At 48.0% G+C, this 72,089-nt stretch overlaps 1 pseudogene; it reads left to right on the forward strand.

The window, feature by feature from the left end:
- Window positions 1-29,254: 29,254 nt before the first annotated feature.
- Window positions 29,255-30,738, forward strand: LOC137526107 (piggyBac transposable element-derived protein 4-like; annotated as a pseudogene).
- The last annotated feature ends 41,351 nt before the right edge of the window (window positions 30,739-72,089 follow it).

Here is a 72,089-nt window from a genome sequence, read left to right on the forward strand (position 1 = left end):
CGTCATCACTATCGGTCAGTGAGCCACTGCTCAATTCAGGTTCAAACTCTGACCCGGAAGATTCGTCGAATGAGGCGTCCCAATCGTCCTCATCCGACTGGGCCATGTACCTGAGAACCTCATCATCGGAATACCCCTTTCTTGCCATGGTGGGCTGCTAAATTTAGGGGGTATTCCTCTGAGACTACGCAGAAAAAAGAGCACCTACCTAGCAAAAGGGAGTATTTGAGAGGTAGAAAGCTGTGCTCACTGAGTTTTGATAAAAAAAATAAATCAAAACTGAGGTTTACAGTGCCACAGCTATTGTACAGTGTTTTTTGCAGTGATCAGAAAAAAAAATTCTGTCACTGCGGTGGGGCGGGCTGAACGCAAGTGCAGGCGAACGATCAGGCCTGATCGGGCAAACACTGCGTTTTTTTTTGTGGATCCTAGTGACCCTAATAGATCTGACTGCGATCAGTAATGATCACTTACAGATACTATATAGTACCAATGTTGATTAGCGACAGTGATGACGCTAATTAGTGACTGTGGTGCAGTGGGCTGAGCACTAACTGACACTTACAAAGGGGCCTAGCTAACTGGCCTAACTGCTAACACTAGTGATACTAAAAAAGTGACAGTTTTCACTGTTTTTAGATCACTTGGATAGTGACAGGGGGGTGGTGGCGAGTGGGGAATCGGAGGCAATCAGAAACAATCACAGGACAATCAAAGGCAATCACAGGGCAATCGCAGGCCAATCACAGGGCACTCAATTCCCGGGACAATCAAAGTCAATCACAGGGCAATCAAACCAATCACGACACAATCAAAGCCGATCACAGGCCAATCAAAGCAAATCACAGGCCAATCACAGGCCAATCACAGGGCAATCAAACCAATCACGACACAATCAAAGCCGATCACAGGCCAATCACAGGGCAATCACAGGGCAATCACAGGGCAATCAAAGCCGATCACGGGACAATCAAAGCCGATCACGGGACAATCAAAGACGATCACAGGCCAATCAAAGGGCAATCACAGGGCAATCACGGGACAATCAAAAAAAATCACGGGACAATCAAATACAATTACAGCACAATAAAATTGAATGTCAGCACAATGAAATTGAATGTCAGCACAATCAAATACAATTGCAGCACAATCAAATACAATGCACTGGGAAGGTGATTGGGGGGGGGGGGGGGGGCTGAGGGCGATCTAAGGGTGTGGGGGGTTGATTAGGTGCCCGCACGGGGCAGACTGGGTCCTGATCTGGTGGGTGGCAGACACAGGGGGTGACGATAGGAGATCAGTGAGGGATTACAGGGGAGAATAGATGTAAACAATGCACTGGGGAGGTTATCAGGAGGGGGGGGTCTGAGGGCAATCTGGGGGTCTGGGTGGGTGATCAGGTGCCCCCAAGGGACAGTTTAGGGTCTGCGCTGATGGGTGGTGGTGACAAGGGGTGATAGACAGGTGATAGATGGGTGATAGACAGGTGATCAGTGGGTAAGACAGCTATATAGCTGTATACAGCATACAGGGGGGTGGTCTGGGAGGGGGGTCTGGGGGGGATCTGAGGGTAGGGGGGGTGATCAGGGGACCCTAGGAGGCAGTTAGGGACCTAACCTAGGGGATAGCGTCCCTAGATAGTGACAGGGAGTGATTGATGGGTTTTTAGGTGGGTGGTGGGGTGCAGATGCTGGTGTGCTGGGGTGGTCAGGGGGGGTTCTGAGGGCTGGGGTGGGCGATCGGGTGGTCTGTGTGGGGCAAAGAGTGTTTGTGTGCACTTATCTGCAGGCTGCCTGTCCTCTCTGATGGTCGCACGACGAGTGACCATCAGCGGAGGAGGCAGCCAGTATAATACACTTTGTTACAATAACAAAGTGTATTATACTCCTCTGATTGGCCGGATCGCCGCATTTGAAACCCGCCGGCGCTGCTAATTGGCCGGCGGGTTTCCGTGCAGAGTGGGCGGAGCCTATTGCCGGCGGCGATCGCGTCATTGATGACGCGATCGCCGCACAGCCACCGCTGATGCCGCCCCCGCCGATGGGCGTATTGCGGTCGTTTGGGCCTGGTCTTTGCCGCCGCCCATCGGCTGGGGGCGGTCCTCAAGTGGTTAATCTGAATAGTGATAGAGTTTGTAAGTCACTCTAGGCTTCCTTCATGCCCGGACTATTGGGTAGTAGATGGGCAAGCATATACTCTTATGATGTAACTGATTCACCACTAAATCATTCCAGAGGCCACAGCATGGTCACATAGAGGGCTGTGGTGCCACAAAACTGCAGAAACCTTATGTAACTATCTAGCTAATGTAGACTTGCTAGGCTCGCAGCAGGCAGTTTTCACCAAACACCTTGTTTTATATAACCAGCTGAAATCATTTTAGATTTGTTGGAGATTTTAAGTATACATTTTTAAGCCTGTACAAATGGAATTGGTTAATACAAGCCTTCATTAGATTAATCTTAGACAGGTAAAAATTGAATCATGTTGTAAAAGTAAGCATGTGAGATTCTCAGAAGCAATAGGTGCAGATTTTTTATCTTTGAATACACTTGATTTTTTTTTCTCTTCATTGCAGATAAGGAGTTTTATTTATGTTGGAGTTGTTATTTAGCTCTAGCACTCTATATATTGTTTACTGATAGACCTTAACGTATTGCAGAGTCCTACAATGCATTTGTATACTGTAGCTTTAAAAGCTCTAACTAAATCCCTATATTTAAAGAGGGATTAAACTCTGAAAAAATATTCAATAAAAACATGTTTTCCTACTTATTATTACCCACACAGTTATCATATTTTCTTTTGTGCACAAGTATTATTGTCCAATTACAAGTTCCCAAAGTACAGTTTATCTGCTCTGAAAGCTGCCATTGCATTTTACTGCATAGCTGGTATGTTTATATATTCTAATGTATCCAGTGATCACTTGTCAGCTGTCTTTTGTTCGACAATGTGTGCAGTGTTTCAGCCTGTTGCTGGCTATACACTTATTGTAGCAGACAAAGGAATGTAAACAAAAGATAATGTTATTACCTTTTTGGATGTGGCCAGAAGCATTCCACTGAATCCAAGAGCTTTACACTAAAGAACAAAGTGCTGTGTTAACTGTATGAATGCTGTTCTGCTAACGTTTTTTGGTGCCAGTATGTTTTATGCTGTAAATAATCTTTTACAGTAAAGAAGAAATGCCGAGTCTCTTACCACTTTAAGTTTGAGACTTGGTAATAAGAAACTCCCTCGAAGATTCCTCCATCCATCTTGTGAAATTCGGAACGCTGGAGAGTGAGAGAATCTCCTTTATTTTAGAAACTGTTTAGCAACGGTTTCATGGTTCAACTATAAAATAAAGAACATGTTTCTTTTAGCGTTCGGGGCATAAATACTTACCAGTGTGTAAAATTCTTCATATAATTTGATGCTGAGAAAGATATATCTTCCTTCAACGTCAAAAATTGAATTAATATATTCCAAAGGCGCATTGTTATTAACCTCTTGACGACCAGCTAACGCCGATTGGCGTAAACTGGTCGTCTGCGGGTTACCATGGAAACGGCCGCTCGATCGAGCGGCCTTTCCATGTCAGTTCACGGAGGGTGTCTCCGTGAACAGCCGGAGAGCCGCCGATAGCGGCTCGCCGGCAAAATGTAAACAGGCGGGGAAGAAATCGCCGCTGTTTACATCATACGGCGCTGCTGCGCAGCAGCGCCGTAAGTCAGATCGGCGATCCCCGGCCTCTGATTGGCCGGGGATCGCCGCCATATGATAGGCTGAAGCCTATCCCACAATGCGCAGGACGGTTATCCGTCCTGCGCAGCCCAGCAAGGGAGAGGGAGGTAAGAGGAGGGAGCGCACAAAACGCTGCGGAGGGGGGCTTTGAGGAGCCCCCCCCCCGCTACCCACTAATGGCCGGCGGCGATCAGACCCCCCCAGCAGGACATCCCCCTAGTGGGGAAAAAAGGGGGGTAGTCTGATCGCCCTGCTGCACTGCTGATCGGTGCTGCGGGCTGTAGAGCCCACGCAGCACCGATCAGTGAAAATTCCCCTGGTCGGCAAGTGGTTAATTAGAAAGGCAAGTGCACAGAATTTGTTTATTGCTCTGGAATAATAACATTTCCAAGCTACAGTTCTTGCTAATTTCTCATTTTCTTGACTATCTAAATGTGTTTCTTGTACCAGTGCAATATCTTTAAATACTGTTTTATTATGGCAGGATCACTAATGTTTTTACCACAGTACTAAGACCAATGATGTGTAAAGTTAAGTCTAAGTATCAGATGAAAAACTGAACTGTTTAGTAAGACATACAGTATCTAGTGCTCTAGAGGAAAGAAGATAAAGAAAGAAGGTATGAATTAAAAGGGCCTTTCATCAGAGCAAAAAGAGCCTAATTCTAGGTACCTACAATGACATTCTCTGTCAGATTTACTGACAGATGGATTATTTCCGCTAGGTCTGATCTGATTTCCAATCAAAAATAATTGAAAGTAAATCTGACAGAAATCTCATCATATGTACCTAGCATAACATGAGCATATTGTAAATAACTTCCAAGACAGACAGGTAAAGAGAGGCGAGCAGACTGGTGTGTGCACTAAAGTATGTTGACTAAGTATAATGGTCCTTATTTGATTCACTTTTGCACCTAAGTTTTCTCCTAGGTGATATTTTCAAATCTCATCAATAAAATGCCTTTTCAGACATCCGCAGGCTTGGTTGCCCCTTTCTGTCTCTTCTGTCTACCTCAGAGCAGAAGCAAAAGCATCTTTAAAATTCCCACTGGGGCTCCCCATTCATCCACTACATGGACCAATGAGACTCATCTTGATTGTTATTGTCCAATGAGAATCAGGATAATTTACATTGGTCCACCTAGTGGATGAATGTGGAGCCACAGGGCCAGTTTCAAAAAGATGCTTTTGCCTGGGCTCTGAGAAAGATGGAGAGGAGGAAAGGTGGTGTTAACAGTGGGTCCTGTAGGCAGCACAGAAAGATGGGAGCCGACAATGCCAGCAGAGGCTGGCATGCAGCGATAGACATTGGGTAAGTGCTGGGAACCTACTGGCTCTCATGGCAGACATCAGGGGCAGTGACGGGTGCATGTGCATACCCAGGGTAGCAAGGCAGCAAGACAGGCTGAAAGACAGCTTTATGCTCCACATCACTTTACATCACTCAGGTTACAGAAGCACCACTCAGAGGAATAGGTAGGATTTACCTGAGGTATGCTGTTAACACTTAGACATTTTTCAGGTGAAGCTGCCAGTTGAATCTGCTGGTATATGCTGAGCGATGGGAGGAGATAAGATGCTTAAGAGCTTCTTATCACCTCAAATTCCATATGGAATTACTTAGCAGCAGGATTTTATCTGTTGAAGCCTTATGCTTGTGATTTCCCGTTTGATCCCGAGCTCGATCCCGGTCGATTATTTCCAACATGTTTGATCAGGTCTCGTCGATACAGACGTCGATTTACTCATGTTAAGTATGCAAAATCGACAGCTGTATCCATTGAAACCTGATCGAACATGTCGGAAATAATTGATCGACCGGGATCGATCCTGCGGATCAAGCGGGAAATTGCAATGTGTGTACCCAGCATAAATGTGACAAACAGTAACATTTAAACCTTCTGAATACTAAGTATTAAAGGACAGCTATCTCAAAAAGTGTAAAATTTCAAATACCTGTCAGATAGGCTAGTCCAAAACCTATTGGTTTTGTCAGATCTTTACTGCCTACTTTTAAAGTGACAGAAACAGGAGAAAAGTAATTTATAGCTCATTTTACTCTGGACAGTGGTCCTTTTAAACGTATTGTCATCAGTTTCTAAAGTCATTTACTTTCCCACAAGTTCATAGTTAACAAAAGATTGTACAAACAATAAATCAAGTAATTACAGTGCTAACAGCATAACAGATGGAAATGTTGTTAAAACATATACAGAGACTTAGGGCTCAATTCACAAAGCATTACACATGAGATACAGTAAAAAACTACTTTTTACCAAACATTTTGTCAAATGTCATTCACAATATCTATCACAACAAGGAAGACTAAAATTACTGACTAATATATTACCAAACTGGTGAGGTAAATAACTATATTGTGAGGTAAATAATAAACTCGTGAGGTAAATACCTCATAAATGTCAATTTACAAAGGATAACACATGCAGTAAAACAAGTGAGATGTCTAAGGTTACAGAAGAGTGTTAAGAAGAAGACAGAAGGGGAAACGAGGTAGAGAAAAGAGGAAGATTAAACTATTCAGAAAAGTAAAAAAGTTGATTAAAAAAAACATTTTTTTTAAATTTGTTGTGAAACATAAAACCACAATATTATGGTATATTGATATGTGGTATAACTGAAAATGGTTAATATGATGCTAATGATTTTGAGCTGATAAAAATGCCATGTTAATTGTATTCAGCTAGGACTTGCTCTTTATTTGTTAGCATAATAATGAATGCTTTTTGTATCAGATCTGACTTCCATTTTCCATGCACTGCAATAATCCATCAAATAATGAATGAAACACCAAATGATTCTTTAAAATACAGAATGATATACCACATAAGGTAAAAATCTTTGTGAATTGTTGAGGTACTTTACCTAAACTGAAGCCAACAGGTCTTAGTGAATTAAGCCCTTAAATCAGGATTAAACTTTGGCAGATATTCAGTGAAAACATGTTTTTCTACTTTTTATTACCTATACAGCTATCATATTTGCTTTTGTGCACAAGTACATTTACACATTAAAAGTTTCTTAAAGGGAGTAGGGACTTCAAGCACCTCTCATGGGCATGCCTTTAAGACTTCGACCAGTACTGCAAAGTACTTAAAGGTGCATACCGTTCTGTAGCTTGTGCTCTCCTCTTTCATTTGAATCACTGTTCTACACTAAATAGTTTTCGTTTGATTTCAATTTAAAAATCGCGGCTGCCATCTTGGCTATGTTACCCTTGTCACCCTTGTGACAAGGGTCACCCTTGTCTTCTCAGTTAGAGAAGTGCATCACTGAATGAAGGAAGAAGAGGAAGTGACACGCATGGAAATTGCAAGAGGCTCCTCCAGAGGGGTCATTACATGACTTTGTTGTTTGTCGTCTGTCTTAAAGGCATGCCCATGAGAGGTGTCCCTTTAAGTACAGTTTATCTGTTTTGAAAGCTGCCATTGCATTTTATTGCATAGCTGCTGTATTTCTATATTATAATGCATCTTGTAAGACTTTGTCTCCTGTTTCTTTTGCTAACCATGCAGCTGAAGCACTGCTAGGAATGTTCACTAATTGTGGTTGGTAAGGAAACATAAACAAGAAAAAGTAATCCCTTCTTCAGTCTCGGCTTTGGCAATAAGCTTCCCACTGAAGAAGAAAGTGCTGTGTTTAACTGTATGAATGCTGTTCTGTTACCATTTTTTTTCTGGTAGTAGGTTTTATGGTGTAAATAATCTTTTAAAGCAAAGAAAAATGCTGCGTTTCTTACCACTTGAATGTTGGATATAAGGCATTGCATGTATGTTGGCATGGGATTTTTAGCACTGGCATCCAACTGTTTGTACAACGTATAATCAAAAAATTGGGATATATTCACATGTCACTATGGCAATACAACATTTACACAATTCAATGAAAGTAACAAAAAAAAGTACTCAGGTTTCTTTAGAATAATAGTGCATAGGAGCACGTAAATAACGTTAAGATTTTAGAAGTTGAAGAATATGAGAAAGGCAAACTAATCCATGGAAACCAGGTACTATAGAGTCCCGTTATTTTATCAGTAACTTAAGCATGCATGTGATCAGCTAACCTAATTCCTGACAGTAAGGTAAACACATCTTCAACTGGGAAGACTGGGGAACGCCAGTTTCGGGCTAGAATCCTTCCTGCCATTGACACAACATGCTGAAGGAATCTGTGTACTAGGTAGTTAACTTCAGGGGGTTTGTTCGCCGACAATAGCACAGTAGGGCTCAAAGGAATCTGGCAAGACAAAAGCACTGTGGTTCTATTCCAAACAGAATGCCAGGACTGTGAAAGTTCCACTATAGATGCCATAACATGCCTATAGTACAACATTGCCTAAAGCTAAGTGGTGACCAGTGTTGCTTGCAAATTTCCCCCAAAGTAAATGTTTACTATTTTTTTAATGGTATTTCAAATGCCGTTCAAATTCAAGAAAATTTTTGCAAAAATAGCTTGTATTTTTGTGTTTTCACATTTTTTTAACAAACACGCAGAAAATCTATGTTTTTACTGCAAAAATGCAGAAACCTATGTTTTCACCTATGTTTTTTACTGCAAAAATGCAAAAAAAGAGATTTTACCATTAGAATTTGTCAAAAGCACGAAAACACAAAGAATAAATCATACCGTATTTTTCGGACTATTAGACGCACTTTTTCTCCCCCAAAACTGAGAGGGGGAAGTCTGTGCGTCTTATAGTCCGAATGTATGGTTCAGAGTATGGCAGGGGGCATGGCTTGTCGGCAAAAGAGGGATGGGGTCTCCCAGCATGATCCGCTGCAGCAGTTTTAATATCCTGTCTGCAGTGCCAGCAGCTTTGTTGTGCCCAGCGGCGTGACCCCGATGCACAGTAATAGCAATGTGGCTGAGAGGAAAGCTAGAGGAGAAGCAGCAGGGTGGTGGAGCTCCGGATAGCTGTGACTGGCACTTACTGGTTGCTGAGGCTGCGACTCTGTAGAGCTTCTATCTCCGCTGTTGGTTCCACTTCTCTGATAGAACCTGTCTCCGCTTCTAACTCTGCTGTTGGGGCTGCCGGAACTTGCCGATCCGCTGACGACCGGGAATGCCCTTACGCAAAAGGACGTACCATAAGTCAGGTACGTGGTCACCAGGTTCCCCTCACGAGCTTCCAGCAGCAGCCAGCCAGGCTTATATCTCAATGCGTGCCTGTAGCCAGCATGCATGAAAGATCCGGCCGATCCGGCAGACAGCGATCCCCGTGGCAACATCACGTGGCATCAAAGAGAAAGGGAAATGATGCGTGGTCAGGTACTGGTCACCGGGTTCCCCTCATGAGCCTCCAGCAGCAGCCAGCCAGGCTTCTATCTCAATGCATTGCTAATTACACCAGAGAGAAAATGTGTGCATCAACCAAGTGAACCTGACAAATCTGGCTTTGCAAATTTGGCCTATTGGCTAATCACGAGACATTGCTCATGCAAATTTTGGGAGGTGTGTGCGGGCGGCTCTTCCCGGCGCTGGCCACGCTAGGGAGATTGCCTGCATCCCCCAGCCTCCCCCTCCGGGGTGCCGCTGTGTGGGTTCCAGGCAGTGAGAGACCCCGGGACCCCCTCGGCCCCCCGGTTGTATGGGGGCATTGGGAAGCCTCCTTGTGGCGCCCCTGGAGAGTGCTAATGTAGCATGAACTAATTCCCGCAGGGCGATTGCTTTGTGGTTTTGGTTTTTGACCCTGCATATTTAGGCATGCGAAAGCAAATGCATATTTGCATGAGCAATGTCTCGTGATTAGCCTATAGGCCAAATTTGCAAAGCCAGATTTGTCAGGTTCACTTGGTTGATGCACACATTTTCTCTCTGGTGTAATTAGCATTGCATTTTCTTTCCTTTGGAGGCAAGTGGTGAATGGCTTGTTTTAGGAAGTGAGAGCCCTGGAGCAGGCTGTTTGCGCCTGTCCTCCCCTTATGTGTCGCGCCCAGGTCATGCGCATGTAGCAGAACGCAATGGACGTTAAGGTAAGTGCTTGTTTTTAATTTTGGGAGGTGTGTGCGGGCGGCTCTTCCCGGCGCTGGCCACGCTGGGGAGATCGCCTGCACCCCCCAGGCTCCCCCTCCGGGGTGCCGCTGTGTGGGTTCCAGGCAGTGAGAGAGCCTGGGACCCCCGCGGCCCCCCAGTTGTATGGGGGCATTGGGAAGCCTCCTCGTGGCGCCCCTGGATAGTGCTAATGTAGCATGAACTAATTCCCGCAGGGCGATTGCTTTGCGGTTTTGGTTTTTGACCCTGCATATTTAGGCATGCGAAAGCAAATGCATATTTGTATGAGCAATATCTCGTGATTAGCCAATAGGCCAAATTTGCAAAGCCAGATTTGTCAGGTTCACTTGGTTGATGCACACATTTTCTCTCTGGGGTAATTAGCATTATATCTCAATGTATGCCTGTAGCCAGCATGCATGAAAGATCTGGCCCATCCGTCAGACAGCAATCCCCGCGGCAACACCACGTGGCATCAAAGAGAAAGGGAAATGGTGCGTGGTCAGGTACTGGTCACCGGGTTACCCTCACGAGCCTCCAGCAGCAGCCTGCCAGCTTTATATCTCAGTGTGTGCCTGTAGCCAGCATGCATGAAAGCTCGGCAGACAGCGATCTCCACAGCAACATCATGTGGCATCAAAGAGAAGGGGAAATGGTGCTAGTGTGCGCTGTCTGGTGTGTTCTACAATGCTGGTGCTTAGCATTAATATAAATAAGTGCAGAAGCTGCTCTCTCGCAGGCTGCCTGATCCCTTCCTATTGTTTCTCCCAGACCCTCTCACTTAAAAGTTTCCGGCACTAGAGAGGCGTTTCCGTACTTATTTATGTGAATGCTAGCGCCAGCGTTGTAGCCCAGCACAGATACAGCATACTAGCATAATTTCCCCTTGTCACTGAATGGGCTGGCAGACGAAGGGGGAAGGGAGGTGTTGGGAGCTCTGCCGCCTGCAAGTTCGAGCTGTCCTGGAATATGGAGGAGGAGAGGAGGGAGCGTCAGCTAGATCTGGTAAGACGTATACTGCAGTTGTAGGGTACTGTAGTTAAGAGTACATGGGAGGTCATCAGGGGCGAGTGCAGTCTAATGTAGTTGTGGGGTAAACAGGGGTAAGTGTAGTGTAGTTAGTGTATCTGGGAGGTCAGCAGGGTTAAGTGTAGTGGTGTGTAGTTGTGGAGTCAGTAGGGGTAAGTGTAGTGAAGTTAGTGTATCTGTGGGGTCAGTAGGGGTGAGTGTAGTGTAGTATAGTATAGCTGGAGGGGTCAGCAGGGGTTAATGCAGTGTAGCTGGGTAGTATGGCTTAGATAGAAACAGCTAGTGGTGGAAAAGGTCTATGAGATGCCCCTGCACCATAGACGCACCAGATTTAGCATAATTTTTTTTCCTGATTTTTGACCTCTAAATCTGGGTGCGTCTTATAGTCCGGGGCGTCTTATAGTCCGAAAAATACGGTATTTTCAATGGCATTTTCACTAGAAAATCGAATGTAACATTATATTCACAAAAATTAATCCAAAAAGATTATTGGCATTTTTGCTCATCACTGGTAGCGACCGTGTATGGTCCAGTTTGTGAAATTTTTCTGGAGTATGATACAAACAATGTAAAAGTTTGAGGGAGATCTCTAGAGTAGAGAAATACATGCTATTTTTAGACAGGGCCTGACAAAAATGAGCCCACTTCTTCTCTGACAAGGACCTTCTAAGGACCTTCTAACATCCAACTCCCATTTTAGGAAAAAAGAAAGCTTTTCCAGAGTACTAAAATCATTTATTGTTGTATAAGTGTGACATTTTTCCAGTGGGCAGTCTTTACATATGATTTCAAAACGTGTGTACTTCAGGTTTACAGTAGGCATTGAAAGAGGACTGAGAAAATGAAACACTTAGGGGATTCTGCAACTCTCCCAAGGGGGCGGATAGTAGTTTTTGGATATTATGGAGACATTATCTTAAATGTTCAAACTAATCTACCTACAGAGGTAAATTTATGAAGAATTCACCAGTGGAAGACGCCTGGCAAGTGTCCCTAGGTAAAGTCTGGATTCCGAAGAAGTTCTGTCAACAAAGAGTTGAGGAATTGCAGGGAATACTTAAAGCGGCATATCTTCCTGAGAACAAATGAGACCTAGCCCCAATATATTGCCAAATTTAGCTGCCCCACCTACAGTATCCCAATAAGGGAGAGCGGGGACAGTAAGTATGACTCCAAAATGACCCAAAGGGGGACATGTTTGCTAGAATTAACCACTGCCCATTGGACTAATTGGGCGCTTTATACTAATTTACAAGTGATGGCATACCCAGGCTTCCATTGGACCACACTAAAGTAAGAAATTTGTGGTTAATCCGTGGGCATTATTATTGACTTTCTATTGAAAAATGTGTCTTGTCTGGCTGTAATGCTGGTCTCTATCAATTATAGAGTCACTGGCCAAAATAATCATGGAAGTCATATCCTTATGCTTCAATCATTTTTTCTTTCAATGCATACGTTTCAGGCCAGTGTCTTAGGGTACAGTGACAAAGAAACATTAGTGTTACCGCTAGCAAAACAAGAATTTTATAGTAAAATCTGCACTGGCAACCTCCTTATTTATCGTTTGTTGATTTCAAACCACACTAGAATGCAGGTATTTAGTTTAATCGATGATTTGCGAGTATGCCACTTGTGGTTCAAAGAATCCTTTTACTCACATGGTAGAGTTGCACTTCAAGTGTATCCAGTACAATACCGGTTATGAAATAAACGTATTTGTTTCTTCCTCTTTGCTGTCGGTATAGGCTGTACTATATATTTTGAATTCCATTACATTCAAAACCTTGCCTTTTTATTTAATATGCATATCCTTTCAGGCTTCCTTGGCTTTAGTCCCTCGAACACATTACAATGTGGAAGTATTAAATATATTGATTTGTCATGTATAATGCTGAGGTAAAATTAATTCTGGAAACTGTCCAGATCACCAATAACTTTGACACCATTGAATACAATCCAATGATCTCATTCTAATTAATCCACTGTATGTATTATATTTGTGCAGGAAGAATAGATCAGAATTTACAGGGTATTGTAAAGCAAAGAGCGCTGATAGATCCAGTGGCAGGTTTGTAGGGTTGGGGGTGACATATATGCACATCTAATAATATGGTGGTTAATCAGTGACGGTTTTAGCGGCTCTACAAAATAAGGCCTCATCTCCATTAGTGCCAGACTGCTGATATCTGTCTCTGAGACGGCTAGCCTAAGGATGTGTCTGTGCAACAATGTTCCCCTAATTGTCATCCGAGGGGTCATTTCCTGATTTCCAACGTGTAACAGTTATCGTATGTGTGAACTTAGCTTAAAGCAAAACCTGAACTCAGAACTTCCTCTCTCCTCTATACGATATGCAAGAGCATAATAACCATTAAAGAAAAACATTTAATTTGTTAAAACTGATACAAATCCTGCAATTAATCTACAGTGTTTCTACTTCCTGCTTTTATGGAAGCAGACATATTGTTAACATCCTGGGTTTACTAATTAGCTCTCTGCCCTGACAGGCAACTGACACAGCTGAAGAATCAAATTGCAACTTGCGCTTAGTCACACATGAGGGGGAATTAGACAGGCTAAACTCTCTAAATACATACAGGGTGCATTTCTATATGTTTCCTTCTCTTCTGTACAAGAGTTCAGGTTCACTTTAAGAGAGCTGTGCATAATCAAATTCCCACAAACCTTAACAAACTAAAACAATGTTCTAAGGTAGAGTGGACCAGAATTAGATAATCAGATAACTTGATCGAGGTAGGCACCAGGAAGAAGTATGGAATCTCACAGTTAATATAATAACTTTTATTTATTATGTAAGAATTGTTTGCCATATTTAGTTGCGTAGAAGATTACAAGCCGCACAAGATGACTTGTAATGGGTGAACTCGATGGACATATATGTTTTGTTTCAACCCAAATAACTATGTAACAGGATGCCATGACAATAACGTAATAAGTCAGGATCATAAAACACACACACACACACACACGCACGCACGCACGCACGCACACACACACACACACACACACACACACACACACACACACGCTGAAAAGGTACTTTCTTTGGTTGGAATTCACATACTGTATTAACCACTTGCCGACCGCCCCCAGCCGATGGGCGGCGGCAAAGACTGGGCCCAAACGACCGCAATACGCCCATCGGCGGGGGCGGCTGCGGGAGTGGCTATGCGGCGATCGCGTCATTCGTGACGCGATCAGCCACCGGGGACTGGCTCCGCCCACCGCTCGTAGTAACCCGCTGGCCGTTCGGAAGCGCCGGCGGGTTACTAGCACCCGGATCGCCGCATTTACATTGTATAATAGGCTTTGTAATGTATACAAAGCCTATTATACTGGCTGCCTCCTGCCCTGGTGGTCCCAGTGTCCAAGGGACCACCAGGGCAGGCTGCAGCCACCCTAGTCTGCACCCAAGCACACTGATTTCCCCCCCCTGCCCCCTGATCGCCCACAGCACCCCTCAGACCCCCCCCCGCCCACCCCCCAGACCACTGTTTGCACCCAGTCACCCCCCTAATCACCCATCAATCACTCCCTGTCACTATCTGTCAACGCTATTTTTTTTTATCCCCCCCCCCTGCCCACTGCCCCCTCCTGATCACCCCCCACCCCTCAGATTCTCCCCAGACCCCCCCCAGACCCCCCCCCCCCGTGTACTGTATGCATCTATCCCCTCTGATCACCTGTCAATCACCTGTCAATCACCCGTCAATCACCCGTCAATCACCCGTCAATCACCAGTCAATCACCCCCTGCCACTGCTACCCATCAATCAGCCCCTAACCTGCCCCTTGTGGGCAATCTGATCACCCACCCACACCAATAGATCGCCCGCAGATCCGACATCAGATCACCTCCCAAATCCATTGTTTACATCTATTCTCTCCTCTAAACACCCACTAATTACCCATCAATCACCTATCAATCACCCCCTATCACCACCTGTCACTGTTACCCATCAGATTAGACCCTAATCTACCCCTTGCGGGCACCCAATCACCCGCCCACACGCTCAGATTGCCCTCAGACCCCCCTTTATCAATTCGCCAGTGCAATATTTACATCTGTTATTCCCTGTAATAACCCACTGATCACCTGTCAATCACCTATCAATCACCCCCTGTCACTGCCACCCATCAATCACCCCCTGTCACTGCCACCCATCAATCAGCCCCTAACCTGCCCCTTGCGGGCAATCTGATCACCCACCCACACCAATAGATCGCCCGCAGATCCGACATCAGATCACCTCCCAAGTGCAGTGTTTACATCTCTTCTCTCCTCTAAACACCCACTAATTACCCATCAATCACCCCCTATCACCACCTGTCACTGTTACCCATCAGATTAGACCCTAATCTGCCCCTTGCGGGCACCCAATCACCCGCCCACACACTCAGATTGCCCTCAGACCCCCCCTTATCAATTCACCAGTGCAATATTTACATCTGTTATTCCCTGTAATAACCCACTGATCACCTGTCAATCACCTATCAATCACCCCCTGTCACTGCCACCCATCAATCACCCCCTGTCACTGCCACCCATCAATCAGCCCCTAACTTGCCCCTTGCGGGCAATCTGATCACCCACCCACACCAATAGATCGCCCGCAGATCCGACATCAGATCACCTCCCAAGTGCAGTGTTTACATCTCTTCTCTCCTCTAAACACCCACTAATTACCCATCAATCACCCCCTATCACCACCTGTCACCAGTGGTGCTCACCGCCAGGTCGTGATCACGCTTACGCGTGGATTCACGACCATTTTGACGCATTCCGCCTCGGACACGAAAATCCGTGAATAGATTTTCAACCACGAAAATCTACTTCGGCTTCGCGTGAATGCGGACAGAAATCCGCATTCACGCTCGTGAAACCCGGGGCTGAAGTCGTGGTTTGCGGAAATGCGTCAAACTATGCGGAAGTGACACATTGCAGGCCAATCAGAGTGCCCCAGCCAGGCCCTAGCAACCAATCACAGGAGGGGAGCTATGCCCTCCCCTCCTGAATATAAAGCGGCGGCCATGATGGAAAAGCTCTGTCCTTGCTAGACTGTGGTGCTGAGAGGATTATCTCCAGGCCATTGTTGTTTGAGCAAGTGCATTTATTGTGTTAAAAACAAAGCGTTTTTTTTGCTAACACTGCTCTTATACTGTACACAGTTAGCTAGTCAGTGAGTGATTGCTGTAGTTAGTTGTAGTCAGTGTAGTGTAGTGGGAGTGTGGGAGTCTAGTGATTATTTAACTGTGTGTAGTGCTGTGCAGGCAGGTTCAGTGCTGCAGTGTAGTGGGAGTGGGGATTATCTGTGTGTAGAGTGCAGGCAGGCAGGTTAGTGCAGCTGCAGTGTTCACTTGTATATTCCAGTGACAGTTATACACTTGTACTATTTGCAGGCAGCCAGTCACACCGCCGGCGCCGCCACTCTCTGCCAGCGCTGTTCATTCATTCTGTCAGTGACCTTGTGCCGTGCCCAGTGCCCACTGCTCGCTCGCTCGCTGGCATATGAGCATCTCATTACACAGTGTGACATCCTTGTGTGCCCACTGCATCCTTCAGTGACCTAGTTGTATATCCAGTGCCCACTGCTGTGCCCACTGCATCCTTCAGTGACCTTGTACTGTGGCCACTGCATCCTTCAGTGACCTAGTTGTATATCCAGTGCCCACTGCTGTGCCCACTGCATCCTTCAGTGACCTTGTACTGTGGCCACTGCATCCTTCAGTGACCTAGTTGTATATCCAGTGCCCACTGCTGTGCCCACTGCATCCTTCAGTGACCTTGTACTGTGGCCACTGCATCCTTCAGTGACCTAGTTGTATATCCAGTGCCCACTGCTGTGCCCACTGCATCCTTCAGTGACCTTGTACTGTGGCCACTGCATCCTTCAGTGACCTTGTACTGTGCCCACTGCATCCTTCAGTGACCTTGTACTGTGGCCACTGCATCCTTCAGTGACCTAGTTGTATATCCAGTGCCCACTGCTGTGCCCACTGCATCCTTCAGTGACCTTGTACTGTGCCCACTGCATCCTTCAGTGACCTTGTACTGTGCCCACTGCATCCTTCAGTGACCTTGTACTGTGCCCACTGCATCCTTTAGTGACCTAGTTGTATATCCAGTGCCCACTGCTGTGCCCACTGCATCCTTCAGTGACCTTGTACTGTGGCCACTGCATCCTTCAGTGACCTAGTTGTATATCCAGTGCCCACTGCTGTGCCCACTGCATCCTTCAGTGACCTTGTACTGTGGCCACTGCATCCTTCAGTGACCTTGTGCTGTGCCCACTGCATCCTTCAGTGACCTTGTACTGTGGCCACTGCATCCAGTGATTCATTACTAGCAACATGTCTGGCAGGGTTTCGTGGGGTGAGAGGAAAGGGAGTTCAATTGCCTCAGCCACTTCTGGGACTGCTCCACGTCCAGGGAGAGGACGCCCAGCTGTACGTGGTCGTGATGCAGCAGAAAAGGGGGCAGCAAAGCCTGGGCCGAGTCAGCGGACGCCATTGTCCAAATATTTTAAAGTTTCTGGTCCCCGTGTGGTGGTTGAGCAAATGGAACCTGACGTACTCATGGACATCATGACTTCCTCCCAGACCTCTACTGTAAGCACCACTCCAAGCAGTAGCAGCAGCAGCCAACATCCCACGCTTGTTGTGACATCCACCCCAGCACCCACTGGTCAGCAGCCCTCCCAGGATGACAGCGTTCTGTCCCTCAGTCCGGCATCTGGGAACCTGCTGATGCAAGAAGCACAGGACTTACTGGGGACTGATGTGGCAGAGATTGAGATCGGGCCACAATCACAAGCGTTGTTGAGTTCTGGTGATGAAGAAGAGGGGTCTGTGTCTGGGGATGTAGGGACAGAAGAGGAGGTGGGGGAGTCAGAGGAAGAGCTGGATTATGATGATGCTGCTGATGATGACGTTGTGGACCCTAACTATGTGCAGCCTGCTGAGTCCGTGGAAGAATGGTCAGAGCAGGATGACGAGTCACCTCGGCCTAGGCAAGGATATCGCCATATGTCAGGCAGGGGCAGGGGCATCGGCAGCAGTGGGCGTGGAGGAAGTAGACAGGACACTGCTTCAGCCGGCACCACCACCATGCAACCCCCGGCAACTACTACCACACATTGCTCCGCTGCACCCTCTGCTAGTGGGGGCCGCAGTAAATTAAAGTCACCAGTGTGGGCTTGCTTTGAGGAATATACTGATGACAAAAGGTATGCGGTGTGCAGGTTATGCAGCAAAAGATTGAGCCGTGGGAAAAGTCTGAGCAAGATGGGTACCTCATCCCTCCAGGGCCACCTGAGAAGCCGCCACTGCCGCGAGTATGCGGACTTTAAGAGGAAGCAGGCACTGCTGGCAGGGGTTCCTGAGAGCAGAAGGCCCACCAGCGCAGCAGCATCCTCCCTCCCTCAGGGTCGTGAATCCCCCACAGCAGCAGCAGTAGTAGCACGCAAGCGCTCTTCCACCTCGGCTGCTCAGGACACAGACATTGAGGCTGGCAGCCAGTGTTCGTCTCTCTCCTCTGTCTCCCCTGCATCCCAGCGTCGTCAGACCCTGCTGAGCGACACCTTTCAGGGTCTGACCAAGCCTCTGCCTCCAAGCCACAGGCGGATCCGCAAACTAAATGGCTTGCTGGCCCGGGCCATGGCATCACAGCTGCTTCCCTACTCCCTGGTGCAGGAGGGGAGCGCCATGCGGACGCTGCTCCAATTTGGCATCCCCGAGTGGCAAGTCCCCAGTCGCCACTATTTCAGCAGGAGCGCGATCCCAGCACTCCACAAGTTTGCGGTGGAAAACGTGGCCTGTTCCCTGGACTACTCTGTGGGCAAGCGGGTCCACGTGACCATGGACTCGTGGAGTAGCAGATTTGGGACAGGTCGCTACCTGTCCTTTACGGCCCACTGGGTGACACTGATGGAAGGGAGGGAGGACAAGAGCGCATCAGCCCAGCTAGTGGTGCCACCACGCGGGATCAGGGGGGATGCAGAAGAGTCCTGTCACGACACTCCCTCAGCACCCGGAAAGCAAGCCCGCCTCGGCAGCAGCAGCGCCAAGCCTCGGCACTGCCAAGCCCTTTTAAAATTGGTGACCCTGGGGAAGGAGAGGCTTACGGCCACCAACGTCCTGGCCGCCCTCAGGAAGCAGGAGCGGAGGTGGCTGACCCCCAGAGGCCTGGAAGTGGGGTATGTGGCAGCCGATAACGGGGCCAACCTGGTGGCAGCAGTGCAGCAGGGAAACCTCCAGCACATCCCCTGCTTGGCCCACGTGCTCAATCTTGTGGTGCAGCGCTTCTTGCGCACCTACCAGGGGATGAGCGAGCTGCTGCAGAATGCCCGGGCGGTGGTACGCTTTTTCCGCCTGTCAGCCACTGCCTCTGCACTCTTGTCCACCTTACAGCAGCAGTATGGAAGGCCACAACACCGGATGATCATCGACATGCCAGTTCGCTGGAATTCGACTCTGGCCATGTTGGAGCGGCTGTGTCAGCACAGGCTGGCTCTTAGGGCCTACATGCTAGACCCAAGTGTCCCCAGCAACCAGCAAGTCCCCATGATTACTGCCACTCAGTGGACACTGATGCAGCAAGTATGCCTGGTGCTGAGTCCCTTCCTGGAGGCAACCAAGATGGTCAGTGAGGAGCGGGCCTCTGTGTGCCAGTGGGTGCCCTTGGTTTGTCTACTGGAGCAGGCAATGGACAATTTAATTGAGCGTGGGGATGAAGCCCTGAGGCAGTTGGAAGAACAGGAGCAGATGGCAGCACAGTCCAGCTCAGAGGAGGGCTCACAGCAGGTAGTGGAAGAGTTGGAGGTCCCTAACCTGAATGAGGAGGAGGAGGAGGAGCAGAGTGCAGCAGGCGTTGTACGTGGATGGCGGTTTGAGGAGGACAACGACATGGCACAGGAAGAGGACAGGCATGCGTTATGGGACAATGGCGAGGACGAGGAAGATCTTGCTGGCAGGGCCCATTTGTTTCCCATGGCTGTGCACATGTTGCGCTGCCTTCGCAGGGACCCCCGGGTGATCCAGATGCGTTCAAGGGAGGACATCTGGATTACCTTGATGCTTGATCCCCGTCTGAAGGGGAAGCTGGGAGACTTAATGACGCCATCCACCACCGAGCAACGCACAAGGGAGTTGAAGGAGGCCCTTGAGCGCAGACTACTGGAAGCATTCCCCCAGCATTCCACCCCCACTGTAACTGCTCTGCCAAGCCAGCAAGAGGTGCCTGCCATTGCCACTAGCAGCACAACAACAACCACCAGCAGCAGCAGCAGCAACTGGCGCCCCGGAGACCTGAAGAGCCTAAGCAAGAGCCTGTATGCAGTGCAGCAGCCCAGAACAGAGGTGCCCGCCACAGCATCCACCACCAACCAGCACAAGCAACGACTGACCACCATGGTGTCTGACTATATGGGGTCATCCAGCGGGCTCAATGACACCGACAGCCCCGTGGACCCCTTGGAGTACTGGGTCAAGAGACTGGACATCTGGAGCGAGCTTTCCCAGTACGCCCTGGAACTCCTATCCTGCCCTCCTTCCAGTGTCCTCTCAGAGAGATGCTTTAGTGCGGCCGGTGGCGTGGTCACAGAGAAGCGCTCTCGGCTCTCCCACGCCTCTGTGGACAAACTCACCTTCCTGAAAATCAACCAGGCTTGGGTGGAAGGCGAGTTCCTAGCCCCTATTGTCGGACACAGGGGGACATGAAGTGGCTGCTGCATGTGCTGTTGTTAACTATGCCTGCCTTTATAAAGACATTTACAACCTTCCTAGTGCCTACCTTGGTTAATTTTTTGGTGTTATGGTACTACTACCAGTAAGTTGCCATGGTCCTCCTTCTGAGCTGCTGAACTGACCGCCCGCTTTGTCCTCCTGACTCAGTCGCTACTACACTCTGCGTTCACACTGCCCGGGTCGCCGGGTGCATTTAATTTTTTGGCCAGCACTATGACACTGTGCTACTACTACTGTGCTGCTGCTGCTGAACTGACCGCCCGCTTTGTCCTCCTGACTCAGTCGCTACTACACTCTGCGTTCACACTGCCCGGGTCACCGGGTGCATTTAATTTTTTGGCCAGCACTATGACGCTGTGCTACTACTACTGTGCTGCTGCTGCTGAACTGACCGCCCGCTTTGTCCTCCTGACTCAGTCGCTACTACACTCTGCGTTCACACTGCCCGGGTCGCCGGGTGCATTTAATTTTTTGGCCAGCACTATGACGCTGTGCTACTACTACTGTGCTGCTGCTGCTGCTGAACTGACCGCCCGCTTTGTCCTCCTGACTCAGTCGCTACTACACTCTGCGTTCACACTGCCCGGGTCGCCGGGTGCATTTAATTTTTTGGCCAGCACTATGACGCTGTGCTACTACTACTGTGCTGCTGCTGCTTAACTGACCGCCCGCTTTGTCCTCCTGGCTCAGTCGCTACTACACTCTGCGTTCACACTGCCCGGGTCGCCGGGTGCATTTAATTTTTTGGCCAGCACTATGACGCTGTGCTACTACTACTGTGCTGCTGCTGCTGAACTGACCGCCCGCTTTGTCCTCCTGACTCAGTCGCTACTACACTCTGCGTTCACACTGCCCGGGTCGCCGGGTGCATTTAATTTTTTGGCCAGCACTATGACGCTGTGCTACTACTACTGTGCTGCTGCTGCTGAACTGACCGCCCGCTTTGTCCTCCTGACTCAGTCGCTACTACACTCTGCGTTCACACTGCCCGGGTCGCCGGGTGCATTTAATTTTTTGGCCAGCACTATGACGCTGTGCTGCTACTACTACCACCAGTATGTTGCCGTGGTCCTTCTGTGCTGCTGAACTGACCGCCCGCATAGTCCTTCTCCTGACTCAGTCGCTACCACCACTGCACTCTGCGTTCACACTGCCCGTGTCCACTGACAACTCTGCTGCGATGTCATTGCTAATTGCTGCAAAAAAAAAAAAAAAATTACAAAAACCTCTCTGGAGCCTTTTTGCCGTCAGCCACTCATCCTCCTCCAGCGGTACCTTCGCCGCCAAGTGCCATTGGAACTCGCCTTCACCTCTTTGACTGCTTAACGCGTATATCCCTTTTTAAAACCACTTATTACCAATTAATAGCCCCATTTAAAGTGTTGATTTCACTTTAAAATCCATTTTCTCTAGAAAAATTTTTTTTTGGGGAATTTTTTATGTTGAAGTTATGTTGCCCCTTATCACCTCGATAATCCATGCTATTTGGGGGACTGTAGCATGTATGGGGGCTTTGTTATTAACGTTAAAAGAAAATCCGCCTCCGGGCGTGAATCCGCGCGTGATTACGCCATTCACGGGAAAAAATCCGCGTGGTTGCGTGGACACGGACGAAAATCCGCATGCGGCGGGGCCGAATGCGGATTTTTTTTTGCAACCACGCGGATTTCCGAATTCGTGGATGAGGCACATCCGAGCATCCCTGCCTGTCACGGTTACCCATCAGATTAGACCCTAATCTGCCCCTTGCGGGCACCCAATCACCCGCCCACACCTCAGAACGTCCTCAGACCCCAGCCCTGATCACCTCGCTGGTGCATTGCTTGCATCTATTTCCCCCCTCTAATCACACCTTGAGACACCCATCAATCACCTCCTGTCACCCCCTAGCACACCTACCCATCAGATCAGGCCCTAATTTGCCCCGTGTGGGCTCCTGATCACTCGGCCAAACCCTCAGGTCCCCCTCAGACCCCCTTCCGATCACCTCCCCAGTGCATTGATTGCATCTATTTTCCCCTCTAACCGCCCCCTGAGACACCCATCAATCACCTCCTGTCACCCCCCTAGCACTCCTATCCATCAGATTAGGCCCAAAACATCCTTTCATCTAAGAGGCCACCCTGCTTATGACCGGTTCCACAAAATTTGCCCCCTCATAGACCACCTGTCATCAAAATTTGCAGATGCTTATACCCCTGATCAGTCATTTTGAGAAATTTGGTTTCCAGACTACTCACAGTTTTGGGCCCGTAAAATGCCAGGGCAGTATAGGAACCCCACAAGTGACCCCATTTTAGAAAAAAGACACCCCAAGGTATTCTGTTAGGTGTATGATGAGTTCATAGAAGATTTTATTTTTTGTCAAAAGTTAGCGGAAATTAGATTTTTATTGTTTTTTTCACAAAGTGTCATTTTTCACTAACTTGTGACAAAAAATAAAATCTTCTATGAACTCACCATACCCCTAACGGAATACCTTGGGGTGTCTTCTTTCTAAAATGGGGTCACTTGTGGGGTTCCTATACTGCCCTGGCATTTTAGGGGCCCCCTAGGCTGCAAAAAAGTGTCACACATGTGGTATCGCCATACTCAGGAGAAGTAGTATAATGTGTTTTGTGGTGTATTTTTACACATACCCATGCTGGGTGGGAGAAATCTCTCTGTAAATGGACAATTGTGTGTAAAAAAAATCAAAAATGTGTCATTTACAGAGATATTTCTCCCACCCAGCATGGTTATATGTAAAAATACACCACAAAACACATTATACTACTTCTTCTGAGTACGGCGATACCACATGTGTGACACTTTTTTGCAGCCTAACTGTGCTAAGGGGCCCAAAGTCCAATGAGTACCTTTAGGATTTCACAGGTCATTTTGAGACATTTGGGTTCAAGACTACTCCTCACGGTTTAGGGCCCCTAAAATGCCAGGGCAGTATAGGAACCCCACAAGTGACCCCATTTTAGAAAGAAGACACCCCAAGGTATTCTGTTAGGTGTATGATGAGTTCATAGAAGATTTTATTTTTTGTCACAAGTTAGCGGAAATTGATATGTATTGTTTATTTTTTCACAAAGTGTCATTTTCCGCTAACTTGTAACAAAAAAAAAACTTCTATGAACTCACCAAACTCCTAACAGAATACCTTGGGGTGTCTTCTTTCTAAAATGGGGTCACTTGTGGGGTTCCTATACTGCCCTGGCATTTTAGGGGCCCTAAACCGTGAGCAGTAGTCTAGAATCCAAATGCCTCAAAATGACCTGTGAATAGGACGTTAGGCCCCTTAGCGCACCTAGGTTGCAAAAAAGTGTCACACACGTACTCAGAAGAAGTAGTATATTGTGTTTTGGGGTGTATTTTTACACATACCCATGCTGGGTGGGAGAAATATCTCTGTAAAAGGACAATTGTGTGTAAAAAAAATCAAACAATTGTCATTTACAGAGATATTTCTCCCACCCAGCATGGGTATGTGTAAAAATACACCCCAAAACACATTATACTACTTCTCCTGAGTACGGCGGTACCACATGTGTGGCACTTTTTTGCACCCTAAGTGCGCTAAGAGGCCCAAAGTCCAATGAGTACCTTTAGGATTTCACAGGTCATTTTGCGACATTTGGTTTCCAGACTACTCCTCACGGTTTAGGGCCCCTAAAATGCCAAGGCAGTATAGGAACCCCACAAATGACCCCATTTTAGAAAGAAGACACCCCAAGGTATTCCGTTAGGAGTATGGTGAGTTCATAGAAGATTTTATTTTTTGTCACAAGTTAGCGGAAAATGACACTTTGTGAAAAAAAACAATAAAAATCAATTTCCGCTAACTTGTGACAAAAAAAAAATCTTCTATGAACTCACCATCCTCCTAACGGAATACCTTGGGGTGTCTTCTTTCTAAAATGGGGTAATTTGTGGGGTTCCTATACTGTCCTGGCATTTTAGGGGCCCTAAACCGTGAGGAGTAGTCTTGAAACCAAATGTCGCAAAATGACCTGTGAAATCCTAAAGGTACTCATTGAACTTTGGGCCCCTTAGCGCAGTTAGGGTGCAAAAAAGTGCCACAGATGTGGTATCGCCGTACTCAGGAGAAGTAGTATAATGTGTTTTGGGGTGTATTTTTCCACATACCCATGCTGAGTGGGAGAAATATCTCTATAAATAGACAATTGTGTGTAAAAAAAATAAAACAATTGTCATTTACGGAGATATTTCTCCCACCCAGCATGGGTATGTGTAAAAATACACCCCAAAACACATTGTACTACTTCTCCTGAGTACGGCAATACCACATGTGTGGCACTTTTTTGCAGCCTAACTGCGCTAAGGGGCCAAAAGTCCAATGAGCATCTTTAGGCTTTACAGGGGTGCTTACAATTAGGCACCCCCCAAAATGCCAGGACAGTGAACACACCCCACAAATGACCCCATTTTGGAAAGTAGACACTTCAAGGTATTCAGAGAGGAGCATAGTGAGTCCGTGGCAGATTTCATTTTTTTTTGTCGCAAGTTAGAAGAAATGGAAACTTTTTTTTTTGCTTTTTTTTGTCAGAAAGTGTCATTTTCCGCTAACTTGTGACAAAAAATAAAATCTTCTATGAACTCACCATGCCTCTCACTGAATACTTTGGGATGTCTTCTTTCCAAAATGGGGTCATTTGGGGGGTATTTGTACTATCCTGGAATTTTAGCCCCTCATGAAACCTGACAGGTGCGCAGAAAAGTCAGAGATGCTTGAAAATGGGAAAATTCACTTTTGGCACCATAGTTTGTAAACGCTATAACTTTTACCCAATCCAATAAATATACACTGAATGTTTTTTTTTTTTAATCAAAGACATGTAGCAGAATAACTTTCGTGCTCAAATGTATAGGAAATTTTACTTTATTTGAAAAATGTCAGCACAGCAAGTTAAAAAAGTCATTTTTTTGCCAAAATTCATGTATTTTTTGATGAATATAATAAAAACTAAAACTCGCAGCAGCAATCAAATAGCAGCAAAAGAAAGCTGTATTAGTGACAAGAAAAGGAGGTAAAATTCCTTTAGGTGGTAGGTTGTATGACCGAGCAATAAACCGTGAAAGCTGCAGTGGTCTGAATGGAGAAAAAGGCTCTGGTCCTTAAGGAGCGAAAAGACTGTGGTCCTCAAGTGGTTAATATTGCTTTTGCTGGACTGTGTGAGTGACATACCTTTTTGGACAAAAAAACAAAAATGCAATTACTGTGGCAAAATGTAACGATCGGTGTCAGCACGCAGAGAGAATCTGATTATTGGCAATCTGCAGTATCACCAAGAATACAGATATATACCCGATTATTGATGATCTGCAGAATCATCGATAATACAGATATATCACTAACCTCTGGACACCTATATAGTGTGAGTGTTTGGTGCAACAGTAACAACTTTGAGTGAGGACCACCCGAGGAGCAGGTGGTCCTTAGCAGTATGAGAAAAACCTCCCTATGGAAGTGCAGCAGCCTGAGACATCCAAGGGGCGGAGTCTCAGGCTGAATACCGAGAAGACCCGGTGACTAGTGACCCCTGGAAGATGGGCGTCACAAGCAGGTCTGGAGAATAACACAAATGATAATACAGTTCCCTAGTCTTGGGTGCGAGGTCCGTGGTCTCAGAACCCTGGAACTAGTCTGGAATATAACACAAATGATAATACAGTTCCCTAGTCTTGGGTGCGAGGTCCTTGGTCTCAGCACCCTGGAACTAGTCTGGAGTATAACACAAATGATAATACAGTTCCCTAGTCTTGGGTGCGAGGCCCATGGTCTCAGCACCCTGGAACTAGTCTGAACAATAATACAATGATAAACAAAAGTAATCTGGCTCAGTGTGAATTCCCAGGTCCTCCTGGTTCAAACACACTGTAGGATCTCACTAAGGTCTGTATGCTTCCACGTAAGTGTTCGCAACGGCAGACAACCAGCAACTGGCCAGCAAGCTGTATATATAGTTGCAGGACTCTGCCGCCCCGCCCGAGCCACTCAGCCAACCAGGAGTCCAGCAGGAATCAGCTGATCATCCTGATCAGCTGATCCATCTCCAGCTGGCATAAAGGTCCTGACTTCTGGCGGCCGCGCGCGTAGCTCTCCATCCAGGTGCACTAACAGAGCCAGCCACACCAGACACACACTGCTGCGCGCAAACCGCTGTGTGTTGGGCGCGGAAACAGCCGCCTTGTTGCCAGTACATGCGGCGGCTTTTCCGCGATCTATCATAGTATCAGACGCATACTGGTGCATACAAACCACCGCGCTGGACGCGGAGCCAGCCGCCTTGCTGTCAGTACACGCGGCGGCTTTTCCGCGTTTTCTCACACAAAATAACTGCTTTCCTTTCCAAAGCACATTACCTTGTTTTTTCCCCCCCCTCAACTGTTTTTATTGTTTGTATAGTTTGTAACTTGCCTTGGAATGATTCTAAATAAAATTTACTTTGAAAAAATGGTGAAAAAAAGATCCAACACGAAAAATAACAAAACACAATCGCTAGGGCAATAGAATGCAATTGCGATTTTGAGCATGCAGGGTTTTTTTTTTGCATTTTTTATGTTTTTACGATTTTTGTTTGCACTCACATAAATTCCATGAGCTCAAACACCGAAAAGATGCAGCAGAGACAGTTTATGCATTTGGATAAGGATCAAGTTGTACTAGTGTGAAATTGTTACATGAAAATTGTTATTGCCCTACTGCATCCCTTGGGATGGGCAAGACTTATGGGATTAAAAAACAAACAAACAAACAATTGAAACACATTTGTGTGAAAAGGCCCTGAATGCTTCAAAAATAGTTGAAAAAATATTTGAATTTGAAAAATTATCTCCAAAATGGTTTCATTCAAACCTATGCTCAGGTCTAAAGAAAAGTGATAAAAAATGATTGGAATTTCCAGATCACACATATGTATAAGCAAAATAGATATCATAATAGTTATTTCTCATAAAAAAAATATCTATTGCAACCCTTTGTAATAGGCTTGTAAATGTGTTAGCATGAAATGCTGGATGAGTGAGCACTCCCGTCACAAAAGTTGGCACCTATTTCACATTGATTGAGCTTCATGTGCTTAAGGGATTTTAGCAGGACTGAGTTTTCACGGTTGATATGTTTTTTGTCATTTGTCATAAAATCATTCCAACTTAGGTACTGTTTATGGTTTAGGCCTTAATTACTTCAAAAGAGAGGCATGATTTTATTTGATGTATTCATTTGTTAGCCAGTGTACCTGTGACTTCATAGTTTATGTTCTGCGTGTTTAATTAGCTGTTTATGCAAATTAAAAGAGAAGTTATTTTCCAAAAATAGAAAAGAAAAAAAAACTCGGAATAAGGGAAATGCAACAAATTAAAACTGATAACAGAATCCTTTTCAATCGGAATCTTTTCCAAAAAAACATTTTTTCCCAATGTACTTTGCTCAACAAGATAAGAATCTTAAAGGGGATAGAAAGCTCTGCAAGACCTGGTTGCTATCAAGCCACTGCAATATATGTGCAGTGGATTTTGCTGCAGTACGTTTTTTTGTTGGGTGTAGTCCCATAATAAATAGATGGCCACTTTTTTGTGTTTATGTAGACAGTTAACACACACCTAAAGCTAAAATTGCAGTTGGTACTTTAGTGAAAGCACACATAGGCCCATATGCAATTTGCCTTTTCTCCTGAGTTTTCTCCTAGGTGATATTTTAACACTTTTCAATAAAAATGTTTTTGTTTTTTTTTTAAACCACCAGCAAGCAAGAAAATACTAAAAATAATTTTGATAGTACTTCTTCATCAACTTGTAGGTACTTTTTCAATTGTAAAATGTTTAAAAGTTATTTTAACCCTCCTCTTGTGTTAGGGTCAGAACCGACCCATTTTCAGGTTTTGAATGTCTATAAGTATCACATAAATTTGTTTATTGCATCCAGATTTTTTTACTTTGTCAGGAACCTCTATTTAAACAATGTAATAGAAAAATAATCCTTTTCACTAAATTAGAAAATACTGTGGTGAAAATTATGACGTTTATGGTGTTAGGGTCAATTCTGACCCAGTTATGATATAGGATTATAGAACACTCAGGGCTCTTTCACATTAGGGCAGACTTTGTGCGTTAACGCAAACGGAAGTCGTTTGCGTTAACCAAGGTAAGATGAAAGTCCATAGACTTTCATTTTCCCTTTCACACTCGACGCTGCGTTTCGATGCGTTGCGGTTCCGACGCACCCGGGCACGGTTTTTCCTCCAACGCACCTGCGAGCCGGCGTTTTCCGTCGGGTTTAATTACCAGCTACCGCCGCTGATTGCGTCGCACCGCAGATACCCGACGACACGCCGCAGGCAGACAACGCGTGCAGGAGAACGGCTCCTGTTTGCGTTGTCTGAAGTGAAAGAGCCCTAATAAGTGCCAAAACTGAAATCATAAACATTCTCTCTGCTTAGTAACACTGTCAGGCACCATCCCACTGACAGCCAATCACCTCTCAGCCCTGTGTGCTGTAGTTAGGGAGGGGCCTATCTCTTTGCCTGCTTGTCTGCTTCTCTAAATAAAGTAAAGAAACATAGGACCAATACATTTCAGAGTTGCTGACTTGCAGGGTAATCATCTCCAATATGCAGCATGCAAGAGTGAAAAGATTTCACAGGAAGCCAAATACTGGATTATATCTTGGATGAAAATGAGGAAGAGGACACAGAGCAGTATAGCGATATGGATGAGCAGGTTTCTGAGGCAGAAGATGAAGTAGAGTATCAACTAGAATACACAGACACATTCGGTGAGTCTGATGAGGAGGCCACCAGTGCTGAACCTGCTGCTGTTCCTGCTGAAACATTTAAATCCAAAAGTGGTAAGATCTGTTGGAGTTCAGAACCTCCTGACTTACATGGCAGGGCAGCAGCTGCAGATGTAATCAAAATGACCCCTGGGATCACAAGGTTTGCTGTGACGAGAGTAAATGACATCAAAACATGTTTTGAACTCTTCATGCCATTGTCACTAAAAAAAGTGATCATTGCAATGACAAACCTTGAAGGAAAAAAAGTCCATGGCAACATGTGGAATGACATATATGAGGAATGCCTAGATGCTTATATTGGTGTTCTTCTTCTTGCTGGAGTGTACAGATCCTATAATGAGGCCACTGATAGTCTCTGGGACAAGTCAAGAGGCAGATATATCTTCCCAGCAACAATGTCACTTCACACCTTTCGAATGATATCAAGAGTTTTCAGATTTGACAACAGAGATACTAGAGCAAAATCTGTCAAGCTTGCTCCCATAAGGGATGTCTGGGAGAAATGGGTTCAGCTCCTTCCACTAATGTTTCACCCTGGGCCTCAGGTAAAAGTAGATGAACGTTTGATCCCTGTCCATGGAAATTGCCCCTTCCGGCAGTATATGCCCAGTAAGCTAGGCAAATACAGCATAAAAATCTGGGCAGCCTGTGATGCAAAAACAAGCTATGCATGGAACCTACAGATTTACACCGGCAAACCCGAAAGTGGCATCCCTGAGAAAAAACAAGGACAACGTGTAGTCCTTGATATGACTACTGGACTGCGGGGTCACAATATCACATGTGACAATTTTTTTACCATTTTTTACCAGCTATGACCAGCTATGACCTTCTCAGAAGGAAACTTACCATGGTAGGCACAATAAAAAAATAAACCTGAGCTGCACACTGAAAGTGAAGGACAGAGCTCCACTTTCTTCAAAATTTGCTTTTACAGACACCACCACTGTTGTTTCATATTGTCCAAAAAAAAAAAAAAAAATTGATACTTATGTCCACTTTTCACAAAGATGCAGCTGTGTCATCAAGAAGTGACAAAAAGCCCACAATGATCCTGGATTACAATAAAAACAAAGGGGGAGTGGACAACCTAGCCAAGCTAACTGATACCTATACTTGTCAGCGAATGACCAGGAGATGGCCGATGGTTGTGTTTTATAACATCCTACATGTGTCTGCATACAATGCATTTGTGTTATGGACCCACATCCACCCAGGTTGGAACACAAAAATGAATAACAAGCGGAGAATATTTCTCGAGGAGCTAGGAAGTTCCCTTGTCAAGGCACACATTGAGCAAAGGAGACGTGCGTCTCGAGATCCAATCGCTGCAGCCATGATCAGACAGATGCAGAGTTCATCAAGCACTAGAGATGGGCCGAACCTCCGATTTTAGGTTCGCGAACCCTGTTCGCGAACTGCCACGGAAGGTTCAGTTCACAGGAACTTCCGCGAACCGCAATAGACTTCAATGGGGAGGCGAACTTTGAAAACTAGAAACATTTCTGCTGGCCAGAAAAGTGATGGAAAAGATGTTTCAAGGTGTCTAACACCTGAGATCTTTCAGTGACTACAAGATGGGAATTTTTTTTTTTACAAAAATACCTTATATTTTTTGAGAAAATCATTTTAAAGTAACTCCTTCTGACCGTGGGAAAATTAAACGCCCACCGACTTTAGCAGTTAAAAGCAAAGCCCCTTTAAAAGTAAGAAACACCAAAATTGCTAGGAATGTTAAGAAGAACAGTGGGAACAAGAGGAAAAAAATCTTTTTCAAAAAGACCTTATAGTTTTTGAGAAAATCAATTTTAAAGTTTCAATTTATAAATTCTCCTTCTGACAGTGGGAAAATATACCCCGCCGACTTTAACGGTTAATAGCAAAGCCCCTTTAAAAGCTAGAAACATTAAAATGACTGGGAATGTTAAGAAAAACAGTGGGAACAAGAGGAATTTTTTTTTTCAAAAAGACCTTATAGTTTTTGAGAAAATCGATTTTAAAGTAAAAAAAGAAGAGTCGATTCATAAAAAAGAACCGATTCATTAAAAAGATCCGGCTCATTTATGAGCCGTTAGTATAGCAGAGTATGCGTCCTCGGCAGGACGTGAAGCTGCTGGCTCTTGCTGCTGTCTCTCCCCACCTGCCTGCACCTGTCAACCCCCACCTAGGCTGGCACCCAGTGCACCATGGGTGCACTGGGTGCCAGCCTAGGTGGGGGTTGACAGGTGCAGGCAGGCAGGTGGGGAGAGACAGCGAGAGCTAGCAGCTATGCATCCGAAAGGACGCACTCTCTGCTATTTTGGTGTGGGGCTTCGGAGATCTTCAATCAACTTAATAGAAGATCGCAACATAAGAGGATACTGGCGTGGGAACATTTACCGTGTATATTAGCGTGGGAAAACTTTTTTAAAGGTACAGGTAAGTGTTTATGGTTAATTTAGAATAATAAAATACTTTTCTCATGGTTGTGTTTTTATTTCATTTAACCCTTTGTGGAAATGGGTAAGGGGTACTTTGTACCCCTATACTAATTTCTCCTGGGAGGGGGGTGGGCATCTGGGGTCCCCTTCTTAAAGGGGACTCCCAGATGCCACCATGAACCCCCCCAGAGAGTCGTCGCCCCCACCTCCTCCTGGGGCACCAGAGGTGGGGAAGAGCCCCTTGTCCATGGATTGGACAAGGGCTCAGGGGGGGAGAGGGGAAGGCTTGGCCGCCCCTCCCCCCCCCCCGGAGCCCCCCCATATCATGGACCATACGGACTGCACAGCAGCGGCAATCTGTGGCGGCCATATTGAGGAGGGAATGAGAACCCGACCCGTTTGGAGGGGTCGGGGCCCGACCGGGGCCAGTATTACTGCGGGAGCCATGGGGGAATGAACGGGAGGGCGTGGATGGCGTCCTCCATGGATCTGGATTATGAAAAGGTATTTAACTTTTTTCACATTTGTGGCCTCTGAAGTCCGTTAAATATTGTTTCCTGCTATCCTTTTAACATATCCTGCAAATTTGGTGTTGCTAGGATGTAAGGGGCCTTTGCTATTAACTGCTAAAGTCGGTGGGTAATGATAACCAACCACAATTATAGGGGTGCAAAAGTGCTGAATTCTGCACAGGCTTCCATTAGGCTCCCTATTTCACTTTCCAAAATCTCAAATCTTTTCAAAGGGCAATGGCTCAGCATTACCAAATTTTGTAGCATTGTAGGGACTCTTAGGGGGATCATGACTGGTGAGTTTCGGGCCAATAGGCCAAAGAGGTCATAGCCTAGGGTCACAAAAACCTGTTTGTTTGGACAATATCAATGGTGGAAATTCTGACGAACATAAATCGCAGCCATGGCCGTTAGCAACGTCTGAATCTCACGACATGTCTTATGCAGGTAGAAGGCATATTGTTATACTTGGAATCCAAAGATGGGTTCCCTACATCTCTGCAAACCAGAGTTACAGGGGTGCAAAAGTGGTAAAATCCCCCATAGGCGGGGGCGGAGCTAGGCATGACCGTGTGAAGACGTGAGGGAGAAGAGCTCCCGGCCACATGTAGCTTTTTTATAGCCTTAACTGCAGATAAACTCCTTTTTTCCTTCCCGGAATGGTATGGCAAGTCGTTCCAGAGGTAGAGCATCCCGCAGCAAGACCCCTAGACGTGCAAGAGAGACCTTAGACCGATACTTCTCTCCTCGAGCTACCCGCAGCAAGACGTCCAAGATGGCCGACACCCCGGCCTCAGGCTCTTCCCCAGCAAGCTCCCCAGGCTCAACGGGGAAAACAAGAGCAATGGAAGAATTGTGGGCCTATCTGAGAGAGATGCCTACGAAAGCTGACATGCAGCAACAGACGGAACAGATTGTTAGCTCTACAAAGGAAGAGATCGCTACTCTGAGGGCAGACATAACAACGGTAACACAGCGGGTGAGCGGCCTGGAGACTGATGTGGCGTCGCTCAAAACTGAAATCGCAGCACTCAAGGAGAGCAAAGAAAAGTCGGAACTCCGACAGAGTCAGATGCGCTCCCAAGTGGAGGATCTCCAAAATAGAAATCGGAGGAATAATGTGAGAGTGCGTGGCCTTCCCGAAGCTACTAGGGCGGATGACCTCCCGGATACATTACAGGCAATCTTCAATGGCCTACTAAACAGGCCGGAGGGTACTACAGTAAAAATGGACAGGGCTCACCGCGCGCTACGTGCAACTCCTAAAGGATCGGATCCCCCGCGGGATGTCATATGCAGAATACAGGATTTCCCCCTTAAAGAAGCTATCATGAAAGCAGCCAGAGCAGCGGGGTCATACGATTTCGATGGCGCCACTATAACCTTTTATCAAGACTTAGCGCCCTCGACATTGGCACAGAGGAGAGCCCTGAAACCTCTACTACTCGCATTACAGGAGGCTGGAGCGGAGTATAGGTGGGGGTTTCCATTCCACCTATATGCATTATTGAACTCTAAATCAGCGATCCTCAGACACCCAAGAGATCTACCTGACTTCTTTAAAACTCTAGGCATTGCGGAAACCGCGGTGCCTGAATGGGATCCGGATTCTGTGGAATTCGCTCGTCCCCAGCGCGAACGGAGGCAGCGGAGCTCTACTGCTAGGAACACCTGAGGGAAGTATTTTCTTGACACTTCTTTATGTTGACTTTTAGCCAGCACGGAGAGTTGCCCCCCCCCCCTTCCCAGGCCCTGGTTGTCTCCCCCCTACCCCCCTCTACCCTGTATGACCCAGCCGAGTTGATGGGCGCCCCTTTGGCCCGCGGACTGAAGTACTATAAGCTGGGATGTACAACTGTCTATAATCCTTGGTCTAGTGCCTAATTTCCCCTTTGCCTTTGGACTAATAATTCCATGGAACTTCTAGTCCTGTCTCATACTTTCTATACGAACTGAATCATAGCTCATCAGGGTTATGAGACATTACACTAATGCGATGGGATTTATGTTTCCGCATGCTAACAACCTGAACTGCATGAATACATATAGGTCCCTTCAGAGCATCTTTGGGGAGTGAGCTTTGACATGCAGGGGGCAGGCTGGGGGGTGACGGGGATGAGGGGTTATGCCTCATTAGTTAGAGGAACTAGGGGGCCATGTGCGCCGGGTATGTTAGACGTAAAATGTTGTTTATATATGCTTGCTTCTCCTCTATGTGCAGTTTCTCAATATATAGCAGTTATGAAACTAATGGGCTGGAAACCAGAGAAAGATCTGGTTAGCATGTTAAGATAGGTTATGCGACATGAGCCGGGGGCTCTAGGAGACCACGGTTACATGTTCTGGTTCTTTTTCCTCTCCCTACTGGGCCAGAATGATGATTCAATCCTCCTCTCTTCGAATCTGAATGAGAGGACTGGCCTAACTGGAGTGGTGTGTCTCGAGAGACTTTGTCCTCGGGGGCTACACCAACGGATACCTTTTTTGTTACTGTCTTGTATTCTATGTTGTTCGTTTTCTACTCTTCTTTCTATTTCTCCTTTCTTTTCTTCTTACTACGGGGACTGATGCGGGATTCTGGGCTGGGGGAATAGGCCAGATTGGCTTATCACCTAAGATTGATGGCATCACTTAATGTTAGGACACTCAACGTCAGGGGGCTGAACAAACCGGAAAAGAGATCTTCGCTATTGGCCGAGATGAAAAGATCTAATGTGCATGTAGTTCTCTTGCAAGAGACCCACCTTAAAGGGACAGACCATCCTAGACTGAGTAACAAATATTTCCCTTTAGCTTATTATAGTAATGCTTCAGATTCAAAAACAAAGGGGGTAGCTATCTTGTTTTCCAAGGGGGTGCATATGACACAAATCCAGTATAGCTCAGACACTGATGGACGGTTTGTCATGGTGAAGGGCATGATTAACAACCAGATGTTTACCTTTGGTTCTTATTATGCACCTAACCTGGGTCAACACACCTTCTTGGAAAAATTCCTAAACGTATTGGATGTTTTTGCTGAGGGGTCTCTGATCCTGGGAGGGGACATGAATGTGGCACTGGAACCGCCCCTTGATACTTCCTTGGGCAGATCTGCCTTTCCACATAGACTTCTTATGAAATGCAAGCTAGCACTACGGAACAGACAGTTGGTTGATATTTGGCGGTTGCGGGATCCGACGGGCAGAGAGTACACATACCATTCTGCTGTGCACGGGAATTACTCCCGCATTGATCATATTCTTATTTCACACAATCTGATCCCACGCACTTCAAAAGCTGATATTGTTCCGGGAGCATTGTCAGACCACTCGGCTGTCTCGATATCCCTTGAGGTGCTTGAGAGTAGACGTGGCCCTTTTACATGGCGATTGAACACCTCTTTGCTAAAAGATAAAGTGGTGGAAGGGAGAGTTAAAAGAGCCTTGGCGAATTACTTTGAGACCAACACAGTGGAGGGGGTATCCCCGATGTCGATATGGGCGGCACATAAATGTGTCATAAGAGGGGTCCTGATTAAAGAGGGCAGTAGAATCAAAAGGGAAAGAAATGAAGCCATTGACAACTCGCTTAGGGAGATCAACAGACTACAATTATTACACACGAGTACGCTGCTGGACTCGGATCTCTCGGCGCTGACAGCGGAACGTGAGAAGCTTAGAGCTCTCCTGTTTTTCAAAGCTCGGTATGCTGCGTCCAGATGTCAGCGGCACTACTACGAATTTGGCAATAAGTGTGGACGTTTATTAGCGAGGGCGCTCCGTATCCAGCAGGCGGCTAACTACATTCCGCATATTAACGATACCAGTTCCAAGAAACACTACAAATCCCAATCTATAGCGCGTATATTTAAAGGGTACTATGAGAAGCTGTATAATGTGCATGCTCATTCCCAGGGCCACGGGGACCCTTCCCTGCCACAGCGTATACGGGAGTATATCCGGAGATCGGGGATGCCCTCTATACCCGAATCTGAGCTAGAGGAACTGGGGGAGCCCATATCGTCCGCTGAACTACAGTTGGCCTTCTCACAGATGCCTTCAGGCAAGGCTCCGGGCCCTGATGGCTTTGCCCTTGACTATTACAAACTATACTTACCTATACTTCAGGCCCCTTTACTTACAGCCCTTAACTCCCTTACGGATCAGGATGACCCTACGATTTTCCCGGATGATATGCTATCTTCCCATATCTCTGTGATACATAAACCCGGGAAGGACCCCTCCTCTTGTACAAATTATAGGCCCATCTCGTTGCTTAACATTGATCTTAAGGCCTATGCTAAAGTACTAGCGAATCGCTTGTCCCCGTTCATATCACAATTAGTCCACTATGATCAGGTGGGTTTTATCCCAACAAGAGAAGCCAGGGATAACACCCTGAGGGCATTGCTGGCAATACACTGGGCACGATCGAGGGCCTCACCGATGATGCTATTATCCACCGACGCTGAAAAGGCCTTTGATCGTGTCCGGTGGGAGTTTATAGAGGGTACGTTGCGTCATATAAAGCTCCCGCAGCGATTGCTGACGCATATTATGGCGTTATATAAGTCCCCAACTGCTAGAATTAAAATTAACGGAGAGCTTTCTGAACCTTTGCACATACATAATGGCACCCGACAGGGGTGTCCTCTGTCACCTTTTATTTTTGCCCTCTCTCTGGAGCCACTTCTGTGCACCATTCGAGCCAACCCTGATATAATGGGACTACAATTTCCTACCTCGCAGCATAAGGTTGCAGCTTACGCTGATGACCTTCTTTTCTTTATAACCAATCCCCATATTACAGTCCCTAACCTTATGCAAGAATTTTTGTCATATGGCAGCCTGGCGGGCCTTAAGATTAATTACGATAAATCTGAAGCATTGAGTGTGGGCCTAAGTACACCTCAGCAATCCCAACTAGTAAATAACTTTGCCTTTAAATGGGCCCCTAAGGCCATCACGTACTTAGGCACTAAAATCCCAAGTAACCCTTCGGAGCTCTTTCCCCTTAATTATACCACTTTATTAGCCAAGATCAAGACGGACCTCAAGAGATGGGATATAGAAAAATTCACCTGGTTTGGGAGGGTCAACATTATCAAGATGAATGTGCTCCCCCGGTTCCTATATGTTTTCCAGACTATCCCCATCCTGTTGCCTGCTTCTTTCCTCAAAGAGATTAGAATGTGCCTCAGAAGGTTCATATGGCGGGGCAGACCACCTAGACTTAAGCACGCCTTAACCACACAGCCTAAGAGTTTGGGTGGCATGGCTGTACCCGATATGGCATTATATCATGCGGCTGCGGCTTTGCTGCGCATAATCGATTGGCACCGACATAGCTCGTTTAAGCGATGGGTAGAGATGGAGAGAGATTTAGCTGGCTCCAAACTACTCCATTTGCCCTGGGCAGGGAAATTGGCTTCCTCTTTGGGACCATTATCTCCCCTGACGGGAGACACAATAAAGCTCTTCCATAAGTATAATAAGTCCCTCCATCTTTCCCCATGGCCTTCTCCAATGATCCCCCTGCTGGACAACCCAGGATTTCCCCTGGGAATGCATAATAAGGCCTATACACATTGGAGGGGCCCCCACTTGCTAAGGGCATATCACTTAATAGATAACAATGAATGGCGAGACATGGCAGCCTTGCGCATCCAATTGCAGAATCAGGCTCTGGACCCCTGGGCATATTTGCAATTTAAGCATTACCTCTTGAACCTGGGCCCCAGAAGCGCATATGCTAGGGGTCTCACCCAATTTGAAAAGCTATGCAGTGGTGAGGGATTCTTATCTAGGGGAATCTCACAGCTGTACTCTCTGCTTGTCGCTGATCCGGACCTGGCTGATAATTTAAAGCTTAAATGGGAACAGGCCCTGCATAAAACTTTTTCTGAAGATCAATGGCGTAAGATCCTCATTCTATCACAAAAGTCATCAATTTCTGCTAAATTACAGGAATCTGGCTATAAGCTTCTTACACAATGGTACTATACACCCGAGAAACTGCAGAGAATGTTTCCATCCTCAAACCCTCAATGTTGGCGATGCCTTACACACAGGGGTACCTTAATACATGTGTTCTGGGACTGCCCGAAGCTGATCCCCTTTTGGAATAAGGTTAAAACTATAATCTCAAAGGTAACTGGAGTGGACTCTTCGGACGACCCCTCGTACTACCTCTTACACAATACCCCGAGACGGCTTGGGAAATATAAAAAATCCCTCTCTAAGCACCTGATTAACGCGGCTAGATTGCTTATTGCCCGCCATTGGAAGTCGACTGAACCACCTCCCATTTCTGAGTGGATCAGGGAGATTCAGCACATTAAATTCATGGAAAACCTGACTCACACAATGCATATGCGCGATGAGCAGTTTAGCCGCACATGGGCCCCATGGCATGAATATGAAGAGACTGCTGAGTTCAAACAACTGCTGACTTAGTCTACTGCCTATGGGCTATGTGGTAGTTCCCCCTCTGATGTGGGTGTCATGAAAGTATAATATGTGGCACCATGGGGAGGATCCTTGTTCTCCCCATGCCTCTGCAACCTCTGTGCTTGGTAATCTACACACCAGTCCTTGATTCCTTTCCTATTTACTTCTCTTTTGTCTTTGTTCTCTTACTATGTTATTTCCTATTCTTCTCTTTTCCTTTCTTCATTTTTATATGAGCAAAAATATCACTATGTAACAGGTGGGGGTGGAGGGGGCACCCAGGTCCCACCTCAAACTAAGCTTAGTATAATTGCCACCGGTCTGAGCCATAGTTCTTAAGTTGGGACGGAGTTCGGGGAAATGTTCCCTTTGGGCCCTGAGGCTCCGTTCTTATCACCACTGTCATATCACACAGCCCGGCCATTAGCATACAGATAAAGCCTCATTATGCAAATTACTCAAGTTTAATACTCTGTTTGAGCGAATGATAGCTGAGATTTTTCCTTGGCTTGGCCAAGGATTTATGCTTGCTGTGGGTGGTTCCTGGGGGCCGGTCCTCTCCCTTATAATTAGCCTTCCTTTAGATGTTACAGATATCTCCTTGCGGCACTGGTTAGCCGTATACATTGTCTTTCTAGTTTTATGACTATCGTAATGTCTGTGACTCTTACCCAAGGATATGGTTTATAGCTATTATTGTTTCCTACTTGTTTGAACAGCTGTTAAAACAAAAATAAAGAATCTTTAAAAAAAAAAAAAAAAAAAAATCCCCCATAGGCTTTCATTGGCTCCCTATTTCACTTTCCAAAATCTCAAATCTTTTCAAAGGGCAATGGCTCAGCAGTACCAAATTTTCTAGCACTGTAGGGACTCTTAGGGGGATCATGACTGGTGAGTTTTGCCACTGCTGAGCCCAGGGCCGGCCCGCTCATGAGGCGGGGTGAAACTTTTGCCTCAGGCGGCAAACCTCTAGGGGCGGCACCCGCCCGTCCGTGGGTGCGGGGGGGGGGGCGGCCGCCGAGCCGGAGGGGTAGCGGGCAGGACGGTGGCATTGGGCCTAGCGGTGGGGAGGGGGGTCGGACCCCCCTCCCTGCCTGGGTCCCCTGATCTGCGCTCCCCTCCAGCTGTAAATAGGAAGCAGCCGCTGCCCGATAGTAAGAGGCACGGGCGGGGAGGACTCACCTTTTCTGCATTCCAGCGTGCGCTCCACTGACGTCACTTCCTGCATCGCTGTCCACTTACAATACAGCTGGAGGGGAGCGCAGATCGGGGGACCCAGGCAGGGAGGGGGGTCCGACCCCCCCTCCCCACCGCTAGGCCCAATACCCCCATCCTGCCCGCTACCCCTCCGGCTCGGCTGAGCCATTGCCCTTTGAAATGGTGTGAGATTTTGGAACGGTAAATAGGAGGCCCAATGAAAGCCTATGGGGGATTTTACCACTTTTGCACCCCTGTAACTCTGGTTTGCAGAGATGTAGGGAACCCATCTTTGGATTCCAAGTATAACAATATGCCTTCTACCTGCATGAGACATGTCGTGAGATTCAGACGTTGCTAACGGCCATGGCTGCGATTTATGTTCGTCAGAATTTCCACCATTGACTTTGCCCAAATAAACAGGTTTTTGTGACCCAAGGCTATGACCTCTTTGGCCTAGGGCCCCAGAAACTCACCAGTCATGATCCCCCTAAGTGTCCCTACAATGCTAGAAAATTTAGTACTGCTGAGCCATTACCCTTTGAAAAGATTTGAGATTTTGGAAAGTGAAATAGGGAGCCAATGAAAGCCTATGGGGGATTTTACTACTTTTGCACCCCTATAACTCTGGTTTACAGAGATGTAGGAAACCCATCTTTGGATTCCAAGTCTAACAATATGCCTTCTACCTGCATGAGACATGTCGTGAGATTCAGACATTGCTAACGGCCATGGCTGCGATTTATGTTCGTCAGAATTTCCACCATTGACATTGCCCAAATAAACAGGTTTTGTGACCCAAGGCTATGACCTCTTTGGCCTAGGGGCCCGAAACTCACCAGTCATGATCCCTCTAAGTGTCCCTACAATGCTAGAAAATTTAGTACTGCTGAGCCATTGCCCTTTGAAAATATTTGAGATTTTGGAAAGTGAAATAGGGAGCCAATGAAAGCCTATGGGGGATTTTACCACTTTTGCACCCCTGTCGGCCACTAGCCAATCAGAAAAGGCAGAGAGGAGAGGGGCGGTGCAGCGGGAATGGAGGACGCCGCAACGTCACTCGCCGGAGTCTTCTTCTATGCTGCGCATCTGCACTGTCTCTAGCCAGCGCGGCCGAAGGAGGGGAGACCAGGAAGAGCCCCAGACACCGCCGCTGGAACTGGAGGGAGGTGAGTGGCACCTACACCTAACTACTCTATACCTGGCTAACTATACTGCAGGTCCCTACACCTAACTACACTATAACTGGATAAGTATACTGAAGACACCTACACCTAACTACTCTATACCTGGCTAACTATACTGAAGGCACCTATACCTAACTACACTATACCTGGCTAACTATACTGAACCTCCCTACACCTAACTACACTATACCTGGCTAAGTATACTGAAGCCACCTACACCTAACTACTCTATACCTTGCTAACTATACTGAAGGCACCCACACCTAACTACACTATACCTGGCTAACTATACTGAAGGCCCCTACACCTAACTACACTATACCTGGTTAACTATACTGAAGGCACCCACACCTAACTACACTACACCTGGCTAACTATACTGAAGGCACCCACACCTAACTACTCTATACCTGGAAAACTATACTAAAGTCACCCACACCTAACTACACTATACCTGGCTAACTATACTGAAGGCCCCTATACCTATCTACCTATACTGAAGGCACGTATACCTAGCTACCTAAATGTTGGTAGATCTCCTGGGCTTGGCAAATTTTAAAGTAGCTCGCGAGCCAAAAAAGTGTGGGCACCCCTTCCCTAGGCTATGATCTCTTTGGCCTAGGGGCCCGAAACTCACCAGTCATGATCCCCCTAAGAGTCCCTACAATGCAAGAAAATTTGCCACTGCTGAGCCATTGCCCTTTAAAAAGATTTGAGATTTCTGAAAGTGAAATAGGGAGCCTAATGGAAGCCTATGGCAGAATTCAGCACTTTTGCACCCCTATAATTCTGGTTGGTTATCATCATCACCCGCCCACTTTAGCAGTTAATAGCAAAGGCCCCTTACATCCTAGCAACACCAAATTTGCAGGATATGTTAAAAAGATAGCGGGAAACAATATTTAACGGACTTCCTAGGCCACAAATGTGAAAAAAGTTAAATACCTTTTCATAAGCCAGATCCATGGAGGACACCATCCACGCCCTCCTGTTCATTCCCCTATGGCTCCCGCAGTAATACCGGCCCCGGTCGGGCCCCGACCCCTCCAAACGGGTCAGGTTCTCATTCCCCCCTCAATATGGCCGCCACAGATTGCCGCTGCTGTGCAGTCTGCATAGGCGCGATTGCGGCTGCGCAGCTCTAGACCCTCCTCCCGCCGCGTCATCAATATGCGTGCATACATCGGATGCATTGGGAGGAGGTCCTAGAGCTGCGCAGCCGCAATCGCGTCTATGCGGACTGCACAGCCGCAGCAATCTGTGGAGGCCATATTGAGGGGGGAATGAGTTGAGAACCTGACCCGTTCAGAGGTGTCGGGACTCGACCGGGGCCGTTATTACATATATATATGTGGTAGCCATGGGGGAATGAACGGGAGGGTGCGGATGGCGTCCTCAATGGATCTGGATTATGAAAAGGTATTTAACTTTTTTTCACATTTGTGGCCTCGGAAGTCCTTTAAAAATCTTTTTATTATTTTTAAATTATTTTTATGTGCTGTGTGTGGGAAATCTGAAAAAAAAAATGGCGTGAGGTCCCCCATCCCGAGCCTCTGTAGCCCCTTGTCCCACATGCAGGCTGGGATAGCCAGAATGCGGAGCCCCGGCCGACTGGGGCTTCGCACCCTGTGTTATACCAGCCCGCATGATCCATGGTATGGGGGGGCTCCGGGGGGGAGGGGCGGCCAAGCCTTCCCCTCCTCCCCCCCCTGAGCCCTTTTCCAATCCATGGACAAGGGGCTCTTCCCCACTAGTGTTGGGCGAACATCTAGATGTTCGGGTTCGGGCCGAACAGGCCGAACATGGCCGCGATGTTCGGGTGTTCGACCCGAACTCCGAACATAATGGAAGTCAATGGGGACCCGAACTTTTGTGGTTTGTAAAGCCTCCTTACATGCTACATACCCCAAATTTACAGGGTATGTGCACCTTGGGAGTGGGTACAAGAGGAAAAATTTTTTTAGCAAAAAGAGCTTATAGTTTTTGAGAAAATCGATTTTAAAGTTTCAAAGGGAAAACTGTCTTTTAAATGCGGGAAATGTCTGTTTTCTTTGCACAGGTAACATGCTTTTTGTCGGCATGCAGTCATAAATGTAATACATATAAGAGGTTCCAGGAAAAGGGACCGGTAATGCTAACCCAGCAGCAGCACACGTGATGGAACAGGAGGAGGGTGGCGCAGGAGGAGAAGGCCACGCTTTGAGACACAACAACCCAGGCCTTGCATGAGGACAAGAAGCGTGCGGATAGCATGCTTTGTACCACCATGCAGTCATAAATGTAATAAAGATAAGTGGTTCAATAAACAGGGACCACGCGGCAACGCTAACCCAGCAGCAGCACACGTGATGGAACAGGAGGAGGCGCAGGAGGAGAAGGCCACGCTTTGTGAGACACAACAACCCAGGCCTTGCATGAGGACAAAAAGCGTGCGGATAGCATGCTTTGTACCGCCATGTAGTCATAAATGTAATAAAGATAAGAGGTTCCATAAACAGGGACCGGCAACGGTAACCCAGCAGCAGCAGCAGCAGCACACGTGATGGAACAGGAGGAGGCGCAGGAGGAGAAGGCCACGCTTTGTGAGACACAACAACCCAGGCCTTGCATGAGGACAAAAAGCGTGCGGATAGCATGCTTTGTACCGCCATGTAGTCATAAATGTAATAAAGATAAGAGGTTCCATAAACAGGGACCGGCAACGGTAACCCAGCAGCAGCAGCAGCAGCAGCAGCACACGTGATGGAACAGGAGGAGGCGCAGGAGGAGAAGGCCACGCTTTGTGAGACACAACAACCCAGGCCTTGCATGAGGACAAAAAGCGTGCGGATAGCATGCTTTGTACCGCCATGTAGTCATAAATGTAATAAAGATAAGAGGTTCCATAAACAGGGACCGGCAACGGTAACCCAGCAGCAGCAGCAGCAGCAGCAGCACACGTGATGGAACAGGAGGAGGCGCAGGAGGAGAAGGCCACGCTTTGTGAGACACAACAACCCAGGCCTTGCATGAGGACAAAAAGCGTGCGGATATAGCAGCAATGCTTTTTGCCGCCATGCAGTCATAAATGTAATACAGATGAGAGGTTCAATAAACAGGGACCGGAAACGCTAAACCATCCCAGATGTTCATCGGTCATGTTACTTGGTTGGGGTCCAGGAGTGTTGCGTAGTCGTTTCCAATCCAGGATTGATTCATTTTAATTTGAGTCAGACGGTCTGCATTTTCTGTGGAGAGGCGGATACGCCGATCTGTGATGATGCCTCCGGCAGCACTGAAACAGCGTTCCGACATAACGCTGGCTGCCGGGCAAGCCAGCACCTCTATTGCGTACATTGCCAGTTCGTGCCAGGTGTCTAGCTTCATGCCCGGTTTCAGGTCCAGCGGTGCCAGCCACAAATCCGTCTGTTCCTTTATTCCCCTCCAAATTTCCTCCCCTGTGTGCTGCTTATCCCCAAGGCAGATCAGCTTCAGCAACGCTTGCTGACGCATGCCAACAGCTGTGCTGCACTGCTTCCACGATCCTACTGCTGCTGGTGCTGGGTTAGCATTTCCGGATGAGGTACAGCTTTGAGATGCGTTGGAGGAGAAGGAGTCAGAGAGGTAGGTGCTGCTGTTGTTATCCAGCTGTTTGCGGCGTGGGCAACACCCGCGCCGTAGCAGGTGAGGAATCGCTGCCAGGCTCCACAAGGTTCACCCAGTGCGCGGTAAGGGAGATGTATCGACCCTGGCCGAACGCACTCGTCCAGGTGTCAGTGGTGAGGTGAACCTTGCAGGCAACGGCATTCTTCAAGCTTCGGGTTATTTAGCTGACCACGTGCTCATGCAACTCAGGCACTGCAGAGCGCGCAAAGTGGTAGCGGCTGGGAACCACGTAACGTGGGATGGCCACTGACATCATGCCCTTGAAGCTGTTTGTCTCCACCACTCGATATGGCAGCATTTCGCAGGCCAGAAGCTTGGCTATGCTGGCTGGCTGTTACTGCCACGGCCCGGGGGTCATTTGCTGGCAATTTCCTCTTGTGCTCAAACATCTCAGAGACAGACAACTCAACCGTAGCGCTGCACACCGAAGGGCTGTTGGTTGTTGTGTTTGATGAACACTGGGAGACCTCAAGAGCACTAGTCCGGAAAGTGACAGTGTCAGCATCGTCTGATGTTTGTGAATGTTGTGAACCACGCAATGGCTGGGCTACTGCTGCTGCTGAGGCGGGTCTGGTGGTGAGTCTGGTGAACCCAAGGGAGGCAGTGTTGCTGGTGGTACCCTGTCCTGCCGCGTTTGCCCACAGAGTGGGATGTTTGGATAGAATGTGGCGGCTCATGCTGGTGGTGGAGAGGTTGTTAATACTTTTCCCCCTGCTCAGGCGGGTCTTGCACACCTTGCAAATCGCCATGGTAACATCCTCAGTGCAGTCTTCAAAGAAAGCCCAGACTTTAACTGGCTGAGGACTCGGACCTCGTGCGTGATGTGCTGGTGCTGCTTAACCCACTGCTGGACGCTTGAGAGGTCATCCAAGTAATTATCTGGTCCTGTTCTTTTGGATCTGTGAGGGTTGTTGTCCTGGACAACATGGGCAGTATTGAGTGGGTTTTCTTGGGTGCTCCCCTGTGGCCTGTACGTGAACCGTCAGGGGAAACACCTCTTCCCTTGCCCCTCCCTCTTTCACCGGATTTCTTCCTCATTTCACTTATCCTTAAAGTACACGCTGACTGGCAGCAGTACAGTGGCAGTACAGAAATGCTATACAGTGGTGGGTGAGCGGTGTACCACTATTGTCAGCAGTGACACAGAGCACAATGCTATACAGTGGCGGGTGAGCGGTGTACTACTGTTCCCAGCAGACACAGAGTGGAAGTAAACACAATGCTATATAGTGTGGCTGAGCCGTGTACACAGAGTGGCATTAAACACAATGCTATATAGTCTGCTATATAGTCACCCCGAACAGGGTGATGTTCTGCAGAACCCGAACAGTGGCAAACACTGTTCGCCCAACACTACTGGGAGGGAACGCAGATTTTAGTACCTAAACACACAATACAACATGTTTTCCGGGGTCGGACTCTGAGGCACATACAGATGGTCCCGATCATCATCCTCATCATACAACTCTTCTCCTGAGTCTGACCCACCCACCACCTCTGCCACCCCAACATCCCCAGACACAGACCCCTCATCGTCCTCAACATTAACTTGGGATGCTGGCCTGAGCCAGACCTCCTCCTCCACATCAGGCCCCATCATCTCCTCAATGGCAGCCCTCATTAATCGCTCTGGCGACGGACTGATGGACACAACGTTCTCCTCCGGGGAGGGCTGCTGCTGACCACTGGCTGCTGGGGTGGATGTTATAGCTTGCGTGGGGCGTTGGCTGTTGCTGTTGTTGGGAGTGCTGCTCACAGCGGAGGTCTCTGGGGAACTCATGTTGAGCTCATATAGTGGTTGACGATGAGTGGAGTATTACTGATCCCAGCAATATACACACTGACTGGCAGAGTACGCAATGCTATATAGTGTGGCTGAGCGGTGTACACAGAGTGGCAGTAAACACAATGCTATATAGTCTGGCTGAGCGAGCGGTGTACTACTGTTCCCAGCAGAATCAGAGTGGCAGTAAACAATGATATATAGTCTGGCTGAGCGGTGTACACAGAGTGTCAGTAAACAATGGTATATAGTCTGGCTGAGCGAGCGGTGTACTACTGTTCCCAGCAGAATCAGAGTGGCAGTAAACAATGGTATATAGTCTGGCTGAGCGGTGTACACAGAGTGTCAGTAAACAATGGTATATAGTCTGGCTGAGCGGTGTACACACAATGCTATATAGTCTGCTATATAGTGTCAGTAAACAATGGTATATAGTCTGGCTGAGCGAGCGGTGTACTACTGTTCCCAGCAGAATCAGAGTGGCAGTAAACAATGGTATATAGTCTGGCTGAGCGGTGTACACAGAGTGTCAGTAAACAATGGTATATAGTCTGGCTGAGCGAGCGGTGTACTACTGTTCCCAGCAGAATCAGAGTGGCAGTAAACAATGGTATATAGTCTGGCTGAGCGGTGTACACAGAGTGTCAGTAAACAATGGTATATAGTCTGGCTGAGCGGTGTACACAGAGTGTCAGTAAACAATGGTATATAGTCTGGCTGAGCGGTGTACACAGAGTGGCAGTAAACACAATGCTATATACTCTGGCTGAGCGAGCGGTGTACTACTGTTCCCAGCAGACACAGAACAGTAAACAGAATGCTATATAGTGTGGCTGAGCGAGCGGTGTACCACTATTCCCAGCAGACACAGAACAGTAAACAGAATGCTATATAGTGTGGCTGAGCGAGCGGTGTACCACTATTCCCAGCAGACACAGAACAGTGAACAGAATGCTATATAGTGTGGCTGAGCGAGCGGTGTACCACTATTCCCAGCAGACACAGAACAGTGAACAGAATGCTATATAGTGTGGCTGAGCGAGCGGTGTACCACTATTCCCAGCAGACACAGAACAGTGAACAGAATGCTATATAGTGTGGATGAGCGAGCGGTGTACCACTATTCCCAGCAGACACAGAACAGTAAACAGAATGCTATATAGTGTGGCTGAGCGAGCGGTGTACCACTATTCCCAGCAGACACAGAACAGTGAACAGAATGCTATATAGTGTGGCTGAGCGAGCGGTGTACCACTATTCCCAGCAGACACAGAACAGTGAACAGAATGCTATATAGTGTGGCTGAGCGAGCGGTGTACCACTATTCCCAGCAGACACAGAACAGTAAACAGAATGCTATATAGTGTGGCTGAGCGAGCGGTGTACCACTATTCCCAGCAGACACAGAACAGTAAACAGAATGCTATATAGTGTGGCTGAGCGAGCGGTGTACCACTATTCCAAGCAGACACAGAACAGTGAACAGAATGCTATATAGTGTGGCTGAGCGAGCGGTGTACCACTATTCCCAGCAGACACAGAGTGGCAGTAAACAGAATGCTATATAGTGTGGCTGAGCGAGGTACACAGAGTGGCAGTAAACAGAATGCTATATAGTGTGGCTGAGCAAGCGGTGTACTACTATTCCCAGCAGACACAGAGTGGCAGTAAACAGAATGCTATATAGTGTGGCTGAGCGAGGTACACAGAGTGGCAGTAAACAGAATGCTATATAGTGTGGCTGAGCAAGCGGTGTACTACTGTTCCCAGCAGTGACACAATGACAGGGGGGACCCTGGCTAGCGTGGCTGGAGCGCGAACTACCCTGCCTGCCTACCCAAAGCTAAACCCACAGACAAATGGCGGAGATATGACGTGGTTCGGGTATTTATTTACCCGAACCACGTGACAGTTCGGCCAATCAGAGCGCGTTCGGGTCCGAACCACGTGACCCGTTCGGCCAATCACAGCGCTAGCCGAACGTTCGGGGAACGTTCGGCCATGCGCTCTTAGTTCGGCCATATGGCCGAACGGTTTGGCCGAGCACCGTCAGGTGTTCGGCCGAACTCGAACATCACCCGAACAGGGTGATGTTCTGCAGAACCCGAACAGTGGCGAACACTGTTCGCCCAACACTATTCCCCACCTCCGGTGCCCCAGGAGGAGAGGGGGGGCGACGACTCCCTGGGGGGGGGTTCATGGTGGCATCTGGGAGTCCCCTTTAAGAAGGGGACTCCAGATGCCCACCCCCCCTCCCAGGAGAAATGAGTATAGGGGCACAAAGTACCCCTTACCCATTTCCACAAAGGGTTAAATGAAATAAAAACACAACCACGAGAAAAGTATTTTATTATTCTAAATTAACCATAAATACTTACCTATACCTTTAAAAAAGTTTTCCCACGCCAATATCCACGGTAAACGATCCAACGAACTGTATCCTCTTATGATGCGATCTTCAATTAAGTTGATTGAAGATCTCCGACGCTTCCCACATAGCAGAGAATGCGTCCTTTCGGACGCATAGCTGCCGGCTCCTGCTGTTTCTCCCCACCTCCTCACCTGTCACCCTCACCTAGCCTGGCACCCATGGGTGCACCGGGTGCCAGGCTAGGTGAGGGTGACAGGTGCAGGCAGGTGGGGAGAGACAGCAGCGGAGCCGGCAGCTTCACATCCTGCTCAGGACTAGTGTTGGGCGAACAGTGTTCGCCACTGTTCGGGTTCTGCAGAACATCACCCTGTTCGGGTGATGTCCGAGTTCGGCCGAACACCTGATGGTGTTCGGCCAAACTGTTCGGCCATATGGCCGAACTAAGAGCGCATGGCCGAACGTTCCCCGAACGTTCGGCTAGCACTGTGATTGGCCGAACGGGTCACGTGGTTCGGACCCGAACGCGCTCTGATTGGCCGAACGGGTCACGTGGTTCGGGTAAATAAATACCCGATCCACGTCATTTCTCCGCCATTTGTCTGTGGGTTTAGCTTTGGGTAGGCAGGCAGGGTAGTTCTCTCTCCAGCCAGGCTAGCCAGGGTCCCCCCAGTCGTGTCGCTGCTGGGAACAGTAGTACACCGCTCAGCCTCCACTGTATAGCATTGTGCTCTGTGTCGCTGCTGGGAACAGTAGTACACCGCTCACCCACCCACCACTGTATAGCATTGTGCTCTGTGTCGCTGCTGGGTACAGTAGTACACCGCTCAGCCACCACTGTATAGCATTGTGTTTACTGCCACTCTGTGTCTCTGCTGGGAACAGTAGTACACCGCTCACCCACCACTGTATAGCATTGTGCTCTGTGTCGCTGCTGGGAACAGTAGTACACCGCTCACCCACCACTGTATAGCATTGTGTTTACTGCCACTATGTGTCTCTGCTGGGAACAGTAGTACACTGCTCACCCACCACTGTATAGCATTGTGCTCTGTGTCGCTGCTGGGAACCGTAGTACACCGCTCACCCACCCACCACTGTATAGCATTGTGCTCTGTGTCGCTGCTGGGTACAGTAGTACACCGCTCAGCCACCACTGTATAGCATTGTGTTTACTGCCACTCTGTGTCTCTGCTGGGAACAGTAGTACACCGCTCACCCACCACTGTATAGCATTGTGCTCTGTGTCGCTGCTGGGAACAGTAGTACACCGCTCACCCACACTATATAGCATTGTGTTTACTGCCACTCTGTGTCTCTGCTGGGAACAGTAGTACACCGCTCACCCACCACTGTATAGGATTGTGCTCTGTGTCACTGCTGGGAACAGTAGTACACCGCTCACCCACCACTGCATAGCATTGTGTTTACTGCCACTCTGTGTCTCTGCTGGGAACAGTAGTACACCGCTCACCCACCACTGTATAGCATTGTGCTCTGTGTCGCTGCTGGGAACAGTAGTACACCGCTCACCCACCACTGTATAGCATTGTGCTCTGTGTCGCTGCTGGGAATAGTAGTACACCGCTCACCCGCCACTGTATAGCATTGAGCAAGTTGGGCAGGAGGGGTTTCAATTGCAGGAGGTCGGCCGAGAAGATCTGGAAGACGACGTTGGAGTGAGCTGCGCAGAGGTTGTTCTGGGGAGCTCTACTCCACGGCGGCGGCCCACAATCACATATGACGAGTTTGAGTAGATGGAAGAGGAGGAGGGTATGGACAATGTTGACAGAGACCCAGATTTTGTATGTGAAGGAGAACATCGCCGTCGTAGCAGCAGCACAGATGAGTCTGTTGAAAAACCCACTGCTGCACGAGTTCACCTTGTGCCACAAGGTAGGCGGCGCGAAATTTCAGGCACCACAAGCGTGGAAGTTCAAGTGAGATGCAAAAGAGGCGCAAACAGAAATCGCCAGCAAGGCAGGTGCTCCAAAGTCTGGCCTTTCTTTGAAGACTGCAGTGAGGATGGTACCATGGTGATTTGCAAGGTGTGCAAGACCCGCCTGAGCAGGGGGAAAAATATTAACAACCTCTCCACCACCAGCATGACCCGCCACATGGTATCCAAACATCCCACTCTGTGGGCGCCAGGACAGGGTACCAGCAACACTGCCTCCCTTGGGGTCACCAGACTCACCACCAGACCCTCCTCAGCAGCAGCAGTAGCCCAGCCATTGCGTGGTTCACAACAACATTCACAAACATCAGACGACGCTGACACTGTCACTTTCCGGAATAGTGCTCTTGAGGTCTCCCAGTCTTCATCAAACACAACACCCAACAGCCCTTCAGTGTGCAGCCCTATGGTTCAGTTGTCTGTCTCGGAGATGTTTGAGCGCAAGAGGAAATTGCCAGCAAATGACCCCCCGGGCCGTGGCACTAACAGCCAGCATAGCCAAGCTTCTGGCCTGCGAAATGCTGCCATATCGAGTGGTGGAGACAAACAGCTTCAAGGGCATGATGTCAGTGGCCATCCCACGTTACGTGGTTCCCAGCCGCTACCACTTTGCGCGCTCTGCAGTGCCTGAGTTGCATGAGCACGTGGTCAGCAAAATAACCCGAAGCTTGAAGAATGCCGTTGCCTGCAAGGTTCACCTCACCACTGACACCTGGACGAGTGCGTTCGGCCAGGGTCGATACATCTCCCTTACCGCGCACTGGGTGAACCTTGTGGAGCCTGGCAGCGATTCCTCACCTGCTACGGCGCGGGTGTTGCCCATGCCGCAAACAGCTGCACCGCCGTCCCTCCCACTGGATAACAACAGCAGCACCTACCTCTCTGACTCCTTCTCCTCCAACGCATCTCAAAGCTGTACCTCATCCTGAAACGCTAACCCAGCAGCAGTAGGATCGTGGAAGCAGTGCAGCACAGCTGTTGGCATGCGTCAGCAAGCGTTGCTGAAGCTGATCTGCCTTGGGGATAAGCAGCACACAGGGGAAAAAATTTGGAGGGGAATAAAGTAAATTTGTGGCTGGCACCGCTGGACCTGAAACCGGGCATGGTTGTGTGTGATAATGGGAGTAATCTCATTCGCGCTTTAAGGTTGGCTAAGCTGACACACATCCCTTGCCTGGCGCACGTGATGAACCTAGTAGTTCAGCGGTTCCTGAGGACATACCCAGGCGTGGCCGATCTTCTGTTGAAGGTGCGACGAGTGGCCAAACATTGTAGAAATTCCAGTACTGCTTCGGGGGCACTCGCCAAGATGCAGGAGTGCTTCAATCTCCCCCACCATCGCTTGCTGTGTGATGTCCCTATGCGCTGGAATTCTACGCTGCACATGCTAGCCCGCTTTTGCGAGCAGAAGAGTGCAGTGGTCCAGTACATGACGGCGCAGTACCGAGGCGCATCCGGACAGCTGCCAAGCTTCTGTGGATCCGATTGGGCCAACATGTTGGACCTCTGCCAAGTCCTCCAAAATTTTGAGCAATCCACGTTGCTTGTGAGCAGTGACAACTCTTCAGTCAGCATTACCATACCACTGCTGTGTTTACTGAAGAAGTCAATGTTGAAAATCAAGGAAACAGCTGTCATGATGCAACTGGGGGAATCTGAAGGAGAAAACGATCAGTGTGATGATACCAACATCAGGCCATCTGCTTTAGGAAACGCTGGCCCCAGCAGCTATGACGAAGAAGAAGAGGAGGAACAGCTGGAGTTGGAGCAGGAATTTTATGCCACCACTGACGAGGGCCAGAGCAGTGCACGTTGGACTTCCACAATTCAGCGCGAATGGTCAGCAGAAGCAGACCAGGAAGAAGGTGACGACTATGATGCATCACAACAACTATCACAACGCTCACAAGAGGATGATAAGGATTCTGGCAGGACTCTGGCACACATGGCTCAATTCATGCTAGACGGCATTGAACGCGACCCACGCATTGTGCGCATTCTGGACAACACCAATTACTGGGTTTATACCCTTCTGGATCCACGGTACAAACACAATGTTCCAAAACTGCTTGAAGAAAGAGTCAGACAGGTCAAAATGGAAGAATACCAGCAGGCCCTTGTGGAGACTTTAGAGAGGAGATTGACATCCTCCCCCTCCTCTAGCCAGTTGTACGCCGACAGACTGACTTCCGCAAACCCAGGACGACCAGGAGGGCAGCAAACAACACAAGCCGCAGCTAGTACCCAAAAGGGAATGGTATCGGCAGTGTCCTTGGAGTGGGAAAATTTTCTGACACCCATGCAGCAGCCCACAGAACAGCAAGCGTGCAGATCCACCTCCAACACCGATCGCCTGGAGAAGATGGTCAAGGACTACATGTCAGATAGCGTAGCTGTGTTGAACAATCCATCTGCACCCTTCAACTATTGGGTATCGAAGCTAGACACCTGGCACGAACTGGCAATGTACGCAATAGAGGTGCTGGCTTGCCCGGCAGCCAGCGTTATGTCGGAACGCTGTTTCATTGCTGCCGGAGGCATCGTCACAGATCGACGTATCCGCCTCTCCACAGAAAATGCAGACCGTCTGACTCAAATTAAAATGAATCAATCCTGGATTGGAAACGACTACGCAACACTCCAGGACCCCAACCAAGTAACATGAACAATGAACATCTGTGATGGGTTAGCGTTACCGGTCCCTTTTCCTGGAACCTCTCTTCTGTATTACATTTATGACTGCATGCATGCCGACAAAATGCAAATTGCTATCCGCACGCTTCTTGTCCGCATGCAAGGCCTGGGTCGTTGTGTCTCAAAGCGTGGCCTTCTCCTCCTGCGCCGCCCTCCTCCTGTTCCATCACGTGTGCTACTGCTGGGTTAGTGTTACCGGTCCCTTTTCCTGGAACCTCTCCTCTGTATTACATTTATGACTGCATGCCGACAAAAAGCAAATTGCTATCCGCACGCTTCTTGTCCGCATGCAAGGCCTGGGTTGTTGTGTCTCAAAGCGTGGCCTTCTCCTCCTGCGCCGCCCTCCTCCTGTTCCATCACGTGTGCTGCTGCTGGGTTAGCGTTACCGGTCCCTTTTCCTGGAACTTCTCCTCTGTATTACATTTATGACTGCATGCCGACAAAAAGCAAATTGCTATCCGCACGCTTCTTGTCCTCATGCAAGGCCTGGGTTGTTGTGTCTCAAAGCGTGGCCTTCTCCTCCTGCGCCGCCCTCCTCCTGTTCCATCACGTGTGCTGCTGCTGGGTTAGCGTTACCGGTCCCTTTTCCTGGAACCTCTCATCTGTATTACATTTATGACTGCATGCCGACAAAAAGCAAATTGCTATCCGCACGCCTCTTGTCCTCATGCAAGGCCTGGGTTGTTGTGTCTCAAAGCGTGGCCTTCTCCTCCTGCGCCGCCCTCCTCCTGTTCCATCACGTGTGCTGCTGCTGGGTTAGCGTTACCGGTCCCTTTTCCTGGAACCTCTCATCTGTATTACATTTATGACTGCATGCCGACAAAAAGCAAATTGCTATCCGCACGCTTCTTGTCCTCATGCAAGGCCTGGGTTGTTGTGTCTCAAAGCGTGGCCTTCTCCTCCTGCGCCGCCCTCCTCCTGTTCCATCACGTGTGCTGCTGCTGGGTTAGCGTTACCGGTCCCTTTTCCTGGAACCTCTCATCTGTATTACATTTATGACTGCATGCCGACAAAAAGCATGTTACCTGTGCAAAGAAAACAGACATTTCCCGCATTTAAAAGACAGTTTTCTCTTTGAAACTTTAAAATCGATTTTCTCAAAAACTATAAGCTCTTTTTGCTAATTTTTTTTCCTCTTGTACTCACTCCCAAGGTGCACATACCCTGTAAATTTGGGGTATGTAGCATTCTCTGCTATACTAAAGGTTCATGAATCATCTGGTTCTTTTTATTGAATAGGTTCTTTTTTTTGTGAATCGGCTCATTTTACTTTGAAACTTTAAAATTGATTTTCTCAAAAAGTATAAGGTCTTTTTGAAAAAAAAATGTTCCTCTTGTTCCCACTATTCCACTCAACATTCGCAACAATTTTGTTGTTTTTACTATGTAAGGGGACTTTGCTATTAACCGCTAAAGTCGGCACCATTAAAGTCTATGGGCAAACCGAACTTTTTGCAAAAAAGGTTCCCGGTTCTCTGCAAAAGCGAACCACCTGAAGTTCGCCTGGAACCGTTCGCCGGCGAACCGTTCGGCCCATCTCTATCAAGCACTCCATCCACACCATCAACAACACAAAGAGAATCAGTGCCAGCATCCTCATCATCATCTAGCCTTGCCACAACATCAACCAGCACAGCCACAACTCCAGTGATGCCATCTGATTCTAAAAGAAAGAGGTGTCAGGTCTGCCCCAGCAATAAGTACAGAAAGACACACACATTATGCTTCCACTGTAAAAAATGTATCTGAAAAGAACATGCTAAAAGTGTCAGCTTTTGCCACACATGCATCTACAAACACATGCACGTTCTTGCACAAAGATGCTTTGAAACTAGTACTTGATTTCTTTTGATTTGCCTTGCTTGATTGTGTGTTGTTTGTTTGACCTTGCAAGTCTACATTTTGTATTATTACTTGCTTTTCATTGTTTACGAATGTTTTATGTTAAAAAAAAGACTTTGGCTATATTCTTGAAGTAAATATAAATGGGTCAAAATTGACCCTAGCACCATCAATGTTATTATAGTTAATGTTATTAAAATAAAAATATAAAAAAAATATTTAAGAGATGTGTTCAAATACTCCTCAGCAACATTCTGGTGACATAACAACCTTTTATTTACTTATAATATTCTATTTAGATTTATTTTACCATTTTTTAAATTTGAAAATGAGAGGTATGCTATCAAAAGAAAGGTTAAAGGGGTCACACCAAAAATATTAAAACCAATCTTTTCAAGGATGAAGAAGCCTAACAAGGTAACCAAGAGGTAAGACACAAATTGGATGATAAATATTTGTTCAGAGGGTATTTTATGGCTGATTTAAGACACGGGTCAAAACCGACCCGTTAACATCATGGATAGTAACAGAAAGCTAACATAAGAGGAGGGGTAAAGAGAATTAAAAAATTTATTTCCTTGGACATATCTCAGGAGAAGAAGTTAACTGCATACGGGACAGCTGTAACTTTTAGGTATACATTGCCATTGCATTTTCTAATTTAGAAATCTAGGTTATAATTATACTTACCTGCAGCACTATATGTATTCAGACAGTTCTAGACCCCACCACTTCTAGTTCTAGACCCCACCAAGCTTCTTGTGAACTATACATCATCATTATCCTAAATTAAATCAGAATTTGACTTGATTTATTTAAGGTTTAGTTAGGCTTCAATGTTAGTGATTTTTAAGTGTCTGGATCATGGTTTTATTAGTTTGACTTCAGGTGAGAGTTAGGTTACTAACACAGTTTAGTTTATTGATAGGGTTGGGTATTTTTGGTATTTTTTTGTCAACGGCTCTCGCATGCATAAGGGCATGGGCCCCCTTGGGCTTAAAAATGTATAATTTTAAGCAACTCTAAAGGAAAACAAAAGTGTCCCAGAGAGTTACTCACATCAATAAAGGGAAGCCCCTATTCTCATCCACTGTGCAGCTCCAGCCCAGCATCCCCCAAAATGCTATTTACAAGGGCTTGTCAACGGCTCACGCATGCGCAATAGCATAGGCCAACTTGAGCATTAGCAGAAAAAGCAGAGCCTGATCAGGTCTGTGCTGCTACGCATCCACAAGGCATCTGTGTCTGCACTGTAGCACAGACTTGATCAGTCTTAGCTTTTACTGCAAAAGTCTGAGCAGGCCCAGGCTGTGCTGGAGCAGTATGGAATCTTAAGGGATTTCAGCAATAGAATTAGTGTTGATCGAACACCCAGATATTCGGGCTTGGGTCAGCTCGGCCGAACATGGTCCGGATGTTCGGGATGTTCGGCCGAACACCGAGTCTTATTGAAGTCAATGGGGACCCGAGCTGAAAAAACTTGCAAAATGTGGGAAACTTCTGCAAAATGGGTTGGAAATAGTGGGGGGCATTTACACATAGATCTTAGGCTCAGAATAAAAGCAGGGACTCATGTTTGCAGAGCAGTGCGCCAATTTTACTTGACTGCCAATAAAACAAATAAAACTCCCAAAAAAAGGCATACGTGTATGGGGAAAAACTACACGCTTAAGGCCAATGCAGTGTATCGCCATGCATTTATACATTTTATACAAATGAGATGCTGAAAAGCTGTCCTAGTACCAATCGGACCGGCAACGCTAACCCAGCACACAGAATGGAAGGTGGAGGTACAGGAGAGCAAGGCCATGCTTTCAACAATAAACAACAGTAAGATTCAATAAACTGTGTTTTTGTATGGGCACAACTGTTGCCAGCTGGCACTGAAAGTACTCCTTTTTTTTCAACAATAAGCAACAGTAAAATTCAATAAACTGTGTTTTTTTATGGGCACAACTGTTTCCAGCTGGCACTGAAAGTACTGTTTTTTTTTCAACAATAAGCAAGAGTAGAATTCAATAAACTGTGTTTTTTATGGGCACAACTGTTCCCAGCTGACACTGAAACTGGGACCAAATATGATGAGCACTGTGGCTGCTGGCAGTGCCTGCTGGCAGTGGTGAGGCAGGTGCACTGTGGCTGGCCTGTCAACAAAAACAATGGGTACAGTGGCTGCTGGCAGTGCCTGCTGGCAGTAGACTGGCAGTGCCTGCTGGCAGTGGTGAGGCAGGGGCACTGTGGCTGCAGCCAATGCCTGGCAGTGGTGAGGCAGGGGCTCTGTGGCTGCTGCTGGCAGTGGGTGAGGCTGGGGCTCTGTGGCTGCAGCTGGCAGTGGTGAGGCTGGGGCACTGTGGCTGCTGCTGGCAGTGGTGGTGAGGCTGGGGCACTGTGGCTGGCCTGGCTGGCAGTGCTGGCACCTAACTGCTAGCTCTGTCTCCTACCTACCCCAAGCTAAACCAGCCAGCACGCGTTCAGGTATTTATATACCCGAGCCACGTGACCCGCACGGCCAATCACAGCTATGGTCACAGCCAGCTAGGCTGTGTGACCATAGCTGTGGAAAAAGCATCGTCGCCGCTTATTGGCTGCCTGCAAAGGCGCCAATAAGCGAGTGGAGGAGACTGAACAGCGCAGCTGAGCACCATGCGGTGATCGGCTGTGCTCGACCCGAACACACTAATGTTCGGGGAATAACGAACAGTGCCGAGCACTGTTCGAGCGACACAGAATAGAATGGCCTGGTGTAAGACAGGGAAACCTCTGGAGGATGCAGAGGCTTCCTTCTCTCATGGTAAGTGGTAAATTGATCTTATAGGATTGCAAACCTCACAGGTCTGCTTTAAAAAAACAAGAAAACCTAGGAGGAGTGATTCTGTTTGTGTCAGTGTGGGGCAGTTTGTATCACACACTGTTTGCTGGCATATTATGAGTGATTGGATGGCTCTGTAGCTACGCAAATTACTTCTACAGATGAGAGACGGCTGAACATAATGAAAAAGCTTTAGGTTGCTATTATAATATAAACTTGTTTCACACTTAAACTACTTTGATGAGCAAGTTTCATGACTGGTATCTCAATGGGTTCCAAGTATGTGGTAAAAATTGTTTATGTTTTTAACCTAGCAAGCCATAACCTCCACACTTGTGCCAAAGTTATCACTCCCACAAAATAGCATTTCCTTTAAGTAGTAGTAGGCACTTTATAACTCACTCAGACATATTATAAACTACTTCTTACAGCGAAACACTTAAAAAACATTAAATTGAAATGACAGTTTTAATTATATCAAAACTCAGATAATGTTCATAGATGCATGAAATTTTCAGAAGTTTGCTATGCTAAGAGATAATAATAAAGAAAGTTAGTTATTAGCAATTTTGAGTAGCTGGTTTACTTAAATGCAGATTCATATTACATTCTGTATCGAGGAACATGATGCTCAATGTACTGACAACTAGTGACCCTTAACAGCCCTTAAAGTGGTCTATCATTGTCCATTTGGGCCATTTATAGTCAAATAGGACAATGATCTGATGCCTGTACTGGCATCCCTTGGATTTTTAAACCTACTGTAACTAGGTAAAATATCTTGGATCTTCTTGGTTAGTAACAATTTTTCCACTAGTCTACCACTGCAATGCCTCAGTGCTGTCTGCATACTTTGGTCATTCACATTATGAAATGCAGATGTCCTTGCATTCAGACCACAATGCACATGATTACACGACATCTGTATTGCCTCTGTTGCACTGCTGATCCCATTCACTACTGTGAATGGGTCTGTGCTTCATCATCTTACCAAAAATGCATGTAGCAGTGCATTTTCAGACGGTGCAGTCTATGCACTTTTAATGTTCTTGCTTACTGCACACTATATGGAGTACATATTATATCGGCACCGTGAAGTTCAGCGTAGGGTGAGCCGAATAGCGGCTCTCCATGCTGTCGCTAAACTCCCCAGCGGCGTTAAATACTATCCCCCTCTGAGTTGCTGCAACTCAGAGGGATATGTAATTCAGGGTCTGGCAATTGCCGAACTACTGTTACGCGGGGTGCACAGCATAGCATTGTTGCTATGACGGCGCCCAGCTTCGGCGCTCAGTGCTGCGTACCGAAATGAACTGATTTCCACTATATGCGTTGCCAAAGTACACATGCCAATATGTGTAGTATGAACAAGGCCTTAGTCCATCACAGTGATTAACTCACACTCTCTGCCAACTCCACCTGCACATTTAACAATCCATGTTTTTATAAGGCTTTAGATACAAGTCTCAGATCCAGTGTTTGATTCTTTTTTTTTCACTTACTAGGTGCTGAAACAGTATTTTGTAGGTAAATGAGAAAACAATCCAGAAAAAAACTTTCTGGAATCAGTACCCCAGGAGAGAAGTTTATTGAATCAATATTCTTTGTCTTTGTCAATTTCCATGCATTTGACTCTTGCACAAAATGTATGTGTTTTAATGAATCAAGGCTTAACCACCTCTCTAATGAGGTTTCCCCTTTTGTACCAGAGCAATTTTTACCTTTCAGGCTGCTTCCACACAGGGACGTTACAGGCGCATGTTAGTGCAGCCTGTAATGCTCCCCCAACGCACAGCAATGTAACACACTGCCCACGTTGCGTTACATGTAACGCTGCATGTTCTTCAGAAAGTGCAGCATACTCTAGCGTTACAGCGGCTTAACTACTTCCAGACCGCCGTATAGACAAATGGCGGCCGGGAAGCAGACGCCGCAAGGACCGCCGTATTGACAAAATGCGGCGGTCCTTGTTTGGGCATGGGCGCAGCGATCGCGTCATCCGTGACGCGATCCTTCGCCTCCGCCTGTCGCCGCTCACTCGCCGCAACATCCCGCCGGCCATACGGAAGCGCCGGCGGGATGTTAACCCGACGATCGCCGCATACAAAGTGTATAATACACTTTGTAATGTTTACAAAGTGTATTATACAGGCTGCCTCCTGCCCTGGTGGTCCCAGTGTCCGAGGGACCACCAGGGCAGGCTGCAGCCACCCTAGTCTGCACCAAGCACACTGATTTTCTCCCCCCCTGCCCCAGATCGCCCACAGCACCCATCAGTCCCCCCCCCTGCCCACCCCCCAGACCCCTGTTTGCACCCAATCACCCCCCTAATCACCCATCAATCACTCCCTGTCACTATCTTTCAACGCTATTTTTTTTATACCCCCCCCTGCCCCCTGCTCCCTCCTGATCACCCCCCCACCCCCCAGATTCTCCCCAGACCCCCCCCCCATGTACTGTATGCATCTATCCCCCCTGATCACCTGTCAATCACCTGTCAATCACCCGTCAATCACCCGTCAATCACCCATCAATCACCCCCTGTCACTGCCACCCATCAATCAGCCCCTAACCTGCCCCTTGCGGGCAATCTGATCACCCCCCCACACCAATAGATCGCCCGCAGATCCGACATCAGATCACCTCCCAAATCCATTGTTTACATCTATTCTCTCCTCTAAACACACACTAATTACCCATCAATCACCCATCAATCACCCCCTATCACCACCTGTCACTTTTACCTATCAGATCAGACCCTAATCTGCCCCTTGCGGGCACCCAATCACCCGCCCACACGCTCAGATTGCCCTCAGACCCCCCCCCCTTATCAATTCACCAGTGCATTCATTACATCTGTTCTTCCCTGTAATAACCCACTGATCACCTGTCAATCACCTGCCAATCACCTATCACCCATCAATCACCCCCTGTCACTGCCACCCATCAATCAGCCCCTAACCTGCCCCTTGCGGGCAATCTGATCACCCACCCACACCATTAGATCGCCCGCAAACCCGCCGTCAGATTACCTCCGAAATGTATTGTTTACATCTGTTATCTTCTCTAAACACCCACTAATTACCCATCAATCACCCATCAATCACCCCCTATCACTGTTACCTATCAGATCAGACCCTAATCTGCCCCTTGCGGGCACCCAATCACCCGCCTACACGCTCAGATTGCCCTCAGACCCCCCCTTATCAATTCGCCAGTGCAATATTTACATCTGTTCTCCCCTGTAATAACCCACTGATTACCTGTCAATCACCTGTCAATCACCTATCAATCACCCATCAATCACCCCCTGTCACTGCCACCCATCAATCACCCCCTGTCACTGCCACCCATCAATCACCCCCTGTCACTGCCACCCATCAATCACCCGCTGTCACTGCCACCCATCAATCAGCCCCTAACCTGCCCCTTGCGGGCAATCTGATCACCCACCCACACCAATAGATCGCTCGCAGATCCGACGTCCGATCACCTCCCAAGTGCAGTGTTTACATCTGTTCTCTACCCTAAACACCCACTAATTACCCATCAATAGTGATGCTCAAATACCCCTTTTTAAAATTCGAGTTTGGTCGAATTCGAATAGTAAATTATTCGAGGTCAGTCGAATATTCGAGTCGAATAATTTTTACTATTCGATTCGACCTCGGACTTCGAGCTCACTATTCGAGTCGGTATTCGAGCTAACTATTCGAGCTGACTATTCGAATTGGCCTTAAATAGCTTCCAACACTTGTTTTGAGGGTGAATGATGCAAGAAACCTCTTTTTTTCCAAGTAACAACAGCAAGTGATTATGTGGGGATGTTCCTTTAAAAAAAAATGTGGAAAGAGAAGTTGTGTCCTTAATTTTGTTCAGTAGTGTTACTGTATATACTTGTTCTTCTTCTTCTTTATCTTTCTTCTTCTTCTTCTCGATCTTCTTCTTCTTCTTCTTCTTCTTCTTCTTCTTCTTCTTCTTCTTCTTCTTCTTCTTCTTCTTCTTCTTCTTCTTCTTCTTCTTCTTCTTCTTCTTCATCTTCTTCATCTTCTTCATCATCTTCTTCATCTTCATCTTCTTCTTCTTCTTCATCTTCTTCTTCTTCATCTTCTTCACCTTCTTCTTCTTTTTCATCTTCTTCTTCATCATCTTCTTCATCTTCTTCTTCATCTTCTTCTTCTTCTTCATCTTCATCTTCTCCTTCCTTTTCAATATCGTCTTCTTCTTCTTCACGTATTTCTCTTTTCAATTTTTTTTTTAAAGAAATGCAGCTATTTTTGAGCGTAACAAATAGCTGGTGGGCGCACGCATGTTGGAAGCGCCATTGTATGTGCTCCCTGGCAGTGGAAACACAAAGACAGCAGGAGGTAAATTCAGCAGCAGGAGGAGGAGGATGAGTGTGTGGCAGCAGGCAGTCAATGAGGCAGGCAGCTCGCCGTGACATAATAGCCCTGGTACCTAGCGGTGATACCAGGGCTGTAAATAAACACAACAGGAGGTCCCAGACAGCGGTCGTGCAGCCCACATTGTGTCCAATACACAACTGGGACAACACAGTTTTCAACCCGGGCACCTCAGAAAAATTAAACCTTTTTTTTTTTTTTAATGGTTTGTTTGGTTTTGGTTTTGCAACCAATATAGCTATTGTTTGACGTAATAGCTGGTGGCAGAGTGGCAGCAGAAGGTAATTCTGTGTACCCTGGCAGTGGGAAACACAGACAGACAGCAGCAGCAGGAGGAGGAATGGAGGAGTAGGCGAGCAGCTATTGTTTGACGTAATAGCTGGTGGCAGAGTGGCAGCAGAAGGTAAATCATCTGTGTACCCTGGCAGTGGGAAACACAGACAGACAGCAGCAGCAGGAGGAGGAATGGAGGAGTAGGCGAGCAGCTATTGTTTGACGTAATAGCTGGTGGCAGAGTGGCAGCAGAAGGTAAATCATCTGTGTACCCTGGCAGTGGGAAACACAGACAGACAGCAGCAGCAGCAGCAGGAGGAGGTATGGAGGAGCAGTGTGAGTGTGGCAGCAGGTAGGCAGCGTGACATAATAGCCCTGGTACCTAGCGGTGATACCAGGGCTGTAAATAAACACAACAGGAGGTCCCAGACAGCGGTCGTGCAGCCCACATTGTGTCCAATACACAACTGGGACAACACAGTTTTCAACCCGGGCACCTCAGAAAAATTAAACCTTTTTTTTTTTTTAATGGTTTGTTTGGTTTTGGTTTTGCAACCAATATAGCTATTGTTTGACGTAATAGCTGGTGGCAGAGTGGCAGCAGAAGGTAATTCTGTGTACCCTGGCAGTGGGAAACACAGACAGACAGCAGCAGCAGGAGGAGGAATGGAGGAGTAGGCGAGCAGCTATTGTTTGACGTAATAGCTGGTGGCAGAGTGGCAGCAGAAGGTAAATCATCTGTGTACCCTGGCAGTGGGAAACACAGACAGACAGCAGCAGCAGGAGGAGGAATGGAGGAGTAGGCGAGCAGCTATTGTTTGACGTAATAGCTGGTGGCAGAGTGGCAGCAGAAGGTAAATCATCTGTGTACCCTGGCAGTGGGAAACACAGACAGACAGCAGCAGCAGCAGCAGGAGGAGGTATGGAGGAGCAGTGTGAGTGTGGCAGCAGGTAGGCAGCGTGACATAATAGCCCTGGTACCTAGCGGTGATACCAGGGCTGTAAATAAACACAACAGGAGGTCCCAGACAGCGGTCGTGCAGCCCACATTGTGTCCAATACACAACTGGGACAACACAGTTTTCAACCCGGGCACCTCAGAAAAATTAAACCTTTTTTTTTTTTTAATGGTTTTTTGGTTTTTGGTTTTGCAACCAATATAGCTATTGTTTGACGTAATAGCTGGTGGCAGAGTGGCAGCAGAAGAAGGTAATTCTGTGTACCCTGGCAGTGGGAAACACAGACAGACAGCAGCAGCAGGAGGAGGAATGGAGGAGTAGACGAGCAGCTATTGTTTGACGTAATAGCTGGTGGCAGAGTGGCAGCAGAAGGTAAATCATCTGTGTACCCTGGCAGTGGGAAACACAGACAGACAGCAGCAGCAGCAGCAGGAGGAGGTATGGAGGAGCAGTGTGAGTGTGGCAGCAGGTAGGCAGCGTGACATAATAGCCCTGGTACCTAGCGGTGATACCAGGGCTGTAAATAAACACAACAGGAGGTCCCAGACAGCGGTCGTGCAGCCCACATTGTGTCCAATACACAACTGGGACAACACAGTTTTCAACCCGGGCACCTCAGAAAAATTAAACCTTTTTTTTTTTTTAATGGTTTGTTTGGTTTTGGTTTTGCAACCAATATAGCTATTGTTTGACGTAATAGCTGGTGGCAGAGTGGCAGCAGAAGGTAATTCTGTGTACCCTGGCAGTGGGAAACACAGACAGACAGCAGCAGCAGGAGGAGGAATGGAGGAGTAGGCGAGCAGCTATTGTTTGACGTAATAGCTGGTGGCAGAGTGGCAGCAGAAGGTAAATCATCTGTGTACCCTGGCAGTGGGAAACACAGACAGACAGCAGCAGCAGGAGGAGGAATGGAGGAGTAGGCGAGCAGCTATTGTTTGACGTAATAGCTGGTGGCAGAGTGGCAGCAGAAGGTAAATCATCTGTGTACCCTGGCAGTGGGAAACACAGACAGACAGCAGCAGCAGCAGCAGGAGGAGGTATGGAGGAGCAGTGTGAGTGTGGCAGCAGGTAGGCAGCGTGACATAATAGCCCTGGTACCTAGCGGTGATACCAGGGCTGTAAATAAACACAACAGGAGGTCCCAGACAGCGGTCGTGCAGCCCACATTGTGTCCAATACACAACTGGGACAACACAGTTTTCAACCCGGGCACCTCAGAAAAATTAAACCTTTTTTTTTTTTTAATGGTTTTTTGGTTTTTGGTTTTGCAACCAATATAGCTATTGTTTGACGTAATAGCTGGTGGCAGAGTGGCAGCAGAAGAAGGTAATTCTGTGTACCCTGGCAGTGGGAAACACAGACAGACAGCAGCAGCAGGAGGAGGAATGGAGGAGTAGACGAGCAGCTATTGTTTGACGTAATAGCTGGTGGCAGAGTGGCAGCAGAAGGTAAATCATCTGTGTACCCTGGCAGTGGGAAACACAGACAGACAGCAGCAGCAGCAGCAGGAGGAGGTATGGAGGAGCAGTGTGAGTGTGGCAGCAGGTAGGCAGCGTGACATAATAGCCCTGGTACCTAGCGGTGATACCAGGGCTGTAAATAAACACAACAGGAGGTCCCAGACAGCGGTCGTGCAGCCCACATTGTGTCCAATACACAACTGGGACAACACAGTTTTCAACCCGGGCACCTCAGAAAAATTAAACCTTTTTTTTTTTTTTATGGTTTTTTGGTTTTTGGTTTTGCAACCAATATAGCTATTGTTTGACGTAATAGCTGGTGGCAGAGTGGCAGCAGAAGAAGGTAATTCTGTGTACCCTGGCAGTGGGAAACACAGACAGACAGCAGAAGGGCAGTACACAGCAGCCCACTGTAGGTGTAAAATGTGTGGCTGCAGGCGACGTAATAGTCAAAGTGAACCAGGCTGGCTTAGTGAGCAGGAGCCAGGAGGTGGTAAAGGGTGGTAAGGCACATTAACGATGGTTCCGGCAGCCAGTTCATGTCCCCCTCTCGCCGACAACAGGGGCCAGGAACTCGCCTTCCACCCACGCCTGGTTCATCTTGAGAAACGTCAGTCTGTCCACAGACTTGTGAGACAGACGTGAGCGTTTCTCGGTGACCACGCCACCAGCTGCACTGAAGCAGCGCTCGGACAGCACGCTGGAAGGGGGGCAGGACAGCACTTCCAGGGCGTACTGCGCCAGCTCGCTCCAGATCTCCATGCGCTTGACCCAATACTCCATGGGATCAACAGGGGCATCGCTGTCAAGCCCGCTGTACGACCCCATGTAGTCAGCCACCATGCGGGTCAGGCGCTGGCTGTGACCGGAGGAGGATGCTGCTGCATGCATCTCCTCTCTAGTCACTGCTGCCGGAGCCTCTACAGTCCTGTAGAGCTCGTGGCTTAGAGACAGCAGGTCTGTGGGGCGCTTGCTGCTGCTGGATGCAGGCACCTGCTGCTGCCTCTGTGCTGGCTGCTGGACAGTGGGGGTGGAAGGCTGGGGGAAGGCTTCCTCCAAGCGCTCAACAAGGGCCTGCTGCAAGCTCCTTATTTGTTGCGCTGGGTCTCCTCCTGCAGGCGGCAGGAACTGGCTCAACTTCCCCTTGAGGCGTGGGTCCAACATCATGCTGATCCAGATGTCCTCCCTCTGCTTCATCTGGATCACCCTGGGGTCCCTGCGCAGGCACGTCAGCATGTGCGCTGCCATTGGGAAGAGGCGGGCCACGTCTGCTGGCACATCGACGTCAGTGCTGTCCTCATCCTCCTCCTCTGCCGCCTCATCCTCTCTCCACCCCCGCACCAACTCAGCTGCGCTGTGCTGATCCCCCTCATCAGCAGCCAGGTCAGGGACCTCCACCAAGTCCTCCTCCTCCTCCCCCTCAGAGGTGGACTGCGCAGCTGGTTGCCGCTCCTGCTGGTCCAAGGCTGCCGCTCCCTGTTCCAGCAAAGCATCGAGGGCCCTGTTCAGCAGAGAAACCAGGGGCACCCACTCGCAGACCATAGCATGGTCCCTGCTCACCATGTTTGTGGCCTGCAGGAAGGGAGCCAGCACTAAGCACACCTGCTGCATGTGCCTCCAGTCATCATCGGGGACGATGGACGGGATGTTGCTGGTCTTGTCCCTTCTCTGAGCTGCGGAAACAGTGGCCAGGGCAAGGTACTGTTTGACAGCGCGCCTCTGTTCAACCAGACGCTCCAACATCGCCAGGGTGGAGTTCCAGCGAGTCGGAACGTCAAGGATCAGCCGATGGCGTGGCAGATCCAGCTCCTTTTGCACGTCTTCCAGGCTCGCACAGGCTGCAGCCGAGCGCCGGAAGTGACGCACAACATTCCTTGCCGTTTCCAGCAGTTCGCCCATCCCCTGGTAGGTGCGCAGGAACTTCTGCACCACCAGGTTCAGCACGTGGGCAAGACAGGGGATGTGGGTCAGGTTTCCCCTGTCTATTGCGGCAACCAGATTGGCCCCATTGTCGGCCACCACCTCTCCGACTCTGAGGCCTCTGGGGGTCAGCCAAATCCTCTCCTGCTCCTGGAGTTTGGCCAACACATGGGTTGCCGTCAGCTTGGTCTTCCCAAGGCTGACCAAGTGCAGCAGCGCTTGGCAGTGGCGGGCCTTCACGCTGCTGCTGAGGCGGGGGGTTTGGCCAGGTGTGCCGGAGGATGGCAGAGGATCGGAGGAACCTGCTGCAGTTCCCCTGAGCCTGCGGGGTGGCACCACCCACTGTGTTGCTGCTGCTGCTGTGCCCGCTGCTGCTCTCCCATCCTCACCCCCTTCCACCAAGCTGACCCAGTGGACAGTGAAGGACAGGTAGCGGCCTGTCCCGAAGCGGCTGCTCCAGGAGTCCATGGTGACGTGGACCCTTTCACCAACCGCGTGCTCCAGCCCTCGCTCCACATTGGCCATCACAAAGCGGTGCAGTGCAGGAATGGCCTTGCGGGCAAAGAAGTGTCTGCTGGGGAGCTGCCAGTCTGGGGCTGCGCAAGCAAGCAGCGCACGAATGTCGCTCCCCTCCTGCACGAGCGTGTACGGCAGGAGTTGGGAGCACATGGCCCGTGCCAGCAAGCCGTTCAGCTGCCGCACGCGACGGCTGCTGGGAGGCAGAGCCCTAACCACCCCCTGGAAGGACTCGCTCAAAAGGCTCTGGCGTGGCCTTTTGCTGACACGGGAATCAGCAGACACAGCAGAGGAGGCCACTGAGGACTGGCTGCCAGAACAGGCCTCAGTGTCGGCGGCAGGAGTTGCAGAGGGGGGAGGAGCAGTGCGTTTCCGCACTCCTGCTGGTGCTGCTGGAGGAGCAGGAGGGCGGGTGGCTGCTGTTGCTGCTGCTGCTGCTGAAGGCTGTGCAGTGATGGGTGTGGTGCCACTGCCAGCAGCAGATGCCTTCAGCCTCTGGAACTCCTCATGCTGGTGGAAATGTTTAGCCGCAAGGTGCTTGATGAGCGAGCTGGTGCTGAACTTTAAGGGGTCTGCACCTCTGCTCAACTTCCGCTGACAGTGGTTGCAAGTGGCGTACTTGCTGTACACAGTGGGCATGGTGAAAAACCGCCAGATTGGTGACAGAAACTTCCCCCTACGGCATGGAAGCGCTGCTGCCTGTCTCCCTGTGGTGGTTGGGGGGGGGGCTTGGGTGCGGCTGGGGGTGGTACTGGCTGATGCTGCTGCTGCTGCTGCTGAGCCTGAGACACCAGCAGGCTGTGGGACGCTGCCAATGCTTGCAATGATGCGCCTCCTTGCAAGGCCCACAAGCGCATCCTCCTCCTCCTCCTCAGAGCTGCTGAGGACGACATCCCCTGGAGGTGGTGGCACCCAATCTCTGTCTGTCACCGGGTCATCATCATCCTCCCCCTCCTGAAACATGTCCTGCTGGGATGAGGACCCCCCAAACTCCTCTCCTGATGCATGGATGGGCTGCTTGACTGTCGCCACAGTCTTGCTGTCCAATCCCTCATCCCCCAAAGTGCCCATCAGCATCTCCTCCTCAAGATCGCCAACAACAGCAGACAATTTACTCATGATGCCTGGGGTCAAAAGACTGCTGAATGACAGGTCGGCGAGTGACGGTGAACTGGCCTCCTCCCCAGACCCTGCTGGGCGGCTGCTGCGAACAGGGGTGGTGGTGGTGGTGAGGGTGGAGGCCTCGGATGCAGAGCTGATGGCGGGCTGCTCATCCTCCGTCATGAGTTGCACCACAGTGTCTGCATCCTTTTCCTCAATGGGACGTTTCCGACCCGGCTGGAGGAAAATGGGAGCAGGTGCTACACGCTGCTGCTGCTGTGTCTCTGCAGCGTGAGTTGCAGATGCTCCTGCTGGGCGGCGCCCAAGGCGTCCACGGCCAGTGGCTATGGGAGGAATGTTAGCCACTGACGCTGCTGCTGCGGAACTGTGCATGGTGGCGCGCCCGCGGCCGCGGCTTGCCACAATGCTGCTCCCTCTCCTCCTGATTCCCTTGCTGCCCTTCCCCTTGCCCAAACCGCGCTGGCTGCCACTTCCAGACATCTTAAATGTTTTGGGCGTATAGACAAAAGTTTTGTAAAAGGGCGGGTGAAAAGTGGGGTACTTTAATGGAGTGGGTTGGTTGGTGAGGTGACTGAGTGAGTGTCCCCTAGTACAGTAAGTAAGTAGTAACAGTCAGGAAGTACAACTAGCAGTTACAATAATCAGTAGTAATCACAAGTAAATTTAGTGTGTGTACACTCAGACAGTGAGTGCACGCACGCAGGAGCTAGTAGCCTATGAACACAGTGACTGAGTGTCCTAGACTCCTAGTACAGTAAGAGTAAGTAGTAACAGTAAGTAGAACTAACTAATTACAATAATCAATCAGCGATCAGAAGGAAATGGAGTGTGGGTGTGTGTACACTCAGACAGTGAGTGCACGCACGCAGGAGCTAGTAGCCTATGAACACAGTGACTGAGTGTCCTAGACTCCTAGTACAGTAAGAGTAAGTAGTAACAGTAAGTAGAACTAACTAATTACAATAATCAATCAGCGATCAGAAGGAAATGGAGTGTGGGTGTGTGTACACTCAGACAGTGAGTGCACGCACGCAGGAGCTAGTAGCCTATGAACACAGTGACTGAGTAACCTAGACTCCTAGTACAGTAAGAGTAAGTAGTAACAGTAAGTAGAACTAACTAATTACAATAATCAATCAGCGATCAGAAGGAAATGGAGTGTGGGTGTGTGTACACTCAGACAGTGAGTGCACGCACGCAGGAGCTAGTAGCCTATGAACACAGTGACTGAGTGTCCTAGACTCCTAGTACAGTAAGAGTAAGTAGTAACAGTAAGTAGAACTAACTAATTACAATAATCAATCAGCGATCAGAAGTAAATGGAGTGTGGGTGTGTGTACACTCAGACAGTGAGTGCACGCACGCAGGAGCTAGTAGCCTATGAACACAGTGACTGAGTGTCCTAGACTCCTAGTACAGTAAGAGTAAGTAGTAACAGTAAGTAGAACTAACTAATTACAATAATCAATCAGCGATCAGAAGGAAATGGAGTGTGGGTGTGTGTACACTCAGACAGTGAGTGCACGCACGCAGGAGCTAGTAGCCTATGAACACAGTGACTGAGTGTCCTAGACTCCTAGTACAGTAAGAGTAAGTAGTAACAGTAAGTAGAACTAACTAATTACAATAATCAATCAGCGATCAGAAGGAAATGGAGTGTGGGTGTGTGTACACTCAGACAGTGAGTGCACGCACGCAGGAGCTAGTAGCCTATGAACACAGTGACTGAGTGTCCTAGACTCCTAGTACAGTAAGAGTAAGTAGTAACAGTAAGTAGAACTAACTAATTACAATAATCAATCAGCGATCAGAAGGAAATGGAGTGTGGGTGTGTGTACACTCAGACAGTGAGTGCACGCACGCAGGAGCTAGTAGCCTATGGACAGTGACTGAGTGTCCTAGACTCCTAGTACAGTAAGAGTAAGTAGTAACAGTAAGTAGAACTAACTAATTACGATAATCAATCAGCGATCAGAAGGAAATGGAGTGTGGGTGTGTGTACACTCAGACAGTGAGTGCACGCACGCAGGAGCTAGTAGCCTATGAACACAGTGACTGAGTGTCCTAGACTCCTAGTACAGTAAGAGTAAGTAGTAACAGTAAGTAGAACTAACTAATTACAATAATCAATCAGCGATCAGAAGGAAATGGAGTGTGGGTGTGTGTACACTCAGACAGTGAGTGCACGCACGCAGGAGCTAGTAGCCTATGAACACAGTGACTGAGTGTCCTAGACTCCTAGTACAGTAAGAGTAAGTAGTAACAGTAAGTAGAACTAACTAATTACAATAATCAATCAGCGATCAGAAGGAAATGGAGTGTGGGTGTGTGTACACTCAGACAGTGAGTGCACGCACGCAGGAGCTAGTAGCCTATGGACAGTGACTGAGTGTCCTAGACTCCTAGTACAGTAAGAGTAAGTAGTAACAGTAAGTAGAACTAACTAATTACGATAATCAATCAGCGATCAGAAGGAAATGGAGTGTGGGTGTGTGTACACTCAGACAGTGAGTGCACGCACGCAGGAGCTAGTAGCCTATGAACACAGTGACTGAGTGTCCTAGACTCCTAGTACAGTAAGAGTAAGTAGTAACAGTAAGTAGAACTAACTAATTACAATAATCAATCAGCGATCAGAAGGAAATGGAGTGTGGGTGTGTGTACACTCAGACAGTGAGTGCACGCACGCAGGAGCTAGTAGCCTATGGACAGTGACTGAGTGTCCTAGACTCCTAGTACAGTAAGAGTAAGTAGTAACAGTAAGTAGAACTAACTAATTACGATAATCAATCAGCGATCAGAAGGAAATGGAGTGTGGGTGTGTGTACACTCAGACAGTGAGTGCACGCACGCACGCAGGAGCTAGTAGCCTATGGACAGTGACTGAGTGTCCTAGACTCCTAGTACAGTAAGAGTAAGTAGTAACAGTAAGTAGAACTAACTAATTACAATAATCAATCAGCGATCAGAAGGAAATGGAGTGTGGGTGTGTGTACACTCAGACAGTGAGTGCACGCACGCAGGAGCTAGTAGCCTATGAACACAGTGACTGAGTGTCCTAGACTCCTAGTACAGTAAGAGTAAGTAGTAACAGTAAGTAGAACTAACTAATTACAATAATCAATCAGCGATCAGAAGGAAATAGAGTGTGGGTGGTGTGTGTACACTCAGACAGTGAGTGACCGCACGCAGGAGCTAGTAGCCTATGGACAGTGACTGAGTGTCCTAGACTCCTAGTACAGTAAGAGT

Source organism: Hyperolius riggenbachi, chromosome 7, assembly GCF_040937935.1.
Source record: "Hyperolius riggenbachi isolate aHypRig1 chromosome 7, aHypRig1.pri, whole genome shotgun sequence".
Taxonomy (NCBI): Eukaryota; Metazoa; Chordata; class Amphibia; order Anura; family Hyperoliidae; genus Hyperolius; species Hyperolius riggenbachi.